Consider the following 71,642-nt stretch of genomic DNA (forward strand, 5'->3'; position numbering starts at 1 on the left):
AGAGTGAGCATTGGAAGAGAGATAGAGTCATATACACACAGAGCAACACACACTGAAGGAGAGAGGAGGCTGGGGAAAGAGGGACGGGTGGGTGGAAGGATTCACATGGAACAAAGGTGTTCAGGTGGAGGGTGAGGGATTCACACAGAACAGGGGTGGTGGGGGTGAAGGGTGCGGGATTCACACAGAACGGGGTGGTGGGCGTGGAGGGTGAGGGATTCACACGGAACAGGGAGGTGGGGGAGGAGGTGTGGGTGGAAGGACTCACATACAGAACAGAGGTGGTGGGGTAGGGCATGAGTGATTCACACAGAACAGGGGCAGTGGGGGACTAGGGTGAGGGATTCACTCAGAACAGGGTGGTGTAGTGGACGGTGAGGGATTCACATGGAACAGGTGGGGTAGCTGTGGGGTTGGAGAGTGAGGGATTCACACAGAAGAGGGATGGTGGAGTAGAGGGTGCGGGATTCACACAGAACGGGGTGGTGGGGGTGGAGGGTGAGGGATTCACACGGAACAGGGGGTAGCGGTGGGGTTGGAGGGTGAGGGATTCACACAGAACAGGAGTGGTGGGGTGGAGGGGCGGGGGGAAGGATTCACACACAGAACAGGGGCGATGGGGTACTGTGGAGGGTGGGTGGAACATGGAACAGGGGTGGTGGGGTGGAGGGGTGGGTGGAAGGATTAACAGGGAACAGGGGCGGTGAGCTGGAGGTGTGGAGGGTGAGGGATTCACATGGAACAGAGGCGGTGGAGGGTGAGGGGTTCACACGTGTAAGCAGTGTCAGGATGAACTCCACCCTGACATCTGGTGGTGAGGTGTGGCAAGTTGTGGAAAAGAACTTCAGGGGCTGATCTCATTTGCATAGGCACACCCACCCCGCCTAGAATGAGGCCATAGCTGCCCAAATGGTCACTTTGGCTGCTGTGGGATCCCCAGTGTCTCTGTTATTGGGGCAGGAAGAATAAATTGTTATTACCCTGATTATGGGAACTGTGCTTGGAACTGTACTTGGCCTTTTGTTATGATGGAGGGATTCACCATCAACTAAGTAGCACTCGCTAGGCAAGGGTCATGGGTTCCAAAACTCTGTGAATTGAGAGGGGTTGGGGACAAGTGTTAATTCTTGGTGGTATGGGTCCCTTGGTGAGGGCTTTACATGCTAATTGCACTTCCTTCTCTCTCCACTGTGGAATATCAGAGCTAATTTTGATTTCATTAGAATCATAGAATCATAGAATATCAGGGTTGGAAGGGACCTCAGGAGGTCATCTAGTCCAACCCCCTGCTCAAAACAGAACCAATCCCCAATTTTTGCCCCGATCCCTAAATGGCCCCCTCAAGGATTGAACTCACAACCCTGGGTTTAGCAGGCCAATGCTCAAACCACAGGCTTTGTTACAGGCTGCTGAGCTCACTTTGGGCTAATAGTGCACCAGCACTGAGGCTCCCCTACTACAAGCTGAATTCACCAAAGAGTTGAACTGACTAAGAGCTGAAATCACTGAGCGTTGTGTTAAGTAGTGGGGGAGCCTGAAGATATATTGTGGAGCCGTTTGCGGGACGGCTGGAGTGCCTTGTGGACAGGCTGGTGGAGCAGTTCATAGGATGGCGGGAGCTGCTGGTGGGCCGCGGAGCTGAGCGAAGGAGTTCGTGGGGCGGCTGGCGGAGTGAAGTGAAGGCATATGGAGCTGTGGGGTGGTCAGCTTCAGATCATGTAAGGTGCCTCTTATCCCCGTCCCATCTCCACCCAGGTTGGGAGATAAAGCTCTGCAGATAAACTTTTGAACTCTGGGGCTGCCCTGACCAGGGACAGAGACTTTTGGGGCATTGGACTTTTGGGACTTTGGGTGATTTGGGGTTGCTGGACTCAAGAACCAAAGGGAAAAGGGCATGCCCCAATTTGCTTGGGGTGGGTTTTTTTGCTCATGGGTTGTGTTATGAATCCTGTTGGTGGTGTTTCCCCAACATAATGCCACATTGTTTCTCTCTGTTATTAAAAGGCTTTTTGCTACACTCAGACTATGTGCTTGCGAGAGGGGAAGTTTTGCCTCTTGGAGGCGCCCAGCGGGGGTGGTATATATTTGTCCCAGGTCACTGGGTGGGGGCTCCAGCCGGTTTGCATTGTGTTACTGGAATGGATCCCCTAGATATTGAACCCGGCCCTTGTTGCTGCCAACTCTGACGGGCAGAAGGGTTACACACGGAACAGAGGCGGTGGAGGGTGAGGGACTCACACACGGAACAGAGGTGGTGGAGGGTGAGGGACTCACACAGAAGTGGGGGCGGTGGGGTGCCGGGGTGGAGGGTGCGGGGCTCACACACACCCAGTCCCGAGGCAGAGTGCAGCAGCCGGGCTGTGGAGAGCCGCTGTCATTACAGCTGCAGCAGGGTGGTGACGGGCGCGCTGATTGGCCGCCTGCCGCCCGGCCCCGCCCAGGGCAGGGGAGCCGCGCTCTCTCCGGCTGGCGCGGGGCTCTGAGGAGTAGGACGGCCAGGGGCAGCCGCCCCGCTCGCTCCGGTCCCACTCGTTGCAGCCAGACTGGGGGACCTCGGGCCATTTCCCAGGGCAGGTCAGTGAGCTGCCCGCAGGCTGGGGCTCTCCCCGCAGGCGAGCCGTAGGAATAACGGGGGTTGCATGGGGAGACGTGGGGGCCCTCTGGCGTGACCCCTCTGGCGCGGCTGGGCAGCGGGAGCTGAGCGGCGCGGCGCGGCGCGGCGATGGTTGCGGTCTCCCAGGGCTGCCCGTGCCTCATCTCAGTCCCGGCCTCTAGCGGAGGAGCCAATTCGCGGGACTGTAGAGCCGGATAATCAAGAGCTGCGGAATCGCCTCCAGGTGGTGAGCGCTGGGGAGAGGGAGGAGCGGGCACGGGGGGTCGGTTTCCAGGCAGGCTCTCACTTCCGATGAAGAGGGAGTTTGCTCTGTGCAATGTCAGGGAGGCATGGAGCCCCCCGCCCCTCCCTCGTCCCACTGAAAACCTCGTTTGTTCAAAGGATACCAGCCTCCGGAAACATCACCCCAGGCGCCTGCCTGAGCCGCACGGCCGCGGGCTGGCTCTGCTCGGGGCATGGGGCGAGGAGGCGTTTTCCGCCCAGTGTGGTGGAGAGATTCGCCAGCTGGGCAGAACCCACCAGCCTCTTAGGCTGTTCCGCAGCTGAACCGCTCACTTCCCAAAGGGACAGGGGAGAATCTGCTTTGGTTTATTGCCTGACTTCCCCTCCCACCATGGTCACTTCCCAGAGAGGCAGCTTGGTCCATTCACCCTGCTCGGCGGGGCAAGGATCGGTCAGTTGCAAAAGAAGAGTGATACCCTTAGGTTCAGATGTTTACAGCGCTGGGTGTGGGGATGATGCTACGTTGAGGGGTCGGGGAGAAGGGCTGGGAGTCCGTCCCTTTCCGTGGTGGGATTTGTTTGCTGCACAACTTTCTTTGCACCTCCTGAAAAAAAATTGGTTGCATAAAAATTGGGTTTAGTGTGGATCGATTCCAGGCGCGCCTATGACAATTATGACCCCGTTAAGTGTGCATGCAGCTTACCTCTGGAGCGTGGTGTATAGTGGACAGGGAACTAAAAGGATCCGTTTCTGAATGTCTGCAGTCTTATTATTATTCTCAGTTCTTCCCCGATAAGAATAGTAAGATGTGAAAGCAAGTAGTGTGGATCTGGCTAATGACAATGCCGTGTAATTTCTGAAGCGATCCTTCTCACTTTTTCATTACTGAGTTATGCATCATTAGTTTTCTCGCAGTACCCTGCTGAAACTGATAGTTGTCTGTGTTGGTGGATGGGTGGGTGGGGAATTAACATACTTTTTGCTGTTTCAGATTATAGTTTTTCTTAAGTCGTTTGCTGTACAATTTCACTGTTTAGGCTTTTAATGCAATGTGATACCCAAAGCGCTGCCTAAAAGTCACTAAATGAAAATGATTCATGCTTTTTCAGCAAGAGAAGAAAACAGTTGCAGAGCTGGAATCTGCTCCCCCGAAGTCAATAGGAACTTTGCCTTTGACTCCGCTGAGATCAGGATCTGGTCTTTAATTAAGAAGGGGGAAAATCTTTGCAGTTGATTGGAGTTCTAGCTTGCTGCACAGGAGTTGGGGTATTTTTCTGCACTCTACTGAGCCAGTGTGGTGTGCTTTCTTCATGGTCTGAGTTGTCTGATTTCAGTCCTTGGTTAACATATCACACCCAGTCAAAGATACAGATAGATATGTACTGTTTATCTCAGAATGTATCCATGTCTCAGGCCTCCCATCACTATATATTGCACCTGATATTCCGAGCACCTGATATTGACAGGTGAGATCAATGTTGAACAACATATTAGTAATGTTAACAGAGCTTTCAAAACAGGATTTGAAAGCCTGACAATTATAGGAAATCCCCTTCTGTCCCCTCTGCCTCAGGATGAGTTACTTAGTTATTGTAGTTAGAAAGAGAATACTGGATATTTTGTCTTTTCTGTGCCATAAAAGAGAGGGTAGTAATCAATGACATCTAATTTGTGGATTGTTTTGTCTGTTTTCCTTTGTGGCTTTATTGTTTTCAAACATGAGGTGATGGAGTAGGGTACTATTTTTGTCCTTATTGGCCTTTTCTTGACCCATTCAAGTCCTTAAAAATCAAAAAGTACTTTTTTCATTTCAGAGAAATTGTTTTGTCTTCCGGCACAGGGACAAACTCTTTCAATGAGCCCAGGTGATGGACTGTGTCCATGAATTGGCTCTTTTCAGAATGGAAAGGATGCAGAGTCAAAATAGGCACATGTTGGTTTCTATTCTTTAACTATCCTGCCAAATGAAAGTTCTATAGTGCAGAGCTTGATTTGTTACTGTACTACATATTCTGGAGCTCTGGACATAGTTTGGGTTGCCACTGGCATTACATCCCACATTGTTTTTGTGTGGCTATGACAGGAGTTGTTTCCATTGAAAATGCGTGGCAAAATTCCCATTGAGTTTACAGCAGGATCAGGCTTAGACAGTACAATACAGAAAAAATATAAGTTGATGCATCTGCAGAAAATACATGCTCCCAAATCAGTTTCTTCCCAAATAAAAGCCAGGAGGTGTTGCAATATCATCAGTATAGCATGTTTAATGTGAGGTGATGAAGCTTGGGACAGAAAGCAGCGAAAGGGAATTCTCACTGTCCTTGCATTGCAAAACAGGCAGGAGAGAGAGAGACGTGAGGAGATGGTTAAAAAGCTAAACATTTGCCAGAGAATGTAACCGTTGTAAAAGCATATAAAAGATATCATGCATAATAAATCAGATTAAACGTATTTCAGAGGAAATCATAGTAACATGGTAGAATGTACTAATAGTAGAGCCACATTTTGACGACTACAGAGTTCTAGCATACTGTACATAGTAGTGGGCATTTTATTGTGAAAAAGGATATGACTGAAATGTAGGGATGTATGGGGGTAATCTTCCCAGTTCAGAGACTCAAGAACCAAGGATTATGGAGTCATGGATCGATGCAGGACTGGAGCTGCTCCATACTAATCCCTTATGACTTTGCTTTTTAAATTCAAATTGGCCATGGTCTTAGATCTCCAGGCTGGAATGGACTGAAATGAATCATGGCTTGGAACCACCCATACTTCCTCCTCTTTGATATTTTTACTCTAAGGGCTTGTCCACATGAGGGATTTTTGCACAGGTGTCACAGCCTATTGCCTGCCTTGCTAACCCATAACTTCCCTTGGGCAGGGTCACATCATGTGATCTGAAGGGTCAAGAAACAAGCATATCCCTCCATCCTCTCACAGCCTTTTAGATGGTATTAAAAGATGTCTTTAAAGGTGGTAATAACTGTCCTCTTTGGGGAGAAGAGAGGAAGTTAATTGACATAGACTGGAGCAGCTGTTGATAAAGTCAGTTCTTGTTTCCTAGAAGACAAAACAAGACAAACGCACACAAGAGCGGAGAGGAGAGAACAGCAAAGATATAAAATGCAGCTCTCTGTCTCTGGTGTGGACTCTCACTTGAAACCTCACTGCTGGAAGAACACAGGTACAGCACAGAGTCTCATCAGCCACTCCGACACCTGGCAAACTTGTACCAGCATCAGGCTTGCTAAAGCGTTGCATTGACTACCATTCTGCTCACAGGCTTACTGCAGTGTTGCAAAATAAGCAGTCCTGGCTGGCTAAGCCATTCTCTTATTCCTCTCCTTTTCCCCTCTGTGACTGTCCAATAAGAGAGAGAATAATTCAGGGAGGGGGAAGGAAAAGGACATGTGGGGGGAGGAGGAAGGGAGAGAGACGGAAGTCTCACATCCCAGGTGATGTTTGGTATTCACCTGGAGCCAATGGAGGTGATGATGTCATCTGAGTCCGTCCCTCTGTTCTTCTCTGGTCAAGACGTTTCGCAGGATTAGGATGAAGGAAGTCTAGGGTCCCAGGAACCAGTGGGAGTGACAGCCATGATGCTGACATTCAGCCCTTTCTCTTTTTTCAGCTAACAATTGTAGCGTTCATTTCCACTCTGCTAATTTTCACCCCAAAGTCTCTTTTTGAAGACCCCAAAAGGGAGTGATGAGTGGAATAGCCCATCCCCTCATTATTTTGGCCACCAATTACGCCAAATTTATGACACTCCAATTTTGGTCCATTGATTTTTCAGTCCCATGTGTTTCTTGTTTTCAGGCATGATCTTAACGCAGCCCTTAAATTATATCAGTAGGCCTTTTTGTTTAGGCTAATCTTTTCGTCTCCCTTTTGCATCTTTTCTCATCAACATTTATTGTTATTGGTTATTGTGACATTTGATGAACTTGCACTCACTTTTTACAGTTGAGTTCACAATTAGGGTAAATACCTAGGCTCAGTTACCACAATGCTCCTCATTAGTTAATGGGGAACCTGACAACATGACAGCCCTAAGACTGTATTCTTTGGAAACAAGGATAGTGGGATCCCATGCGGAATTTTCTGATCAACGTTATTTTGAGCGGTATCAAACCATAGGGGCCCAATCCTGCAAACCCTTAGTCTCACGAGTGAATGTGTGACTAAAGATTGTGTTACTTGTGTAATGTGAATGTGGGGTGCTAATAAGGACAACATGCATAGGGTTAATTGTGTCTTGTAGGTGTAGCCTATAGTAAATGACAGGTTTCAGAGTAACAGCCGTGTTAGTCTGTATTCGCAAAAAGAAAAGGAGTACTTGTGGCACTTTAGAGACTAACCAATTTATTTGAGCATAAGCTTTCGTGAGCTACAGCTCACTTCATCGGATGCATCCGATGAAGTGAGCTGTAGCTCACAAAACTTATGCTCAAATAAATTGGTTAGTCTCTAAGGTGCCACAAGTACTCCTTTTCTTTTTGCCTATAGTAAATGATGCTGCAGAGCTGCACTACCCCGAATACCAGGAAGCCGTTCTACCTCAGGGACACAGAATACCTGCCAGAGCTCCTAGCTGGGCAGAGACTGTATGCCTGCTACCAAACCCCTTGAAGAGGTGCAGCTTAATTCCCCTTGTGTAGCCAGCCAGCTTTGTGAGCCAGTGTATTGTTGCAGGGGGAGGGAGTGGAACATGGCACAGTGCGTTCCCGGGGGATTGAGGATGGAGTAGCCCCCTTTGCTCCCTGCCGTGCAGGCACTGGAATTCTCTCTGATCCTTACATGGGGACACATACTCCCCACTCCTCTACTGCTTTCCTGCTAAGGGCCAGGCAGGATTTGTTCCAAAGAGAGCTCCTCACCAACCAGAAGACACTTAGATAGGAACAGAAAGGCATGTCGCTGTTTGAGGAGATGGGCATGAACGCGTGCTAACAGCAAATCACACGCTAACAGAATTCAGCTGCCATTTGTTTGGGCACAGATGGTGCCACCATTACTCACATTGACCAGCACCTTAGTCCACGAACCCTGCTGGTTTTCATTGGATTTTTCACAGCCTAAGGTCCTACTCTCTGTGCATGAGGCTGGCAGAACCTGACCCAGCCTGAATGACAAAGGGGGGCCATCCGACAGAGCTAGTTGAATTTTTTTCAACAACTAGTTTTCATTCAAACTTAATTGAGAATGAAATGTTTCATGAAAAAGTGGGGTTTGAATTAAATCTTGCTGGTTTTCATTAAAAAAACAACCGTCCCCACCACAGAATTTGCAGTTTTAACAGAAAACTTCTCAGTTTGGGTTGCCAACAGACAAACAAAGAAAATTCAGATTTTTCAGGGTTTGTGGGGATTTTGGTAGGTTGATAGGGTGTGTGTGTGTGTGTGTGTGTTTAGCAGTAACAAAACCAAATCATATCTGAATACCTGGCAATCTGAAACAAAGAATGAAAAAAAATCATTGACTTTTTTGCAGGGGAGAAAAAATTATTTCCCCAGCAGATCTATTACAAGACCCCTTCCTTTGGGGAGTCAATGTGGGGGAGGTAATATCTTTTTATGGGACCAACTTCTTTTGGTGAGAGAGACAAGCTTTTGAGCTTATGTAACACCGGCAGACCCCGGTCATCGGCGAGCAGAATCAAACCTGGGACCTCTGGAGCTAAATGCATGAGCCAAAAGCCATATGGCTGGTAGCTAAGGCAGTACAGCAGACTCATTAATTTCTCTAAAAGAAAAGGAGTACTTGTGGCACCTTAGAGACTAACAAATTTATTTGATGCATCCGATGAAGTGAGCTGTAGCTCACAAAAGCTTATGCTCAAATAAATGTGTTAGTCTCTAAGGTGCCACAAGTACTCCTTTTCTTTTTGCGAACACAGACTAATATGGCTGCTACTCTGAAACCTGTCATTAATTTCTCTCTCTCTCTAAGTGGTCTCGGAGCCACTAGATGGGACAGAACACCACACGCAGGAGGTGTGTGGGTTACATACTTCCCCTAGCTGAGGAAGTGCATCCCGAGCTTCAGAGACTTCCCAGTTGAAATCCCAGATGAGCCCCCACTTGTAACACCGACAGACCCCGGTCATTGGTGCGCGGGATCGAACTTGAGCGTTTTGGAGCGAAATGCATGAGCTAAAAGGCATGTGTCTGGTAGCTATGGCTGTAGCTCTGTTTCTCTCTCTCTCTCTCTCTAGGTCATCTTGGTGCCACTAGATGGGACAGAACACCACACCCCAAAGGTGTGTGGGTTACACTTACACAGAGCTTTTCAGGTCTGGGAAAGAAGAGCACTGTGTAAGTTTGAAAGTTTGTCTCTCTCACCAGCAGAAGTTGGTCCAATAAAAGATAATATCCTAGGACCAATGTAGTTTCAGCAACACTGCATACAATAATTCCTTTGAGTCAGATTCAGCCTCCTCCTTACTTGGGAGGGCACCAGGCTTTCCCTCCTTGTGTGGTCAGGCACAATTGCAGTCCTTGCTGAGGAGTTCAGAGATCGCTCCCTATTTACTCCCACAGAGGTGCAGAGAGGAGGCAGGATCTTGGCCCCATCCTCCTCCCCCAAACTAACTGGCCCGTAGAGCAAGTGTGGATATGTGCTCATCAAGGCAGAATTCCTCTCTGAGTTATAATTGGGGCAGTACCATGATGGACTCCCCCTTAATAATAGGCTCTGCATAAATGGCACAACTGAGCCTTTGGGAATAGCTTTTAAAGGCATTTAACAGATATTAGAAGGAATAAAAAGTGTGGGATACAACCGCTTATCCAAAGGACCTTATGTAGATGCGCTTCCTGATCTTCTGAACTAACTAGTCCTTCTCAAATAGTACTTCTCATATAATTCAAAACTCAGCCCTGTCCATCTCAATGGGTACAGCTGCCATTTGAATATGAATGAACACATTCCAATCTTGAGGATGAATTAGTTTTTGCATTGCAGCTCCAGCAAGTGTAATCATTTTCGGCTGTTTTCTTTGCTATGTATGGGAGCCACTGCACGGTATGTAACAGTAGAATAAATCAGCAACTGCAGTGTTCAGTGTGAAAGGAATTTATTCATAAAAGTCCTCTGTAGACAAAAGAGACATGGAACACAAGTGCAATCACTTGTATTTTTCTTGTTTGCGGACAATGTGCATTTTGAAGAGACTTATGCTTCTTCCCTCCGGAGAGTCTTTCTGAAAGAAATGAGGAGTAGACAGAGGTTCTGTTCTGGGAGGTGCTGGATATTGAGGGTGCTCAGCACCTTTCAGAATTTAGTTTTTTGAGCTGTCTGCTTAGTAGGGTTATTATGTGATGACCCGTTTCCTTAAGGGGCACCAACACTTAGTCCAGAATGGGGAGAGGTTTCCAGGATAGTGTCATGATGCTTTTGGGTGGAACGGTGTAATAAATGTAATCAAAACATTTGGATTTCAACAGTGTACTTAGCAGTCTTGGTAGCACTAGGTAATTTTCTTTATTGAATTTGGACAGGCTTAAGCCATAAGTAATACAGTGATAGAAGAGATAAAAGCAACATACCAATGCGTTAACATTATCTCTAGAGAACTATTTCTCAAGAGTAGTTCACACCAAATGTGCTGAAAGGGTAGAGATTTGAAATATAAAGACTATGTGGGTCTCTTTTTCCTTTCAGGGAGGATCTTTTTGAAAGTGGCACTATTTGTTTCAATCTGTGTGGTCTGGGACTGTTTCCTCATGTACAGTCAATTTAATCTGCATTGCTGAAGACAGCACATGGGCCAGATTCTAATCTTAGATGTGTGATATGTAGTGCTAAACAAAATCTGTTGCTGCCCTTGTGCAGACCTTGTGCTTACTGATGGATCTCTCAAGGTAAGAAAACAAAATGGGACAGGGACAGGGTCTGTCTTTTTGTTATGTGTTTGTACAGTGCTTAGTGTAGCAGAGGAGCCTGTAGCCGCTACCACAATATAAATAATACCTATGAATTATTTGTAGTAGTATTTATTTTATTAAGATCTGAGCCAATGCAAGCCCACCTGAGATTAGAATCTGGCTTTATGACTCCAAAGCTAAAGCAGTGCCACAGGAAAGCAAGCTGTCAAGGCTCCTCATTCACTCCCTTAGGAGGGCTGAGGAGAAGGGTAGTAGTAGGATGACATGGTGGTAAAACAGACTAAAAAGGATTTTTTTTATAGGGCTGTCAATTAATCACAGTTGACACCAGGGCCAGCTCTACGTTTTTTGCCACCCCAAGCAGCAAAAAAACCAACCAAACAAAAAACACCTGCCGAATCCACCCCCAGGAGGGAGGGAGTTGCTGCCGAATTGCTGCCAACGGCGAGACCCACCCGAGTCAGAGGAGTCGCCGCCGAATTGCCACCGCAGGAAACAACGGAGGGGCCTGCCGCCGGGGCTGCTGCCGGAATGCCGCCCCTTCAGCAGCGCTGCCCCAGGAACCAGCTTGCTTAGCTGGTGCCTAGAGCTGGCCCTGGTTGACACAAGCAATTAATGCAAGACAAATTAACTAGATTAAAAATAATTGTGATTAATCAGTTTTAATCACACTGTTAAACGATAGAATACCGATTTACATTTGTTATAAATATTTTTGCATTTTTCTACATTTTCATATATACACAGAATACAAAGTGCACAGTGCTCACTTTGTATTATTCTTTATTACAAATATTTGCATTGTAAAAGATAAATAAAATAGTATTTTTCAGTTCACCTCATACAAGTACTGTAGTGTAATCTCTTTATCATGAAAGTGCAATTTACAAATGTAGAATTATTAGGGCTGTCAGTTAATGACAGTTAATGCATACAATTAACTCAAAATAAACTAATACGTTATTTCTTTTTTAACAAATGTTAATTGTACACCTCTGGAGACGGGACTTGGCAGCAGCCAGGTGGGGAGGGAGGCAGGCACCAGCTGTGGTAGTGAGGAGGAGGTGGCCAGGGACAAGAGACTCCATAATATCCAGTCCAGATGTGCAGATTACTGAAATACCTTGCACCTCCTACCCTCCACGAAAATCTATTGATTTCTTTTACATGAGGAGAGGGGTAAGAGCAATCGCCAGCAGCCACAAGGACACAAAGCAGGGACAGGGAGCTTTGGAGCCACTGCCACAGGACCTCACCCCCTGGGTGACCCCAGCAGCAGCCCACCCACCCCCGCTGCACTAAACAATCGTGACCCTGCCCTGTGGTCTGTGGGTGATTTGGGGCAGCCAGTTAAACACCTTTCAGGGGGAAGAGAGGAGCCCAGCCCCCTCTGCCTGCACCGTCCCTTCCCTTCTGGACAGGGCTGGCCTTAAAGGTGGGCCACCACCCAGGGCACTGTGCTCAGGGGGGGTGCTGCTGTGTGCCTTGGGCCAGGGGTGCCCCTCCTCCTCCCACCGCCCTGCTCAATTGCAGCTCCCGCCTCTGCCCCCTGACCCCATGGAGCCTCCACTGACCAAGCTGCTGTGGACTGGGAGTCTGCCTTCTGTCTGCTGTGCAGAGCAGGGGAAAAGGGGCTGATGTCAGGGTGTCCCCCTCCTCTGCCCAGGTACTCAGTCACCACTGAGCTGTGGTCGGGGAACAGGGAGAGCTTGTCTGCGGCTGCTGCTGGCTCAGGAGTGAGTGTTGCCCTCAGCAGCTACTGCTCGCTGAAAAAAAGTGTTCGGGCTCCTGAGTGCCCTGCTTAAAAAGACAGCGCTTCCCCCGCGCACATACACACACTTTCCCCCGCCAACACTCTTTCTCCTGCCCTCAAACACACACGCAATCTCTCACACCAAACCAAAATCTGAAATGGCACCCCTGGTGAGCCAGGAGTGGCCAGAGGGCTGCAGGAGGGCCATTGGCTCTGGCAAGATGCAGCCCCCGTGTGAAAGCATGGAGCCCGCCTTGAGCTGCAGGCCAGGTGCTTGGCACCACAAGCCACAGCAGCAGTGCAGAAGTAAGGGTGATGATACACCATGCCATCCTTATTTCTGACTGACTGAACAAGAAGTCAAAAACAAGAACAAAATTGCAAGACGCATAGATGAACATGATTTGTTGGGGAAGAGTCAACATGTTTTTTTTGTAAAGGGAAATCATGCCGTACCAATCTACCATCTCCAGGATAGTAAAAGAGAGCAGAGAACACCTAGGGCTCCTAATAGAGATCATCAACATCTTCTTTAACAAGGGAAATCTGCCCCTCACCCTAAAACATACAGTCGTCTCACCAGAGCTAAACAAGCCATTCCTTCTTGCTACACATCTTCAAACTGTGATCACCGATCACCTCCCTTTCCTAGCAAGTTAATAGAGTACCTAGCAAACGACAGGCTCCAGTGCTATCTGCCAAGTGCCAGGATACTGGATCCCTCTGTCAGGCTTCACCAGGGCAAGGTACAGAACCGGTACTTGTCATTATGTTCTTCCATAGACAAGGGAAATGCATCTGCACACATCCTGTTGGATCTCTTTGTGGGTCACTAAATACTGTTGTTCAGTCTCTGTGTGGCTGCAGAGAGGAATGGAAATGCCCTGGAATGTCTCGGGTTCTTCCTCTCAAACCAAACACCGATGGTCGTTATGGGCAACTGTTCCTCAATCTCCAAAGCCCTCACCTGTGGAGGCCCATGGGGCTCAATCCTCTCTGTCTTATTCAGCATCCTTGTGACGCTAGTAGGAGAGCTGCTTAGGCAACGTAGGCTGAAGTACCAGTATTACATAGATATAATGCCAGATGACATCTCTCGTCCATCAAACTTAAACAGCACTGTCTCCATGCCTGGCTGAAATCAGCACCTGGATAAAGAGAGCAGCTGGCTAAAGCCAAACCCAGGCAAGACAGAGATGATCCTGGGAGGATGAAGGAAGCACTTTGAAATACTTGCTGCCTCTATAACATCCCCCACTACTGTGGAGATCTGCCCTAAGATTAAGTTTGTCCTTTCAAACTCCTCAGTGCTACTAGATGGCTAAATAGCCGTGCCTCAAAATATGGTCACTACTATCTGCAAATAACCATAAAATTTCACCTCATCCTATCAAACACATCTTTTACCTTGGTGATCCAAGAAATCATGATCTCCAGCCTTAATTATTTTTAACTCATTGTATCTTAGAATGGGAAAGCTCCAACTGGTACAAAACACTGCAGCACACTTGGTTAGTAGCACAGGTCTCTGTGTACATAACCCTGCTCTCTGCACTGACTCCCCTTTGAGCACAGAGTCCTGTTCAAGGTCTCTGTCCTGATAGTCAAAGCCCTCCATGAGATTGGCTTACCAGATCACCACTCCCCGTATGATCATGGGTGTCGTGATGACCTCCCACAACAGCTACGTTCTGCTGGAACGTTTAAATTGTTGACCAATAGGAGGAGACTTGTGAGTGCAGGAGCCAGAACTTGCCCAGGAGCTGGACCTAGTCTATGGAGCTCACTCATGAGAGAATGAAGAATAACCATTGGCCTCACTGAATTCAAAACTATTGTTAACGCAGATGGAACTCTCAGTTGTAGGGACTTTTAAGATCAGGGAAGGATCATTAGGAAAGACCTTTAAAAAAAACCATTCCATATCTGTGCTTGGATGGCCATTATATAACTATTTGAGCTTACTTGTGCTCAGCATATAGATTCAATGTAAAGGCTTCATTATTAAATGACTATAGCAAAACAAACTCCTTTAAACAGGAGAAAATTACCTTTATTCAAAGGATCACTATCCTGACATAAATCCAAGATAGTAGCCCTATGAAGGCTGAGACAGAAGCCTTCTGTTTATTACCTGATATACCTGGATATCTGAATGAATTTCAACATGCTGCTAAATATCAATCATATGATGGTTATTTGTACATTAACTTTTATAGAAAAATTAAATCCAGTACTAGGATGTGATTGGCAAATTCAGTGAAATGGTAATAAGATATGAAGTTTTTCACCTTCAAGTCACCAGTTAAAATCTAGTTCAAATCAGTAGTTACTGAAAGCTGTCACTGTCTGATGGGTGGCCCATGGGCTGAGTTGTTCCAAGTTCAGTTTCTACTGGGCAGGTGTCCACTACAAAAAGCCCATCACAATTAGCACTAATTTCTGTTTCAGGTGAGAGACTGAAATTGAATGGATTCTGAACTACCTTCCAGAACAGAGCTGAGGCCCATTAGCAAGGTGTGGGGGGAATACTTCTGCCTCTGCTGTATCTATTCTATGGTTAAATAAAACCTGGTCTCCACTAGCATCTGCATTACATTCTCCAGCTAGTACTGGAAATAGATAATACTTAGCGCTGCTATAAGTGCAGAGGACTGGACTAGATGACCTCTCCAGGTCCCTTCCAGTCCTACGATTCTATGAAGAGTGAGATCACTAAAGCAGACCAACTGCTGCCATTTTAACCACTCGTCACCCAGTGACATGGTGGTTAAAATGCTACAGGCTGGTCTAGATTAGTGCTCCAATGAGTGAAGCTGCACTGACGGTAGAGCAGAGTGGATGGGCACTCAGTGGTTAGTATTCTAAACTAGAACTTGAGGAGTCAGGTTCAATTCCCTGTTCCACCACAGCCTTCCTGTGACCTTGGATAAGACATTTACTCTTTGTGTACCTAAGTCCACCTTCTGTAAAATGGGTGATGATTGCACTTCCCTGCCTTATGGGGTTGTTGTGAAAATAAATACATTTTAAAAAATATGGTTGTGAGGTGCTCATTTAGGATGGTGATGAGGGGGTCATATAAATACCAGAAAAAAGGGGAGAGATGGTGGGAGATTCTAACAAAAATACTAGTGTAGCAAGGTCTAAAACATTTCAGTTTTCAGCGATGTCAAACTGGCACTCTTCATGAGCACTTACAAACCTCTATGATAGCTAAAATATCTCTCAACTCATAGTCCCAAGAGGTCAGAAAGAAATAAAGAAATCAAGGTGCCATCCCTGAAAAAACTTGTAAGGTCTGTGACCGATACACTCAGAAGAAAATGAATATCCCAGGCTTATCTTGGTTCCCCACTCCTCAGCCTTCTTCCCAACTATTTGTAGAGCCCCAGCAACTGTGAAGAAGATCCATTAAATTGCATTTTTGCTGAGGCCAGGCGATGAAAGAATGTGGTTGAATCAAAATATGGAGAGAGACGCAACTGCATTGTAACAGATTTATAACACTGTGTAACCAAGGTTATCTGAAAAAGTACCCTACTTACTGTGTGTCATGTTGAGATTACAGCAATCATTTGTAACCCAGTTTAGTCTGCAGTCGGGGACCACTACTGACTCACATACTGCTCAACATTTAATGAAAACAACAAACATATTTGGGTGTCAGGATATTGTATTAATTGATGTTGTCTGCACTGTTGAAAACAGCTCACAGTAATTTTCCTCAAGAAATAGCCTTTCAGAGGGGTGCCATTCAGGGAAAGATGTAAACAGGCAATAAATTAGAATAAGATCAGTCAGTGAATTACACTAGAGATGAATGGAAGAATAGCTGACAGGAAAGTAATATTTAAAGAGGAATTCTATTCTGAAAAGTGACCATATAAGAATGGCACAATCATATTCCACAGACCTTCTCCTGGTATGTAGCATGACAAAGTTCCTGCTCTACCTTGGTGGGTCTTGTGCTTATTTGGCAGATTTGCTCGCCTTGGAGCTTCATGGCAGCCCTCAGCTTGGCCATTTTTCTGAATTCACAGTCCAGGTCGACAACTCCTGTGTCTGACCAGGAGTTGGGAGGATTTGGGGGGAACCCGGGCCCGCCCTCTACTCCGGGTTCCAGCCCAGGGCCCTGTGGAATGTAGCTGTCTAGAGTGCCTCCTGGAACAGCTGTGTGACAGCTACAACTCCCTGGGCTACTTCCCCATGGCCTCCTCCCAACACCTTCTTTATCCTCACCATAGGACCTTGCTCCTGGTGTCTGATAATGCTTGTACACCTCAGTCCTCCAACAGGCCACGTTCTCACTCCTAGCTCCTCACATACAAACTACAAACTGAAATGAGCTCCTTTTTAAAACTCAGGTGCCCTGATTAGCCTGCCTTAATTGATTCTAGCAGCTTTTTGATTAGCTGCAGGTGTTCTAATCAGCCTGTCTTAATTGTCTCCAGAAGGTTCATGATTGTTCTGGAACCTTCCCTGTTAAGGAGCCGGAATCGTTCTTCACTCGCTCCTGAGCTATTTGCTTTCCTTTCTTTCCTAAAGCCCCCCGGCCCGGATTTTTCTTACTTTTCCTTTTGCTTAGTTTCCCCCCCCGCGTTTGGGCCGGACGCTTTGTTTTTTTGGTTTTGTTTTTTTTCGTTTTTTTGAGCTGCGTCAGTGTGCTGGCCGGTCGCCAGCACCCCCCCCCCCCCCGATGCCTGCTTTTGGACTTTGCTCCTTGCTTACTTGAAACCCCCGGAGGAGGGGGGGGGGACTGCCAACCTGCTGTCCGGAGAGGGGAGTGGACCCCCCCAGACCCAGCTGTTTTGCTTTTTGCCTGGACTTTTTCCGAGAGCCTTGGGACAGAGCCAACAGCTGTAGCAGACGCCAGAGGCCGGAGAACTCCCGGGCAGCTATGAATCATCGTGGAGAGAGGCCGTAAGACTGAGGGATTTCTTTTGAATTTCTACCCTCGGGGGGGGGAGTTGACTGCATTTCAGCTGCGCCTGCGGCGGCACAGGGGTGTAGCAGGGAGCTACCCCCAGATCCATCGGTGCCCCCAACCCCCCCCACCACTATTACAACTATCACGGCCCCCGCTGCTTCGTCCCTGCTGGCAATCTGCCATCTGCCTTCGGATCCAGCTGTTTGCTTTGGACTTTGCCTTTTGGACCAGGCATAACAACCAACCAAGCGAGACTCTTTGGACACTTGTGGTGGGTTGTCCTCCCCCCCCCCCCCCGGATTGTTTACCCCATAGCCTACCCCTACTACCGGACCCCGATTTTTGCCCCCCCCCTCCCAGTGTTTCCCTGTCTCTCCCTGCTTACAATGGCAGAGAAGGAGGGACGCAAGGCCCCTCCACCGAAATTGGTTGCCCCTTCCCCATCTACCCTCCTGCCCACCCCTCAAGATTTCCCCACCGCCTCCATTGTTAGAACCCCTGCCACCGCCCCCGCTGGGGCATCGGCAGTGGGAGGCACCGGGGCGATTACTACTGCTGCTCTGGTTCCTGCCCCACTAGATTCTAGGAACCCCCCCCCAGTTAGACGGAAAAATCGAAGCGGGCCAAAAGGGAAGGGCCCCGCTAATGCCGCTGGACCCTCCGTGGCAGAGGCCGCCCCCACCACAGTGGCCTCGTCATCGATCGCGGCACCCCTCCCAGCTGTTCCCTCCACCAGCTCTGCGACCATCCCTCCCCCGGCCCCCAGGACGTATGCCCGGGTGGCGACAGGCCCCCCCTCACCTGCCGCCTCCTCATCTCGCCCTCCCACTGCCTCCGCTGCCATTACTAGTAGTCGGGGCCCTCTTCCCGCCCTGACCAGGAAGCACGGTGTTCGTTGCCTCCTAGTACCCGCCTCGCCCCACGTGGAGGCATACGTGCAGGCGTTGGCGAAAGTGGTAGGACCCATGGCCATTGTGGCGGCCTCCAAGATGTATGGGAAGGTCGTTCTCTTTCTGGCCTCGGAGACTGCCGCCCAGGAGGCGGTGGAGAAGGGCCTAGTGGTGGGGGGGGTGTTTCTCCCCCTGGAACCGCTAGAAGATCTGGGCGTTCGCTTCGTCCTCACCTCCGTTCCTCCCTTTTTACCTAATGTTGCCCTGTTACCTGCTCTTTCTGCCCTGGGGAAGCTTGTTTCTGTTATTAGCCCTCTCCCGTTAGGCTGCAAGGACCCCGCCCTCCGTCACGTCCTATCGTTCCGCCGGCAAGTGCAGATTTTACTGCCGGCGGGGGTGCGTGACGGAGAGGCGCTCGAGGGGTCCTTCCTAGTTCCCTACCAGGGAGCCCGCTATAGGGTCTTTTATTCCACCGGAGAGGCCCGGTGCTACCTCTGCCGCTCGGCAGGGCATGTCCGCAGGGACTGCCCTTTGGCCCGGGGGAGAGGGGCACCTGAGACCCCCGAGACCCGGCGGGATATCGGCCCTGTTGTTGCCGACACCCCTGGCCACCCGGCACCCGACACCACCCCCCCTCCCACCCGATCCACCGCTGCCCCCGTCCGGGCCCAAGAGGCACCCCTCCAACAACGCCCGGGCGACCACGGGAGTCCCACTCTTGCCGTAACCACCTCGGCAGAGCCTATGGAGGGGGGTGTGGCAAAGCTTTTACCGGGTGCAGGAGAGGGCTCGCCCCAAGGAGAACCCCCCGCCCCTAATGTTGCCTTGCCGCTACCCCCCCAAACCCCTGAACCTCTGCCTCCGCGCCCCGCTCCGTCCCCTGCTACTCAACCCCCGGACGACGCCATGGAGGGCTGGACTGTAGTCCAGGGGAAGCGAGGCAAGCGGAGGGCTCGAGCTCCGCTGCATTCATCTGACGCGGAAGCCCCCCGGAAGACCAGGAAGGGAGGTACCGACCTTGAGCCTCCCGCCTCGGCCACGAGTGAGATCCATTCACTGGTGTCGGGAGGTGAAGATAGACCAGCATTGGAGGGTGGAATCCCCCCTCCGCGGGGGACCCTCCCCTCCGAAGCCCCGGGGGAAGCCCCTTCTAACCAGATACCACCTGAACTCCCAATGAACCCCGACGTGACCGCCGAGGCGGGCCCTAGCGGAGAGGCCCCTGGGGTGGTGGGAGTTGGCCTCTCCTCTGTGTACGCAGAGATTGAAGCCCTGGATTTGACCCCGGTCACCCAGGGAGGGGATGACTTACTGCCGGCCGGCCTCGATTTGGGCAATCTCACCCCAGGCCCCCTCTCCCCATGTTCTTTCCCCCTGACTGCCTTTCCGGGTGAGCACCCCACGGAAAGTGGTTTACCACCTGAGGCCATGGCTGCCACGATCACCCCGGAGCCAGTACCTAGCATTCCTCGGAGCCCCTTCCCTTGCCCCTTAACCCCCGACCCTGCTCGGGAGGCACCTTCTTTTTGCTGCTCGCCTCCTGAAGCCCAGGGCCTTACCTCTGCCCCTGCCCCCACCCCTATTCCGGTTCAGTTTCCCTCCTCCTGCAAGGCTACCGCCGCCCCTGGGGTTATTTTTTTTCCGCCTTTTGCAGATTCCCCCCAGGGAGCAGTCTTTACGTTTTCTAGTTGCGACTCCCCAGGAGTTGCACCTTTCCCCCTGCCATCCCCGTCCGCCCCAAGGCACGAGATGGAGTTAATAACCCCAGCCTGCCAGACACCCCGTCGGCGGTCCGCACCCTGCCTACCCGCCTTAGCGGACCACGAAGCTGTATCAAAAGCCCCACCAGGGACTGCTCTGGGACTTGTAACCCTACCCCCCCATGAGCTGCAGCATGCACTACGGGAGTTCTTGAAACGATGCCGTGGTGCCCGCGATAGGGCACAGCTGGCTCTCCAGCAATGGGGGGACTTTGATCGACTCCTTCGGGCCGCGAGAGCCCTTATGAGGGAGGGTAGAGGGCAAGGGAAGGGCGGTGCCGCGGCCTACGAGCGGGCCCGCAGCTTCCGGAAAGAGTTACTTACTCACGGGATGGGACACGGGTTGCTACGCGACCCGCCGGGGGCCATGAGTACCCCCACCACTGAGAACTCCCCACCCCCCCAGCCCTCCGCATGACACCTCTCATTATTGTAACCCTGAACACCAGGGGCTGTAGGATGGCTCTCCGCAGGTCCCAGGTGCTCTCCTACCTTCGGGAGGGGGGGTACTCTGTGGTTTTCCTGCAGGAGACCCACACGGACCCAACCGCCGAGGATAGGTGGCGGCTGGAGTGGGGGGACGGGGTATACTTCAGCCACTGCACGGCTTGGCAAGCTGGAGTGGCGACCCTGTTCTCCCCCACCCTGCGGCCCGAGGTGCTAGGAGTCACTGAGGCCGTGCCGGGCCACTTGTTGCACCTCCGAGTTCGTCTGGAGGGGCTCGTGGTCAATTTTGTTAATATCTATGCCCCGCAAGTGAGTTCACAGCGGCCGCAATTCTACCAGCAGGTGTCCGAATTTCTTGACACCCTAGATCCACACGAGTGCCTGATCCTGGGAGGGGACTTTAACACCACCCTCGAGGAGCGGGACCGCTCGGGGGCCGAGCCGAGCCCGGCCGCCGCGACCATTCTCCGAGACATAGTCGACTGTCACTCCCTAGTGGACGTCTGGCGTGACCATCACCCAGATGATACTTCCACGTTTACCTTCGTTCGGGTGGAGGCCCGTCGGTCACACCGCTCTCGGTTAGACCGTATTTATCTATCCCGTCTCCATCTTTCACAGGCCCACTCCTCCACCATTCGGCCGGCCCCTTTTTCCGACCATCATTTGGTTGCCGTCACGGTCTCCCTCCGTGCAGAGGGACCGGGGCCGGCTTACTGGCATTTTAACAACAGCCTGTTGGAGGACGAGAGCTTTGTGATGTCCTTCCGGGAGTTTTGGCTGGCCTGGCGGGAACAGTGGCGTGCCTTTCCCTCGGTGCGGCGCTGGTGGGATTTAGGGAAGGTACGTGCCAAGCTCTTCTGCCGCAACTACACTCGGGGCACCAGCCGACGGAGAAATGCGGCGATAGAGCAGTTGGAACGGGAGGTCTTAGAGCTGGAGAGGCGCCTGGCCGCCAGCCCCGGGGACCCGTCCCTCTGCGGAGCGTGCCGGGAGAAGCGGGAGGAACTTCGAGCCCTCGAGGACCACCGGGCCCGAGGTGCCTTTGTCCGGTCCCGCATCCGCCTCCTTCAGGAGATGGATCGCGGCTCCCGCTTCTTCTACGCCCTGGAGAAAACGAGGGGGGCCACAAAACACGTCACCTGCCTTCTAGCGGACGACGGCACCCCCCTCACGGATCCGGAGGGGATGTGTGGGAGGGCCCGTGACTTCTACGCGAACCTTTTCTCCCCGGATCCGACCGATCCTGGCGCTTGCGGGGTGCTCTGGGAGGAACTCCCCACGGTCAGCGTGGGCGACCGAGACCGGCTAGAGCTGCCTCTCACCCTGGCCGAGTTCTCGGAAGCCCTCCGTCGCATGCCCACCAATAAATCTCCGGGCATGGACGGGCTGACCGTGGAGTTTTACCGCGCGTTCTGGGACATCCTTGGCCCAGACCTAGTCGCTGTCTGGGCTGAGTCCTTGCAGGGCGGGGTCCTCCCTCTCTCGTGCAGACGAGCGGTGCTCGCCTTGCTGCCGAAGAGGGGGGACCTCCGCGACTTACGAAACTGGCGTCCCCTCTCACTCCTTAACACGGATTACAAAATCGTAGCGAAAGCAATCTCGCTGCGGCTAGGGTCCGTGATGGCGGACGTGATTCACCCAGACCAGACCTATACTGTCCCGGGTCGCAGCATTTTCGACAACCTCTTTTTAGTCCGAGACCTTTTGGAACTCGGGCGGAGAGACGGTTTGTCGTTCGCCCTCCTGTCTCTCGATCAAGAGAAGGCTTTCGATAGGGTAGATCATGGGTACCTCCTGAGCACCCTGCGAGCGTTTGGATTCGGACCTCAGTTTGTGAGTTTTCTCCGGGTGCTGTACGCCTCCGCGGAGTGTCTGGTTAGGCTCAACTGGACCCTGACCGAACCGGTCAGCTTCGGGCGAGGGGTGCGGCAGGGGTGTCCCCTCTCAGGCCAGCTGTACGCTCTGGCGATCGAGCCTTTCCTCTGTCTCCTCCGCAGGAGGTTGACGGGGTTGGTGCTGCGGGAGCCGGAGCTGCGGCTGGTCCTGTCGGCGTACGCCGATGACGTCCTCCTCGTGGTCCAGGACCCGGGCGACTTGGCGCGAGTGGAGGCCTGCCAAGCCATCTTTTCGGCAGCCTCCTCCGCCCGAGTCAACTGGGTCAAGAGCTCTGGCTTGGCGGTGGGGGGCTGGCGGCAGGTGAGCTCCCTCCCACCCGCGCTTCAGACCATCCGGTGGAGTGCCGGCCCTCTGCTCTATCTCGGCGTTTACCTTTCTGCCACGCACCCTTCTCCGCCGGAGAACTGGCAAAATTTGGAAGGCGGCGTGATTGAGCGGATCAGGAAATGGACGAGGCTACTCCGATGTCTCTCCCTTCGGGGGAGAGCACTGGTGCTTAACCAACTAGTCCTGTCCACGCTCTGGTACCGGCTCAACACCCTAGCCCCGGCCCGGGGTTTCCTGTCCCACCTCCGGAGATTGATTCTGGAGTTCTTTTGGTCAGGATTGCACTGGGCCCCTGTTGGAGTTCTCCACTTGCCCCTGAAGGAAGGAGGGCAGAACCTGAAGTGTCTGTACACTCAGGTCCGCGTTTTCCGCCTCCAGGCCCTGCAGAGGCTCCTTTATAGTGCAGGTAGTTCGACGTGGAGCATATTGGCGCATGCCTTTTTACGCCGTTTCCATGGGCTCCGATATGACCGACAGCTCTTTTATCTTTGCCCGAGAGGTTTTCCGCGAGACCTCTCCGGGCTGCCGGATTTCTACCAGGACCTCCTCCGGGCCTGGAAACTGTTTTCAACGACCAGGTCCATGGCGGCCATCGTGGGGGCAGATCTCCTCACGGAGCCCCTGCTACACAACCCCCAACTTTGTGTGCAGGCGGCGGAGTCCCGCACGGTGCGCCAGAGGTTGGTCCTGGCGGGAGTTACGAGGGTCGGGGACCTCCTGGACTACGACCGGGGGGACTGGCTGGATCCCCTGACGCTCGCTCGACGTATGGGGCTCTCCAGCCTTCGCACCCCCCGGCGCGTGCTTCAGGAGGTGGAGGCCGCTCTGACCCCCGCCGCTCGGGCTTATGTTAGCCGAGCCTTGTGCGAGGGCGCACCCCGCCCATCCCTTACCCCAGGCCCGCCGGACCTTTCCATCGGGCCCCTACCCTGCCGATCCCAACACACCCCTCATCCTTTCACTGCAAGCCGGCTGCATGAACTGCAACCGGTCGGTTTTCAAGTTGCATCACGGCAATATTTATATACACTCACACTCCATACCCTTCATGCCCGCACCCTGGTGTCCCGCCCCGATACGAAGTGGCGAGATCTCTTACCACCTTTGGAGGGTGAGCAACCTCGGTGGGCCAGCCTGTACTCCACCTTGGTCCCGAGGCCCGTCGGGGACATCAGTTGGCGGCTCCTTCACGGGGCTGTGAGCACGGGCGTGTTTTTGACGCGTTTTACCTCCCTTCCGGAGACTTGCCCTTTTTGCAACGTGAGGGAAACCCTGGCGCACGTCTATTTAGAGTGTGCCAGATTGCAGCCTCTTTTTCGGCTCCTCACAAATATTCTTTTGCGCTTTTGGCTTCATTTCTCCCCCCACCTCTTTATTTATTCACTCCCCATCCGTGGCCCCACCAAGTCGCGGGATCTCCTGGTTAGCCTCCTCCTAGCCTTGGCTAAAACAGCCATTTATAAGACCAGAGAGCGGAGGTTGGCTCATGAGGCGTCCTGCGATTGTGAGGCCGTTTTCCGACTCTCAGTACATTCACGTATCCGGGCGGAGTTCCTCTGGGCAGCGTCCACCGACTCCCTTGACACCTTCGAGGAGCGGTGGGCGCTGTCCGGGGTTCTCTGCTCGGTGACCCCGTCCGGTTCCCTCCGTCTGACCCTCTGAATGAGGGAAAGAGCGAGAGCCGCCGGCCACAGCCGTTAGTTGCTGTGAATACCATTATTACTGTCTTCTAGGAGGGGTCCTATAATACATGGGTGTACCCCCCTCCCTCCCAACCACCCACCCCGCAGCCGTGCCCATCTTGTTGGGCACTCTCAGGAGAGGGAGGGTCAGTGACCCTGGGCGCGGCACTAGGTAACTCGAGAGGGTGGAAGACCACGAGTGTCGAGGAAGCCCCCCCGCTCTAGGCCACCAGGTAACTCAGGAGGGTGGAAGACCACGAGTGTCGAGGAAGCCCCCCCGCTCTGGGCCTGGGCTAACCTGAACACCTCTCCCTCCTGAAAGCTGTTGTATACCTTCTGATTGCGTTGTTTTGTTGCTAAGTTTTTCTTTATCCTTTTGTATTCTTTGTAATTGTTACAAATAAATTTCCTTTCTGTTTCAAAAAACCTTCCCTGTTAAGGAGCCGGAATCGTTCTTCACTCGCTCCTGAGCTATTTGCTTTCCTTTCTTTCCTAAAGCCCCCCGGCCCGGATTTTTCTTACTTTTGAACCCTGCCTTAGTCCCCCCCCCCCCCCGACTGGGCCAGATGCTTTTTTGTTTCGTTTCGTCTTTCTGCCATTTCTCTGCTGCTGCTGAGTGCTGGTCAGCTGCCAAATTGCCGCCAGCACCCCCACACACACACCTGTTCCCGGGCGCAGCTATTTGCCTCAGCTGAAATCCCCGGAGGAGGGGGGGAAGATTGCTGACCTGCTATCCGGAGAGGGGAGTGGAAGCCCCCAGACCCAGCCGTTTTGCTGTCAGCTTATTTTTGTAATTTTTCTCGGCCTGCCGGAAGCCTTGGAACACAGCCAACGCAGCAGGAGAAGAAGATTTCAGAAGACAGGAGAAATAACCCAGGGAAGCTACAAATCATCGTGAAGGGGGCCGTAAGACTGAGTGATTTTCTGAATTATACTCTCGTGAGGGGTAGTTTGACTGTGGCTTAATTGCGTTTGTGGCGGCACAGGGGGTGTGGCACGGAGCCCCCCCCCCCCGATCCATCGGTGCCCCCCCCCCCACCATTACTACAACTGTCACGGCCCCCACGCCGTCCGTCCCTGCTGGCAACCTGCCATCTACCTTCGGATCCAGTTGTTCGCTTTGAACTTTGCCTTTTGGACCAGACATAACAGCCGACCAACCGAGACTCTTTGGACAAATGTGCATGGATCTGCACCCCACCCCCCCGGATTGCTTATCCCACAGCTTGCCCCTATTACCGGACCCCGATTTTGTTTCCCCCCCCCGCCTGCAGCCCAGCAGGGAGGAGCGGTTAATCTGCTTCCCCCTCCCTCCTCCTCCTTCCGGTGTCTCCCCGTCTCTCCCTGCTCACAATGGCGGGGAATGAGAGGAGTGAGGCCCCTCTAACAATATCAGCTGTCCCTCCCCCACCCCCGCGCCCGACCCCCAAGGTCGCCCCCCCACTATTGTTAAAATACTTGCCACCCCCACCCCCCCGCTGGGGCACCAGCAGCAGGAGGCACTGGGGTGATTACTGCCGCTGCTGTGCCCACCGCCCCCCCAGATTCCAGGAACCCCCCCTCCCCAGCTGGCCGGAAAGGCCAGGGCGGGAAGAAAGGAAAGGGCCCCGCTAAAACCACTAGGCCCTTCATGGCAGGGGCTGCCCCCACAGCTGTGGCCTCGTCATCGACCGTGGCGCCCCTCCCTGCGTTTCCTTCCACCAGCTCTGTGAATGTTCCTCCCCCGGCCCCCAGGACGTATGCCCGGGCGGTGACGGGCTCCCCCCTGCCTGCCGCCTCGTCATCTCACCCACCCCCTGCCTCCGCTACCCTCACCAGAGGCCGGGGCCCTTTCCCCACCTTGACCAGGAGGCATGGTGTCCGTTGCCTCCTGGTACCCGCCTCGCCCCACGTGGAGACATACGTGCAGGCGTTGGGGAAGGTGGTAGGACCCACGGCTATTGTGGCGGCCTCCAAGATGTATGGGAAGGTCGTTTTTTTCTTAGCTTCGGAGGCTGCCGCCCAGGAGGTGGTGGAGAGGGGCCTGGCAGTGGGGGGGGTATTTGTCCCCCTACAGCCGCTAGAAGACCTGGGCGTTCGCCTCGTCCTCACCTCCGTTCCTCCCTTTTTACCCAATGTTGCCTTGTTACCCGCTCTCTCCACCCTGGGGAAACTTGACGCTGTCATCAGCCCTCTTCCATTGGGCTGCAAGGACCCCACCCTCCGTCATTTCCTTTCGTTCCGCCGGCAAGTGCAGCTTCTACCGCCGGTGGGGGCGCGTGAGGGAGAGGTGCTCGAGGGGTCTTGCCTAGTCCCCTACCAGGGAGCCCGCTATCGGGTCTTTTACTCCACCGGAGAGGCCCGGTGCTACCTCTGCCGCTCAGCAGGGAATGTCCGCAGAGACTGCCCTTTGGCCCGGGGGGAGAGGGGCACCCGAGACCCCCGAGACCCGGCAGGACATCGGCCCTGTTGTTGCCGACACCCCTGGCTGCCCGGCACCTGAAACCAACCCTCCTCCTACTCGACCCATCGCTGCTCCCGTCTGGACCCAAGAGATACCTTCCCTACAACGCCCGGGCGAGCAAGGGAGCTCCACCCTTGCTATTACCAATCCGGTAGAGCCTATGGAGGAGGGTGTGGCAAGGATATTACCGGATACAGTAGAGGGCCCGCCCCAAGGAGAACCCCCCACCCCTCATGCTGCCTCACCGCTACCTCCCCGAACCCCTGAACCATCGCCTCCGCCCCCCGACACGACCCCTGCTAACCAACCCCCAGACGACGCTATGGAGGGCTGGACCCTAGTCCAGGGGAAGCGAGGCAAGCGGAAGGCTCGAGCTCTGCTGCATCCATCCGACGCGGAAGCCCCCCGGAAGACCAGGAAAGGAGGCGCTGATATTGATCCTCCCGCTATGGCCACGAGTGAGATCCATCCGCTGGTGTTGGGAGGGGAAGACAGACTGGCATTGGAGGGCAGAATCCCCCCTCCATGGGAGACCCTCCCCTCCGAGACTCCTGAGGACGCCCCTTCTGCCCGGATACCACCCGAACCCCCCACAGACCCCGAGGCAACCGTTGAGGCGGGCCCTAGAGGAGAGGCCCCCAGGGTAGCAGGAGCTGGCCTCTCCTCCGTGTATGCGGAGATTGAGGCCCTAAATTTGACCCCGGTCACCCAGGGAGAGGATGGTCTACTGCCAGCTGGCCTCGAGCTGGGCAATCTTTCCCCATGCTCCCTCCCCCTAATTGCCTTCCCGGGCGAGTACCCTGCAGAACGTGGTCCACCACGGAGCCAGCGCCTAGCATTATTGGGAGCCCCCTCCCTTACCCCTTAACACTTGACTCTGCTCAGGAGGCACTTTCCTTTAGCTGCTTGCCTCCTGAACCCCAGAGCCTTATCCCTGCCCCTTCCCCCATCCCTGTCCCTGCCCAATTCCCCTCCTCCTGCAATGCTAATGCCGCCCCTGGGGTTATTTCCTTCCCGCCTTTCGCAGATTCCCCCCAGGGAGCAGTCTTTGCACTTTCTAGTCGCGACCCATTAGGAGTTGCAATTTTTTCCCTGCCATCCCCTCCCCACCAAGGCATGAAATGAATTTAATAACCCCAGCCTGTCAGACGCCCCAATGGTGGTCCGCACCCTGTCTACCTGCCTTAGCGGACCACGAGGCTGTATTAAGAGCCCCACCAGGGAATACCCCGGAAATTGTAACCCCACCCCCCCATGAGCTGCGGCATGCACTACGGAAGTTCCTAGAACACACCCATGGCGCCCGCAATAGGGTACAGCTGGCTCTTCAGCTATGGGGGGACTTTGACCAAATCCTCCAGGCCACAAGGGCCCTTATACAGGAGGGCAGGGGGCAAGGAAAGCGCGGTGCTGCGGCCTACGAGTGAGCCTGCGGCTTCCGAAACGATCTACTCATCCACGGGATGGGTCACGGGTTGCTGCGCAAACCGGCCGGGGGCCATGAACACCCCCACCAACAAGAAACCCCCACCCCCCAGCCCTCCGCATGATGCCTCTTATTATTGCAACCCTGAATACCAGGGGCTGTAGGATGGCTCTCCGCAGGTCCCAGGTGCTCTCTTACCTTCGGGAAGGGGGGTACTCTGTAGTTTTCCTGCAGGAGACCCATATGGACCCGACTGCCGAGGACAGGTGGCGGCTGGAGTGGGGGGACGGGGTATACTTTAGCCACTTCGCGACTTGGCAAGCTGGAGTGGCAACCCTGTTCTCCCCCAACCTACAGCCCGAGGTGCTAGGGGTCACTGAGGCCGGGCCGGGCCACCTGCTGCACCTTCGAGTCCGTATGGAGGGGCTCGTGGTCAATCTTGTTAACATCTATGCCCCGCAAATGAGCTCAAACCGGCCACAATTCTATCAGCGGGTGTCTGACTTTCTCGGCACCCTAGATTCACACGAGTGCCTGGTCCTGGGAGGGGAGTTTAACACCACCCTCGAGGAACGGGACCGTTCAGGGGCTGAGCCGAGCCTGGCCCGGTCGCCGCGAATATTCTTCGAGGGATAGTTGAACATCACTCCCTAGTGGACGTCTGGCGTGACCATCACCCAGATGACACTTCCACGTTCACTTTTGTCCGGGTGGAGGCCCATCGGTCACACCACTCTCGGTTAGACCGTATTTACTTATCCCGTTTCCATTTTTCACAGGCCCACTCCTCCGCCATTCGGCCGGCCCCATTCTCCGACCATCATTTAGTCACCATAACAGTCTCCCACCATGCAGAGAGACCGGGGCCAGCCTATTGGCACTTTAACAACAGCCTGTTGGAGGACGAGAGCTTCGTGACGTCCTTTCGGGAGTTTTGGCTGGCCTGGCGAGAGCAGTGGCCCCGCCTGCTGCCTCGTCATTTCTCCCACCCACCGCCTCCGCCACCATCAGTAGCGGCCGGGGCCCCTTTCTCACCATGACAAGGAAGCACGGTGTTCGATGCCTCTTGGTGCCCGCCTCGCCCTACGTGGAGACCTACGTGCGGGCGTTGGTGAGGGTGGTGGGGCCCTTTGGCCATTGTGGCCGCCTCCAAAATGTATGGGAAGGTCATTTTCTTCTTAGCATCGGAGGCTGCTACCCAGGAAGCGGTGGAGAGGGGCCAGGCGGTGGGGGGGGGTGTTTGTCCCCCTAGAGCTGCTAGAGGACCTGGGTGTCCGCCTGGTCCTGACCTCTGTCCCTCCTTTTCTGCCCAATGCTGCCCTGCTACCCACCCTTTCCACCCTGGGGAAACCTGTTTCTGTTATCAGCCCTCTCCCGTTGGGCTGCAAGGACCCCACCCTCCGTCACATTTTTTCCTTCCGCCGGCAAGTGCAACTTTTACTGCCATCGGCAGCGCGTGACGGAGTGGCGCTCGAAGGGTCCTTCTTAGTCCCCCATCAGGGGGCCCGTTACCGGGTGTACTTTTCCATGGGGGAAGCCCGGTGCTACCTCTGCCGGGCGTTGGGGCATGTCCAGAGGGACTGCCCCTTAGCCCCACAAGGAGGGGCACCTGGGATCCCCGAGACCCTGCAGGACATCAGCCTCATCATTGCTGATGCCCCTGGCTGCCCGGTATCCAAACCCGCCCCCTCTCCTCTTTGGACCACCGCTACTCCTGCTTAGGCCCATGGGGCACCTCCCCTACAATGCCCAGATGAGCGGGAGAGCCCCGCCCTCGCTGCTGACAATCTAGTGGGGCCTATGGAGGAGGGTGTGGCAGAGGTACCACCAGGCATGGGAGAGAGCCTGCCCCAGGGAGAATCCTCCCTCCCTTATGCTGCCCCACCGTTCCCCCCCAAGTCCCTGAGCCATCGCCTTTACCCCCTGACATGACCGTTGCTAACCAGCCCCCAGATGATGCCATGAAGGGCTGGGCCCTAGTCCAGGGGAAGTGAGGCAAGCAAAAGGCTCGAGCTCCGCCTCATCTACCAGAGGCGGAGGCCCCCCAGAAGACCAGGAAGGGGGGCACCGATGCTGAACCTTCCGCTTTGCCCATGAGTGCGTCCCATCCACCGGTGTCAGCCGGGAAAGACGTGGCAGCACCAGAGGGTAGTGTCTCCCCTCCACGGGAGACCCTCCCCTCCGAGACCCTTGAGGAAGCCCCTTCTGTCCTGACGCTACCCGAAGCCCCCGTGAAACCCGAGGCAACGGTCGTGGCGGGTGCTGGCGGGGAGAACCCCGGGGTGGCGGAAAGTGTCCTCTCCTCCATGTTTGAGGAGATCAAGGCCTTAGATCTGACCCCAGTCGCCCAGGGGGAGGACGATCTTTTGCCAGCAAATTTCGATCTGGGCGACCTCACTCCACCCGTCTTTTCCCTATGCTCCCTCCCCTTAACTGCTGCTTTCGCTCCCACCTCCGAGGAGCCCCTGGACTCCTCCACCGACCCAGCCACTGATGTCACCCCACTGATGACCACCGAGCCTCCTCAGGTGACAGCCAGCGCCACGCGGCCGGGACACGAATCGCCAGGGGTACCCCCCGTTGATGCGGAGCAATCGACTTCTTTCCCGGGCAGGGGCCCTACAGAAGATAATCCACCTTCTGATGCTGTGGCTGCTAAATCCACCACAGAGTGCGTGCCCAGTGTCACTGAGAGCTCCCTTCCCACCCCCTTAACCCTTGAGCCTGATCGGGAGGTGCCACCATCCAGCTGCTTGCCTCCTGAAACCCAAAACCTCGCCTCTGCTCCTGCCCCTGCCCCTGCCCCTATCCCTATCCAATTTACCTCCCGCAATGTCATTGCTGCCCGGGGCTTTCTCCTTCCCTTTTCCAACTGATGACCCCCAGGGAGCAGCCTTTGTGTTCTCCTGCCCCGACCCATTGGGAGCTGCTATTTTCCCTCCACCACCGCCTATCGCCCCAGAGCTTGAGGCGGGCCTAGAAGCTCCAGCCCATAAGGCACCCCGTCTGGGGTCCGCACCCTGCTTGTCCGTTTTAGTGGACCACAGGGCTGCACCAAGGGCCCCGTTGGGGAACAACTGGGAAACTGTAAACCCCCCCCCCCATGAGCTGTGAGGAGAGCTGTGGAGGTTTTTAGAGGATGTCCGTGGCTCCCGCAACAAGGTACAACTTACTCTCCAGCGATGGGGGGACTTTTCTCAAATCCTCCAGGCCACAAGGGCCCTCACAGGGGAAGGTAAAGGGATGGGGAAGCAGGATGCCGCGGCCTACTGGTGGGTCCACGTCTTCTGTGAACAATTACTCACCTACGGGATGGGTCATGGACTGCTGCATGGCCCGCTGGGAGATGCGAGTGTCCCTGCCAGAGAGGACCCCCACGACCCTCCCCATGACACCTCTCACCATCGCAATGTTGAACACCCGGGGTTGTAGGATGGCTCTCCGCAGGTCCCAGGTGCTCTCCTCCCTTCGGGAGGGAGGGAACTCTGTGGTTTTCCTGCAAGAGACCCAGACTGACCCAACCACCGAAGACAGTTGACCGCTGGAGTCGGGGGACAGGGTCTACTTTAGCCATGCCATGGTTTGACAGGCTGGAGTGGTGACCCTGTTCTGCCCCGACCTATGGCCCGAGGTGCTAGGGGTCGCCAAGGCCATGCCAGGTCGCCTGCTGCATCTCCGGGTCCGTATGGAGGGGCTCGTGGTTAACCTCATTAACTTCTATGCCCCGACATTGGGCCCGGAGCGGCTGCAATTCTACCAGCGGGCATCCGCCTTCGTCGGCAGCTTAGATTCTCACGAGTGCCTGGTCCTAGGAGGGGACTTTAATACCACCCTTGAGGAACAGGACCACTCGGGGACCGAGCAGAGTCCGGCCGCCGTGGACACTCTCCGGGAGATAGTCGAACATCACTCCCTAGTGGACATCTGGCGCGACCACCACCCGAATGACACTTCCACGTTCACCTTTGTCCGGGTGGTAGCCCATCGGTTGAGCCACTCCCGGTTCAACCGCATTTATTTATCACGCTTCCATCTCTCATGAACCCACTCCTCCAGCATTCGGCTGGCCCCATTTTCTGACCATCATCTAGCCACCGTGACAGCCTCCCTCTGTGCGGAGAGGCCGGGGCCGGCCTACTGGCATTTTAACAACAGCCTGTTGGAGGATGAGGGCTTCGTGATGTCCTTCCGGGAAATTCTGGCTGGCCTAACGAGGGCAGCGGCATGCCTTTCCCTCGGCGCGGCGATGGTGGGACCTGGGGAAGGTGCGCGCCAGGCTTTTCTGCCACGACTACACCCGGGGCACCAGCCGACGGAGAAATGCAGCGATAGAGCAGTTGGAACGGGAGGTCTTAGAGCTGGAGAGGCGTCTGGCCGCCAGCCCTGAGGACCCGCTCCTCTGCGGAGCATGCCGGGAGAAGCGGGAGGAGCTCCGGGCCCTCGAGGACCATCGGGCCCGGAGCGCCTTTGTTCGGTCCCGCATCCACCTCCTTCGGGAGATGGATCGCGGCTCCCGCTTCTTCTATGCCCTGGAGAAAACGAGGGGGGCCAAGAAACATGTCACCTGCCTTCTGGCAGAAGATGGCACCCCCCTCACGGAACTGGTGGAGATGTGCGGGAGAGCCCGAGCCTTCTACGCAAGTCTTTTCTCCCCGGATCCAACCGATCCTGGCGCTTACAGAGTGCTCTGGGAGGAGCTCCCTACGGTCAGCACGAGCAACCGAAACCGGCTAGAGTTGCCTCTCACTCTGGCCGAGTTCTCAGAAGTTCTCCGTCATATGCCCACTAATAAGTCTCCAGGCATGGACGGGCTGACCGTGGAGTTCTACTGCGTGTTTTGGGACATCCTCGGCTCAGACCTACTCACCGTCTGGACCGAGTCTCTGCAGAACGGGGTTCTCCCTCTTTCGTGCAGGCGAGCTGTGCTCGCCTTACTGCCGAAGAAGGGGAACCTCCGCGATTTACGAAATTGGCGTCCCGTCTTGCTCCTCAGCACGGACTACAAAATCGTAGCGAAAGCAATTTTGCTGCGGCTAGGGTCTGTGCTGGTGGACGTGATCCACCCAGACCAGACCTACACCATCCCAGACTGCAGTATCTTTGATAACCTATTTCTGGTTCAGGACCTTTTGGTACTCGGGCGTAGAAACGGTCTGTCGTTCACCCTCCTGTCCCTAGATCAGGAGAAGGCTTTCGTTAGGGTGGACCACGGGTACCTCCTGAGCACTCTGTGGGCGTTTGGCTTTGGACCCCAGTTTGTGGGTTTTCTCCGGGTGCTGTATGCTTCCACAGAGTGTCTGGTTAAGCTCAACTGGACTCTGACCGAACCGGTCAACTTCGGGCGAGGAGTACGGCGGGGTGCCCCTTCTCGGGACAGCTGTACACTCTGGCGATCGAGCCCTTCCTCTGTCTCCTCCGCAGGAGGTTGACAGGGTTGGTGCTGCGGGAGCCGGAGCCGCGGCTGGTCCTGTCAACATACGCTGATGACGTGCTCCTCGTGGTCCAGGACCCGGGCGACTTGGCGCAGGTGGAGGCTTGCCAGGCCATCTATTCGGCAGCCTCCTCTGCCCGGGTCAACTGGGTCAAGAGCTCTGGCTTAGCAGTGGGAGACTGGCGGCAGGCGCGCTCCCTCCCACCCACGCTTCAGACCGTCTGGTGGAGCGCGGGTCCGCTGCTCTACCTCGGCTTTTACCTTTCTGCCACACATCCCTCTCCACCAGAGAACTGGGAAAACTTAGAGGGCGGGGTGATAGAGCGGCTCCGGAAATGGACAGGACTGCTCTGATGTCTCTCCCTCCGAGGGAGAGCGCTGGTGCTTAATCAACTAGTCCTGTCCAATGTCTGGTACCGGCTCAACACCCTGGTCCCAGGCCCGGGTTTCCTGACCAACCTCCGGACATCGATTTTGGGGTTCTTTTGGTCAGGAAAGCACTGGGCCCCTGTAGGGGTCCTTCATCTACCCCTGAAGGAAGGAGGACAGGGCCTGAAGTGTCTGCACACTCAGGTCTGCATCTTCCACCTCCAGGCCCTACAGAGGCTCCTTTATGGTGCAGGCAGTTCGGCGTGGAGCATACTGGCGCGCGCCATCCTGCACTGCATCTGAGGGCTCCGATATGACCGGTAGCTCTTTTATCTCTGTCCGGGACGTCTTCCGCGAGACCTCTCCGGGCTGCTGGTCTTCTACCAGGACCTCCTTCGGACTTGGGAACTGTTTTTAATGACCAGGTCCATGACGGCCACCGAGGGGGCAGATCTCCTCGTGGAGCCCCTGCTACACAACCCCCAACTCCGTGTGCAGGTGGTGAAGTCCCGCTTGATGCACCAGAGCTTGATCCTGGCAGAAGTCACGAGAGTCGGAGACCTCCTGGACTATGACCGGGGAGACTGGCTGGATTCCCTGACTCTCGCTCGGCGCATGGGGCTCTCCAGACCTCGTACCCCCCGGCACGTACTTCAGGAGGTGAAGGCCGCTTTGCCGCCCGCTGCTAGAGCTTACCTCGATCGGGTCCTGCTCGAGGGCATGCCCCACCCACCCTCTACCCCAGGCCCGCCGGACCTTTTAATTAGACCCCTGCCCCGTAGACCCAATCAACCCCCTCACCCTTTTATGGCGAGCCGGCTGCATGAACTGCAGCCAGTATGCTTCCAAACCACACCAAGGAAACATCTATACACGCTCGTGCTCCACACCCTTCACGCCCTCACCCTAGTGTCCCGCCCTGACACAAAGTGGCGAGACCTTCTGCCACCTTTGGAGGGTGAGCAGCCCTGGTGGGCTAGCCTATATTCCACCTTGGTTCCGAGGCCCGTCGGGCACCTCAGTTGGCGGCTCCTTCACAGAGCTATGAGCCCGGGCACGTACTTGGCGTGGTTCAACCTCATCCCAGATACTTGTCCCTTTTGCGGTGTGAGGGGAACCCTGGCGCATGTATATTTGGAGTGCGCCAGACTGTAGCCCCTATTCCGGCTCCTCACAAATCTTTTATTATGTTTTTGGTTGCATTTTTCCCCTCACCTTTTTATTTATGCACTCCCCATCTGTGGCCTCACAAAGTCGCGGGATCTCCTAGTTAACCTCTTCCTGGCCCTGGCTAAAACAGCCATCTATAAAACCAGAGAGAGGAGGTTGACCGATGGAGTTTCCTGTGACTGTGGGGCCATTTTCCAATCCTCGGTCCGTTCATGTATCCGGGCGGAGTTCCTCTGGGCGGCGTCCTCCGACTCCCTTGATGCTTTTGAGGAGTGGTGGGCGCTGTCTGAGGCTCTCTGCTTGGTGTCCCCATCCGGCTCCCTTTGTTTTGACCCTTTGATTGGGGGAGAGAGTAAAGGACCCCAGCCCCAGCCATTGCTGCTGCGGACACCACCACCTTAGAGGGGTCCTTTCACACGTGGGTGCACGTGGCCCTCCCCCCCCCGGGTTGTCCATCCCACAACCTGCCCCTTTTGTTGGGTGCTTTCAGAGGAGGGAATTGTTGGTGACACTCGGGCGTGGCGCCAGGTAACTCGAGGGGGTGGCAGACCTTGAGAGTCGATGAAGCCCCCTCGCTCTGGACCACCAGGTAACTCGTTAGGGTGGAAGACCACGAGAGTTGAGGAAGCCCCCAGCTCTGGGCCCAGGCAAGCTTGAACACTTCCCTCCCCTGAAGCTAATGAGAAAACAATTGTGATTGGTTGCTGTGTTACACATTGCATATGCTGTTGTTTTGTTTTGTAAGTGTGTTATGCAAATAAAAAAAATACCTCTTTTGCTTCAAAAAAAAAAATTACTCTCCTATAGCCATCTGGCCCGACCCTGTCACAGTAGTCAGTCATATCTGGTGTCTTAAGTGACGGATGACTTATCCGGACGAATAAATAATCATTTATTACTTTTTACGCCTGTTAGGGCTGAAGAGCTAAAACAAAGAGTGGAGCTAGATTCTTTTCCTTTTTAGCATCATCAACAGATTTGTTTACTAAGCTCCAATCAGTTCAAGCTATGCCAACATATTGAAAGGTCATGGGATTGCATAGTGAAGGCCTAATCTGAAGGCAAGAAGGTTACACAAATGTAAATGAGAGCTCAATTTGGCTTGCAGAGTCTTTACTATTGGGACTGATGTGGGATGGAGTTATGCAGGAATAAACTATTCAGGAATAACTCCACATGTGAACACTCTTATTCTGGAATAAGCATCCACCCATGGAGTTATTCCACTTTAAATTTTTCTATTTTAGCTGCTGAACTTTAAATTCACCCCACCTTAATCAAAAATAACTTTCAAGTGTAGACAAAAGAATGTATTTTTTTTCAGTTTTCACCAAAAAAGTTGGCAGTCATTGGACGACTAACATACTGAACATCAGTGTAAATGGGGTAGGCTAACATTATGTCAAATCAACCTAATATCCTTCTTTGACAGGGTAACAAGCCCTGTGATAGGAGGGAAGCAGTAGATGTCATATCTCTACTTTTGTAAAGCTTTTGATACTGTCTCACATGACCTTCTCATAAATAAATTAGAGAAATATAGCCTAGACCAGTGTTTCCCAAACTTGGGACACCGCTTGTTCAGGGAAAGCCCCTGGCGGGCCCAGCCGGTTTGTTTACCTGCCACGTCCGCAGGTTAGGCCGATTGCGGCTCCCACTGGCCGCGGTTCACTGTGCCTGGCCAATGGGGGCTGCGGGAAGTGGTGTGGGCTGAGGGACAGCATACAGCAGCCAGTGGGAGCTGCGATCGGCCAAACCTGTGGACACGGCAGGTAAACAAACTGGCTGGGCCCGCCAGGGGCTTTCCCTGAACAAGCGGCATCCCAAGTTTGGGAAACGCTAACCTAGATGAACCTACTGTAAGGTGGGTGCATAACTGGCTGGAAAGATACTCAGAGTAGTTTTCAATGGTTCAAAAATCGATCTGGAAGGGCATATTGTAGGGTCCCCCAGAGATCAGTCCTGGGTTCAGTTCTATTCAATATCTTGATGAATAATTTGGATAATGGCACAGAAAATACACATAAAGTTTGCAGATGATACCAAACCGGGAGGGATTGCAAGCATGTTGGAGGACAGGATTAGAATTCACAATAATCTTGACAAATTGGAGAAATGGTCTGAATTAAACAGAATGAAATTCAGTAAGGACAAATGCAAAGTACTACAATTAGGAAGGAATAATCAATTGCACAAATACAAAATGGAAGAGGACTGCCTAGGAGGAGTACTACAGAAAAGGATCTGGGGGCTGTACTGGATCCTAAACTAAATATGAGTCAACAGTTTAACACTGTTGCAAAAAAACCAAAAAAACCACCCCAACCATCTTCTGGGATGTAGCAGCAGGAGTGTTGTAAGCAAGACACGAGAAGTAATTCATCCGCTGTACTCTGCGCTGATTAGGCCTCAACTGGAGTATTCTGTCTAATTTTGGGTGCCACATTTCAGAAGAATCATAGAATCATAGAATATCAGGGTTGGAAGGGACCCCTGAAGGTCATCTAGTCCAACCCCCTGCTCGAAGCAGGACCAATTCCCAGTTAAATCATCCCAGCCAGGGCTTTGTCAAGCCTGACCTTAAAAACCTCTAAGGAAGGAGATTCTACCACCTCCCTAGGTAACGCATTCCCGTGCTTCACCACCCTCTTAGTGAAAAAGTTTTTCCTAATATCCAATCTAAACCTCCCCCACTGCAACTTGAGACCATTACTCCTCATTCTGTCATCTGCTACCATTGAGAACAGTCTAGAGCCAATCTCTTTGGAACCCCCTTTCAGGTAGTTGAAAGCAGCTATCAAATCCCCCCTCATTCTTCTCTTCTGCAGGCTAAACAATCCCAGCTCCCTCAACCTCTCCTCATAAGTCATGTGTTCTAGACCCCTAATAATTTTTGTTGCCCTTCACTGGACTCTCTCCAATTTATCCACATCCTTCTTGTAGTGTGGGGCCCAAAACTGGACACAGTACTCCAGATGAGGCCTCACCAATGTCGAATAGAGAGGAACGATCACGTCCCTCGATCTGCTCGCTATGCCCCTACTTATACATCCCAAAATGCCATTGGCCTTCTTGGCAACAAGGGCACACTGCTGACTCATATCCAGCTTCTCGTCCACTGTCACCCCTAGGTCCTTTTCCGCAGAACTGCTGCCTAGCCATTCGGTCCCTAGTCTGTAGCGGTGCATTGGATTCTTCCATCCTAAGTGCAGGACCCTGCACTTATCCTTATTGAACCTCATCAGATTTCTTTTGGCCCAATCCTCCAATTTGTCTAGGTCCTTCTGTATCCTATCCCTCCCCTCCCAGCGTATCTACCACTCCTCCCAGTTTAGTATCATCCGCAAATTTGCTGAGAGTGCAATCCACACCATCCTCCAGATCATTTATGAAGATATTGAACGAAACCGGCCCCAGGACCGACCCTTGGGGCACTCCACTTGATACCGGCTGCCAACTAGACATGGAGCCATTGATCACTACCCGTTGAGCCCGACAATCTAGCCAGCTTTCTACCCACCTTATAGTGCATTCATCCAGCCCATACTTCCTTAACTTGCTGACAAGAATACTGTGGGAGACCGTGTCAAAAGCTTTGCTAAAGTCAAGAAACAATACATCCACTGCTTTCCCTTCATCCACAGAACCAGTAATCTCATCATAAAAGGCAATTAGATTAGTCAGGCATGACCTTCCCTTGGTGAATCCATGCTGGCTGTTCCTGATCACCTTCCTCTCATGCAAGTGCTTCAGGATTGATTCTTTGAGGACCTGCTCCATGATTTTTCCAGGGACTGAGGTGAGGCTGACTGGCCTGTAGTTCCCAGGATCCTCCTTCTTCCCTTTTTTAAAGATTGGCACTACATTAGCCTTTTTCCAGTCATCCGGGACTTCCCCGGTTCGCCACGAGTTTTCAAAGATAATGGCCAATGGCTCTGCAATCACAGCCGCCAATTCCTTCAGCACTCTCGGATGCAACTCGTCCGGTCCCATGGACTTGTGCACATCCAGCTTTTCTAAATAGTCCCTAACCACCTCTATCTCCACAGAGGGCTGGCCATCTCTTCCCCATTTTGTGATGCCCAGCGCAGCAGTCTGGGAGCTGACCTTGTTAGTGAAGACAGAGGCAAAAAAAGCATTGAGTACATTAGCTTTTTCCACATCCTCTGTCACTAGGTTGCCTCCCTTATTCAGTAAGGGGCCCACACTTTCCTTGGCTTTCTTCTTGTTGCCAACATACCTGAAGAAACTCTTCTTGTTACTCTTGACATCTCTCGCTAGCTGCAGCTCCAGATGAGATTTGGCCCTCCTGATTTCATTCCTACATGCCCGAGCAATATTTTTATACTCTTCTCTGGTCATATGTCCAACCTTACACTTCTTGTAAGCTTCTTTTTTATGTTTAAGATCTGCTAGGATTTCACTATTAAGCCAAGCTGGTCGCCTGCCATATTTACTATTCTTTCGACTCATTGGGATGGTTTGTCCCTGTAACCTCAACAGGGATTCCTTGAAATACAGCCAGCTCTCCTGGACTCCTTTCCCCTTCAAGTTAGTCCCCCAGGGGATCCTGGCCATCCGTTCCCTGAGGGAGTCGAAGTCTGCTTTCCTGAAGTCCAGGGTCCGTATCCTGCTGCTTACCTTTCTTCCCTGCGTCAGGATCCTGAACTCAACCAACTCATGATCACTGCCTCCCAGATTCCCATCCACTTTTGCTTCCCCCACTAATTCTACCCGGTTTGTGAGCAGCAGGTCAAGAAAAGCGCCCCCCCTAGTTGGCTCCTCTAGCACTTGCGCCAGGAAATTGTCCCCTACGCTTTCCAAAAACTTCCTGGATTGTCTATGCACCGCTGTATTGCTCTCCCAGCAGATATCAGGGTGATTAAAGTCGCCCATGGGAATCAGGGCATGTGATCTAGTAGCTTCCGTGAGTTGCCGGAAGAAAGCCTCATCTACCTCATCCCCCTTGTCCGGTGGTCTTTAGCAGACTCCCACCACTACATCACTGTTGTTGCACACACTTCTAAACTTAATCCAGAGACACTCAGGACACTCAGATGTGGACAAACTGGAGAAAGTCCAGAGGAGAGCAACAAAAATGATTAAACATCTTGAAAACATAACCTATGAGGGAAGATTTTAAAAAATGGGTTGGTGTATTCTGTAGCAGAGAAGACTGAGGGGGGGACATGATAACAGTCTTCAAGTACGTAAAAGGTTGTTATAAAGGGAAGAGTGATAAATTGTACTCTTCAGCCACTGAGAAGACAAGAAGTAATGGGCTTAAATTGCAGCAAGGGAGATTTAGGTTGAACATTAGGAAAAACTTCCTGTCAGGGTGGTTAAGCACTGGAATAAATTACCTATGGAGGTTGTGGAATCTCCATCATTGGAGGTTACTAAGAACCTATTAGAGAAAAACCAAAAGGGATGGTCTAGATAGTACTTAGTCCTGCCTCAGTGCAGGGGACCAAACTAGATGACCTACTGAGGTTCCTGCCAGTCCCACATAGCTATGATTTCTATGATTTCAGGAAGGAATTTGTCCCACGATGTTTAGGCAAGATTGTTTCCTTCAATTATTTGCACACTTGTACCAAAAAGAGCAAGTTTTCAATCCTATACTCTGCTAATTGTTCACTGGGCCTGGAGGTTCTGTTTGTGGCTCTCCAAACTTGAGGCTGGTAGGGGAGCCAGTTTGACCAAGCAGAGTTTAAAGCAGTCCACGACCATTTAGCCACACTCCTTCATAACATCTCAAGCACAGCCTGTGATGAGACCACTCACTCTCTCGAATGAGTGCCCCTGCTGGCGAGGTGCGTCTGCACCTGCACTCTCTCAGCTTTGCTCTGCTTGTGGTAGCCCCTGTTGATAGTTAAACTTCTCGAGCAGGTTTTCAGTGACTTGGCTCTCTGGCTGAGTCACACACCATTTGTAGGTATACAAACAAAACAGTCCCTTTCTGGGCTACAAATCCAATAGGGGCTCTCACAGTGTCCTCTGTAACATTGCAGTCTGTAGCCCTGTCTCCAGGCTCAGTTCTCAGTCAGTCTAACAGGGCCACAGTACCCTGATTAGCCTTGGCTCCTCCTGAGCTAGCTTCCCATGGTACCTGCTCTGTTATGGAGCAGTGCCCCTGCGTCCTTCCCTGGTGACTCTTTGCTCTGTAGCAAGCCTTCCAGACCCCACCTCTCCAGCTGAGTTACTAGTTCAGTTTGATCCCCTTTTGGGTTAACATGGTTCAATTAAATGCTGACCTTCTTTAGGGTCTTCTCTCTTCTTCTCTGGGCTTCGTTAAGCTCCCTTCTCTGGGCTCAGGCCACTCTGCTTGTGGGGGAGGGGACCTGCCCCACCCACTACTCCGGGTCCCAACACAGGGGCCCTATAAGTAGCAGCCACCAGCTGCTTCTCTTTAACTACTTGCTGCTGCCTTTCCCTGAGCCACTTCCCTTCTTTCTTTCCCACTAGCCCCAGCACTTTCAGCTTCACCCTTACTTCAGGGCTGAAATCTTGCATGAGTCCCAGTCATCAGCAGAAGCACCTTCCTTGCTTTTCTGACTCCAGCCAGGAACTGCTCTGTCCAGGTATTACAACTCCTTCATCTAGCCAGGAGCACGTTTCTTGCCCCCCTAACTTCAGCCAGCAACTGATCTGCTCTGTCAGCAGCTCCTTTTATATGAGCCTGCTGGGCTCTGATTGGCTACTTCCTCTCAGCCTCCTTATGCCGCTTGGAGGTCCCACCACTACTGCTGTTTTCTGGAGCGGGGTGTGGTAGGACCATGAGGCTTCCAGCAGGGGGCCTCAAAGGGCCTGATACACCCATCACACAGCCCTTCCATCAATGCTAGTCACCTATACTAGAAGAGGGAACCCTAGATGGGGAGATCTGGCTGCTTTCCAGCTTCCTAATGATGCAGAAACAGGGCCTACCTGTCTATTTCATTTTCTTTTCTCCTAACAGGTTTTGTACCTTTCTATGAATAACATCAGAGCTGCAGGGCCAATCCTGTTCCAACTGAAGTCAACAGGTCTTTGCCATTAATGTCAACGGGATAATGAAAATTTGTAAAAGGCACCTGAGATACATTTGAATCTAACATTTCTATGTGAAGTTCCGTCCTTTTAAATATGTATTTTAAAAACACACCTTTTTTTCTGGGTTGCCCCAAAATGTTTCCAAAGAGTTCCTCTCATCTTGTGGTAGGCATATTCACATCACTTCATGCTTACATTGGGTCAGATACTCAGGTGAGTGAGGAAACTGTGTGAGTAAGGAAACTGGAGTCTAGCCCATTGGAATATAACATTTTATACTGTCTATGATATTGATTCACAGTATTCAGTTTTTTAAAAAACAACAATCTAATTGATATTGTAATGATCTACATTGAGCATAAAGGCCCCCAATACAGCAATACAGCAAGTCATCCGTGTGTATATATGTGCATGCTTAACTTTAAGCCTATGATTAATTTCCTTGAAGTAACTGAAACAACTTGTGTGCTTAAAGCTAAGCATGGGCCTAAAATGCTTTGTTGAATCGGTCCATAATTCTTAACTGCAAAAGTAAGACATACCAGATTTAAAGTTTTATAAAGAATTTTGAATAAATGTCCCATGTTTTAACAAATTAAAACAAGCATGAATTACTTTCTTAGATTGTTATAGAGAAATGTAATTAACAATTGATCTGCTGTTCACTGTGATGATTAATCAAGGACAAAATCTTTTATATCAAAGCGTATCTTTTTAAACAAAATCTAGCCATAAGACATTTAAGTAATTGCAAACTAATAAATCATTACATTTTATCCCATTACTTCACTTTGTGCCACTAAAGGAAAGGAAAAGGAGTACTTGTGGCACCTTAGAGACTAACAAATTTATTTGAGCATAAGCTTTCGTGAGTAAAGGAGAATCTCTCCCTGTTGAGTCTAATATAACTGATTTCAGTGTACTTTAAATATTATTCCTTGGAATAAATAATACTGGGGTTAAAACAATTGTTTGTTTCAACATATTTTATGAATCAATATAAAGATATATACCAAAAGGGTCAGATTTTCAAAACCTGCCCTTCTTTTTTGTGTCTGAAATTTACAGGTGCAATTTTGCACCTCTAATTATTTTGTGGACACATTTTAGGCCATTTGAAGGCCTGATTAAGAATGGCAAAAGTGTGTGCAATAAAACCAAGGCAGATTTCATACCATAGTGTAATTATTTATTTATCTATGTGAACACTTAGAATGCATTCACTTACACTGGAGTCTAGGTACGGAAAACAAATTAAGGTTTACAAAAAAAGAATTGTATTACTAAAAGACTATCTACTGCTTAGTTTAGTCATTATTACTTGGATACATAGGGCTATTTATGGCGTATAGTATTGTCTCTAAATGTAATTTACAGTGCAAAGCATGATGGGTAACTTTATGCTAATTATTGTAGAGACTGCAAGTCAGATTTTTAGCACTCTCAATAAGTATCTCCTTAGGATTTTATTAGTCTGCCAGAGAAGAAACAGCATCAGCAGAAACTTATCTCATCCTTCTTGAGGATCATTAGTACAATTTCTTGCTTTTCTCACAGGCAGTGAAAGTGTCAGCCTCATGAAGAAACAGATAATTAAGTTAGGAGAATTGACAGGAAATATAAATGTTAAAGGTAAAATTATGTAACTTTAGCGCCCTCGTGGCCAAGATGGAGTCTGCTCTGCAGGCAGCTCTGGCCAAGAGATGGCACGTGCAGCAATGCAGCAGGAAAAATCTCTTCCACCCCAGAGGCACCTGTTCTAAACCCCTCAGAGTGAACACACACACCCACAGGAAAAGTACAATGGATATAACAAAGGGAAAAATGTATTTACAGAGGAATGAGAGGAGAAAAACAACAAGGGGAAATGTAGGGGGAGCAGTAGTACAGGGTTGCATCCAAACCAAAGCCCCACAGGCCCAGTGGTAGCACAGTTGGAAAGGGCAGACACCGAGCAATGTGTCTGCACACAGAGTTCAGGAGTCCTGAGCAAAGTTCCAGTTCAGTGCTGAGTCTTGGGTGCTCCTGATCGTCTTTGGCGGCAGTGAACTTTCCCCAACAAACCCCTCTGGTGGCCTCTTGTGCTGCTTTCTGCAAAGCCACACAGAGAGACCACCTCCCCACTTAACTAACTAGCAGCCTCCCTCCTTCTTCCCAGTGCAGAGTCACAAGCCCCAGTACTCACAGCCCCATGCAGCTCTGGGCAGCAGTGATACTGGGTCTAGCTCCGGCCTGTCCTTCTCAGGCAATTCCTCCCTGACACAGTGCTCCTCTTGGCTCCTGTCCTGGGGTGTCCCCGCTTGGCTGCCATGTCCTTCCCAGGCTTCAGGCAGGTTCTCTGCTGCTTCACTTTGTGAGGGCCTGCGGGCTGCCACTCTTCTCCTTCTCTCTCTGGCTTCAGAGCCCCACCTGGAGTTTCCCTCCTTTCTCTCACTGCTCCTCCTCTCCCCTTAGGAAAAGATTTAAAGGGGCCATGCTCTCTAAACCCCAAGGAGTTACACTCTCCCCCACCCAAAAGAAATAATCCTTTATATCCCCATCAAAGTGGGCAACTACACCATGGATCCCCAGCAGGAGACCCAGGGCCCCCATTCGTCAGGAGCATTCCCGTCATCCATCCCACAGGACCCCGAGGGGTGGAACAGGTTTCCCATGAGGCAACTCATCCCCCATGGCACCCCCAGAGATCTGTAGGTCACTGGGTTCCCCTAAATGATCATATGTCAGCACACACCTGGGCTTCCCTTCCCTGGAGGAACATCTAGGCTGGCTGTCAGGTATTGGCTGAGGTGACACACTGAACATGGAGGCAAGATGATGGATCCTTGAGACATGAATTCGAGGGCATCTGGGTTTAAAGTGGCTGTTTGCGGTACAGGGTTCTCTGCCTGCACTGAATCTTCCTCATCATGTTCTTGGGGGGGGTCTCCACAGCTTTGGACAGTGGGGCATCGGAAGTGCTCAATATGGGTTCTTCCCCTTCACCATCTCTTTGTGCAACAAGAGGGTCCATTAGGGTCGGGGCATTCCAAACTGGATGATTGCCAAACCTCATTTCATCCTTACTCTCCGAGGAGCTGGGCGTTTGCAGCGGACAGGTATATTTCCATTGTTGGGACTGTGTCTGACTCATGGGGCCAGGAGGCTCAAAATCTGTGGAAACATCCTTATGGTGAAACAATACTTGTCCTACAGGTAACAAATGATTCTGGTGGAGAGTTTTGGTGGGGCCATGACTGCCCTAAGGATGTATGTGATATACTGGTAGATCCCCAAGTTTCTTCTCTACAATGTATGAGTGTGACTCCCAATGATCTGCAATTTTGTGTTTTCCCTGTAGGCCGAGATTTTGGGCCAAAACTCAGTCACCAACCTGAATCTCCTGTTGCCTCACTTGCTGATCATATCGGGTTTTATTCTTTTGATTCTGGTGACCAGCTGCTTACGTCGCTATCCGATATGCCTCCTTCGGTTGATTTCTTCAGCGAGTCACATACCCCAAGTATGTTTCTGGGAGTGCCCCACCTGAAGACACTCCAAAACAGAGATCAACCGGCAACCAGGCTTCTTGACCGAACATTAGCATATATGGTGTGAACCCAGTTGCATTATGTCGAGAGCAGTTATACGCATGTGTCAGATGCTTCATGTGCTGGCTCCAGTATTTTTTCTGCTGAGGCTCCAGAGTTCCCAGCATGTTCAGCAGTGTGCGGTTGAATCATTCTGATAGTGGATCCCCTTGTGGATGATAAGGGGTGGTGCGTGATTTCTTGATCCCCATGAACTTACAAAGTTCTTTTATTAACCGACTTTCAAAATCCTGTCCCTGATCTGAGTGTGGTCTGGCGTGCAACCCATAGTGAATGAAGAACTTTTCCCACAGGATCTTGGCAACTGTGGAAGCTTTTTGATCTTTGGTGGCATAAGCCTGGGCATAATGAGTAAAATGGTCAGTGACCACCAAAATATTTGCAGTACCCCGACGGTTAGGCTCTAATGCTAGAAAGTACATAAAGACAAGCTCCATGGGTGCAGAACTTGTGATGCTGACAAGAGGAGCCACCTGCGTAGGCAGAGTCTTTCGTTGGATACATCTGGTGCAGGTGCGAATATGGTAGGCAATGCCATGCCCCATTTGGGGCCAATAGAATCTTCCCTTAACTCTTGTCTCCAATCACTTGACTCCCAGATGCCCCATTCAATTATGGCAGGCCTCTAACACGCCTCACCAGTACTTCTGCGGTAGCAACAATTGCTTTGGGTGAGGCCTCTGGGGATGCTTCTGCCCTCGATAAAGTCATCCATCCCGAACCAATAGGTGGTCCCATTCTTTCAGCAAAAGGGCCTCCTCTGGGAGACTCAGTCGAATAGCCTTGGGATCCTTTCCCCTTTCCAATGCATAAAGGATGTCCTTCATCCGTGGATCAGCTCACTGGGCATGCTCCACCTCTCGATCCTTTAGTCTGGGTAGCTGAGGGTCCTGTACTCTAGTAAAACTTGAGTAGACTATGGGTATGGCTTCTTGTGGTGCACCCAGACAGTCAATTGCTCATTCTCCATTAGCTGTGGCTTTTTCCTCCACAATGGATACCCATTGGCATAAAGCTCTCAATTCAGGGGTCTCCACATTCATCTGATCATTGGGTTATAAATCTTTAGAATGAGGCCGCCGAGACAAGACATCTGCATCCATGTTTGTTCACCCAGGTAGATACTGCAGAGTGAAATCATAGGCAGAGAGTGCCGCTAACCACCGGTGCCCTGCTATGGATAATTTTGCTGTTGTTTTGATGTATGTCAAAGGGTTATTATTGGTTTTTACAGTGAACTTGGCCCCATAGAGGTAGTCATGAAACCTCTCGGTGATGGACCATTTCAATGGCAGGAACTCCACTTGATGAGCAGGGTAGTTTCTCTCAGGCGGTGTGAGATCTCGACTTGCAAACGCTACCGGTTGGAGTTTGCCCTCATGCTCTTGAGAAAGGACAGCGCCTAAACCTGTGTACCTTGCATCAACATGAAGTTCATATGGCTGAGTGGGATCAGCGTACACCAAAACAGGTGCTTGAGTGAGCTGTTGAATGATTTTACGGAAAGCTTCTTCACACTCAGCAGTCCGCTGCTTTCCAAAAGGTGCACCCACATTACAGTACTGATGCCGAGGTGCGTTCCCCTTCTTCTTATTTGTGGGGGGTATCCCTTGGTGAGCTCTGTGAGTGCATGTACGATGTGCAAAAAATTCTTGATGAACCTGCGGTAATAGCCACAGAATCCTGGAAACGACTATAATTTCTTGAGAGTCGTGGGCCTCGGCCAAGGAATTACCACCTTCACCTTCTCTGGGTCTGTAATTATACCATCTGCAGACACTATGTGTCCCACATACCGCACGGATGTCGGGCAGAAGATGCACTTGTCTAAGGATAACTTGAGGCCTGCGTGTTCCAAACGATCCAGGACTTTACACAGCCGAGTCTCATGTTCTTCTAAAGTGCACCCGAACACTACAATGTCATCCAAGTACTCCAGACACTCCAAAAGGTGCATGTCCGCTACCACCAGCAACATGCGTCACTGAAACATGACTGGAACTTGAGATACTCCCTGGGGCATGCAATTAAATTGGTAAAACCGTAAGGGGCAGATGAATGCTGTCTTCTCCCGGTCCTCTGGGGCCGTGGGCACTTGATAGTATCCACTGCAGAGGTCAAGGACAGAGAACCAGCAGCTACCATTCAGGCTATCCAAGGCATCATCCACCTGGGGCATTGTGTATTGGTCAGGGATCGTCCGCCGGTTCAGAGTGTGATAGTCGACACACATGCACACCATTCCACTTTTCTTTCGTACTACTATGATCAGCAATGTGTAGGGGCTCCTGGATTCCTCAATGATACCTGTTTGAGCCAGTTCCTGTAGCTGCTGCCTCACATCTTCAGTATCAGTGGGGACTAATCATCTTGACATCTCTCGAAAAGGCTGACCATCCTGCATTTGGATATGGTGTTCCACATCATGTGCACACCCAACATCCCACTTGCGCATAGAGAAAACAGCTTTCCTCTTGACTAACTTTTCACACAGGCGGTCCTTCCACTCAGCAGGAATGGGGGAAACCCCAGACTGGAATCTGTTCCTCCCAAAAGGTCTAGCCTTGGTCTCCTCTTGGGATTGGGGGCCCCTCGCTCGCTGGTATGCGGCTTTACATAAAGCGTGCATTGGCAGCTCCCACAGATATTTGTTCCCTGCCATCTCACGGCATTTCCACGCCAATCTCTGGAACAGGTTTGCATTTGTCCCTAGATTTAAAGGTGCATACTCTCTTCCCTTTGGATCTGGGCAGACCAGTGCCAATGTTTCTATTTCCTGGTTTACTCCCGCAACGTTCTTTGGAAACCGGACATTCAACAGAATATATCCCCGATAGGAGCAGGAGTCACAGCCAATTCCCCATACTGTCAGGCTAGACAGGGGACGCAAGGGTAAATGCTGTACGTATTCTTGGTAGTAAGATTCATAAAGTATGGCGATCTGCTGTCCAGCAATGCCTCATACAATCATCCTTCTATACGAACAGGTACTATAGCCTGAGGGTCTACCAGCCCATCTGGGTGACCCCTGTTTGTGTTTTTCTCTGGGAAGCCTTGGGATTTCAGGGTCTTGGGTTGCTCCTTCCCCAAGCCCCATTGGTGTTTCCCTGAAGCTCCCTAATGGTTTGCTGCAATCTCTGAGATACCCTTGCATGATCCGTCTTGTTTTGGCAGTCCAAGGCATAGTGACCCATCTCTCCCACAGTTGTAACAGAAACCTTCTTGCTGGCTATCACCCCTCCTGCTACTCTCCCCACTTGAGGATGGCACAGTATGTCCCTGAGCCTTCATCATGGCCACTTCTCGGGTCAAATCTCTCAGTGCTGCTGCCATTGACGGGGCCTCTTCCATCTCTCCAAGCACGGTCATGGTGTGACTGCCTGTCTTCTTCGGCTGCACCACTGCGTCCACTTGCAACAATCGCTCCTCCTCTTCACGTATCTCTCGAATGAGCTTGTGGAACGGGGCTGGGTTTGGGGCCCACTCCCTCAGCTGCAGTCGCCACAGCATCAATCCATCTTGTCAGGTGCCCTGAAGGATCTGGTCCAACCTAGCGGAATCAATGTGCTTGATGGGGATGCCCTCCTTCCGCACCACCTGCTGTAGCAAATGCTCTAGTCTCCTGATGAAATCCGACAATCGTTCATGGGGCTCCTGATAGGTATGGCGGTAACAATAATACAGGTCTTCACTGCGATCAGTAGCACCGTAGACACTCTCAAGAGCTTCTAAATAGTCTTGCACTGTGTTAGCTGGTTGTGAGTCTTTCAGGGCTCGGACAATTTGCATGGCAGGTCCCCTCAGACTCTCAAGCACATGTTTCCGCTTCTCAGAATCAGAGCATTCCCACTCTTGGACAAGTGGCACCATAAAATCCCTCCAGGTCTTGTAATCATCCTCCCCTGAGGGTACAGGTGACACCTCCGAGAAAGAACGTAACCGCTTGTATGGAGCACTTTCATAGGCCAGCTTCAATGCATCTTTGAGAGTGTTTCCCAGCTCTTTGGCCCATCCCACCAGGCTGGGTGCTGCGCGTGTTGGAGCCCCTCCTAATGCCAAAATTAATTCCTCTCTTGTCCGCTTCTTCATCCACCATCAGAGCTTGCAATTTCTGCGCTAAAGAATCCACCTCAAGTGACATAGGCACACTAGTAGGGGACTGCTCTGCCCCCAAATTGTCCAGGGGATACCTCCTACTTGCACCTCTTTGGGCACTTTATCAAGATCTGCTTCCTTGGAGTGAGTACATAGTGCTACCATGCCCTTCACTTTGCGGTTGTAAATACGAGTGTGGACCTTCACTCTCCCCAGTATTTCAGCTGCATCCAGGCTCTCCTCAATTTTATTTGGTTCCATCTCTTCTGGGAACCCCGCCACCCTTCTCCCTCTCTCTCTCTGTCTCCAGAGCCCCACCTGGAGTTTCCCTCCTTTCTCTCACTGCTTCCCCTCCCCCCTTAGGAAAAGATTTAAAGGGACCATGCTCTCTAAACCCCAAGGGGTTACAGTTATAAGGTAGAGCATTATGGGCAAGAGTGTTGGAACACTTTCATGGAAACATACCAAGGTACTTTAGCTTTAGTGTGACATCCAAAAAAAAACCCACAAAGTGATAACATTATTATTTTAAGGGCCTGATTCTGCCACCGCTATTTACATGGCATAGAACTTATGCTGCAGGAAACTTTAGTGAAGTCACAAGGGATTATCTGTGAAGTAAAATGCTACTCAATGGGAATAAAAATGGCAGAACTGGGTCTTAATAACGATATCAATGTTTAGTTAAAACTGGTTGCATCTGAAAATGCGAGGCCTCTCAAGACGGCCAGAAAAACCACTTATTATAGGAATAAGTAGTTCTGTTTATTTAAGGGGAATAAGAAGTTTTGTTTTATTTGTGTGGTTTTGTTTTGTTCTGTTTTACTATTGGGCAATCCCTTTGCCCTTTAAGATGATGTCAGATGAAGGCTGAAGAGTTCCTTGCATCAAAAGTTTAACTTCCTGTTTCACTCATGAACTCATGATTCTGAACTGGACCCGTGCAAAGAGACTTAGGGTTAAATAGGGTACAGCGCCCCCAGGAGGTCAGGGGAAAATGACTGTTGTGTTACTTTTGGACAGCATGCAACCTGGGCTCCTTGGCCCAGGCTCCTCCCTGGTCCCTCTGGGTAGTCTAGAGCTGTTAATGACACTAATCTTTCACAGTCTTTTCCATCCCTGGAGCACAGAGACTACAAATTTGTCTTCCCTTTCTCAGGGACACAACAATGAAAGGGCCACTTGTGTTCTTCCTCCTCTCTTTTGCACCTGTGCAGGATTGATACATCAGAGCCTTAAGGCACCTATAAAATCAGCTTTGCTTACTTTCCCCAGCTGGAGAGTATAGAATGCTCACCGATATAGTAGAAAGGTGCAGATACAAACCTAATAAAAGTAGGTTTAGAAGCAAAATCTTGACAAGGGAAAATCCTTCTCTTCTCTCCAAAGCATTAAAAAGAGTAGATAAAAATGTTCCTCAAAGCCTGGGAATGAAGGTTAAAAATACTTAAACTGAGTTGAAACTAAAGTTTAAGGTCCAAAGCAGGCTCATCACAGGTGGGACCCCTGTCTTCCTTCAGCTTTATGCTGAGGCCTTGGATTCTCTGCAGATGTTCTCTTCTTGTAGGAGAAGAAAAGATCACTACCTTTCCCCAACAATATAAGAGGATTCAACAGGTGCATTCAAAGGATGGATGTGATTGTAGATAGGTAGGTAGTTGGTGTGATTCTCCAATGCCTTATAGCTTGAGTAGCTATTGACATGAGTACAAAGTTTATGGACAGTGGCGTACAGACCTACCGAAACAGAATATTAGCATTTTACACCCATTTTCCACTCACTAAGGCCATTCTAACTCTGGTGCAGCATATCTACACTGGGGCTTAGCTACACTGGGTGCAAAAGCCACTAGTATAGAGACCGCTTCTTGCCTCAGTTGTACCCTGACTGTTGGGATCATCTGAGGCACCTGAGCCTCCAGATTTAAACATGAGGGTTCTGGAGGCAAGGTATTTTCAGTGGAAGGGCCCTCCTCAGCTATGGAATCCACTCTCCTAGGTCTTGTCTATACGAACATTAGTTCATGGCAGGCTGGGGTATAAATCTACCCTGCACTAGTCTGCCCCACAGTAAGTGTCCATGCGGACCCTTCTGCCAGCCTGCCACCCACAGAAAGTTTTGTGGTGTGCTTTGATTGACCACGCTTTGAAACAGGAGTAAGTTAAAGCACACTAGGGAGCTTGTAGTGTGCAGCAGCAGTGTTCACACAGACACCTTACTGCGTGGCATTGCATGGCACGTTAGTGCAGGGTAGATTTGCACCCCAGAGTGCAGTGAACTAAGTGTTAGTCTAGATGAGCCCTTATACCGAGGCCGAGTTTGCTGAGCTGTGGGTGTCAGAAGGAAAAGGTGCAGTTTTTGGCTGAGAAGTGTATTTTATTGAAGCCACCTTCTCAATAGCAGATCAGCCTGGTAATGACTTGATTCTTGCATTTTAATCTTTGTATATGCACTTTGTGAAATTAGATCCGCACATTTTATAAATGTAAAATAAATAAGCCATAGCAAATTCCCTGGTTCTGGTTACCTCAGACAAGACAGCACAGCAACATAGGTTTAATAGTGGTAGTGGATTTACCATCTGTCACCTTGCTTAAAAACTTGGCTCTAGGATTACAAGCTTAACTCTTTACAAGGATTTTTTTATTTTGTTTGGTGTGGAAACAGAAAGTTGATGGCCAAGTCCTGAAATCCTGCATTTTGTAAAGATTCCCCGTAGCAAGGAATTCATACTGTAGCACAAACCTTCACCATAGATTATGAAAGAGCATTTATTTGGCCAGCACTATGCTCCAACAGGGTTTGGGAGTAGCTGGGATATCACCAGTTTAGTTCATGTTGAGGCATCACATGGCACATGAACTGGCAAACATGACTGTAGATGACATCAATAGAAAGGGCCTGAGGCACTCAATTCAGATCTGGATCTTCATTATGAAACATCTCCTTCCTCTACAAAAGTCAAAGGTGCTTGGATTCTGGGGTTCATTTGGCTCCATGTGGACATAGCGATAAATTTGGATCTGGATCTGGGTTTGCAGTCCAAGACTTCCTCCCACACCAAGTTCAGAGCTGTTTGGATCAGAAGTTTTGGATCTGGCTAATTGGTAGTAAAAGCTGTGGGAAATGGATGTGCAGAATTTTCCTTCTATCCCTGCTTTTGGGGGAAATCAGCCCATAAAGCAACAGATACTGATTTCTTTTTTTCTTTTCTTTTTTAAGTCCTTGAGGTCAACTTTATGGGGAAATAATTTACTGTTTTTAAAGTTATATTCTCTCGGGTGAATAATTAAAGCACTGGTCTAGTGGTAAATTAATTCTATTTTTCTTTTCTTTCAGGACTGAAGGATACAGCATCTTATATTACCTGTGGATTTGAGAAGTGAAGAATAACTCTGATCACAGGGTGACTCAATTTGCCTATGTTTTGATGGAAAAATGAAAGCATCTAGAATACAGCATTTTTTATACTTCTAAAACTGCCTTTGACTACAACATCTATTCCCTTAAAAACACACACAAAATGTCAGAACTTGACCCTTCATCTGGATTAGTAGGAAACATGGAAAATGGGACTTTTCTGGAGCTATATCCCACATCCCTGTCAACTTCAGTGGATTCCTCAGCTGGACGCTTATCAAATGTCTATGTCTATGTTTCTATATTTCTCAGCCTCTTAGCATTTCTTCTTTTGTTATTAATCATTGCACTTCAGAGGCTGAAAAACATCATCTCTTCCAGTGCCTCGTACCCAGAATACACTAGTGATGCTGGAAGTTCTTTCACTAATTTAGAAGTTTGTAGTATTTCTTCCCAGCGATCTGCTTTCTCAAACCTTTCTTCATGAAAAGAAATGAAGGAAATACATTGGAAAATGGAACAACTTTGTCTAGCTTTTGAGGGAAATAGTGCATGTAACATTTGCCATTGAGGACTATTAATCATGAAAGAGGTGACTTTTAGACTTCTCTTTGAGTTTTCTTTCTCTTTTTAGTTTCCATTTCCCCTTTTATTAATGATGCTTTTCATCTTGGAGCATGGAAAATGGCATCTGGTCGTAGCTTCATGTATGTAATATTAATGCTGCCTTTCTGACATACGTATACACATCCATGCATACACACAGTCTTCCTGCCAAATTTGAATATGGTTCTAGGTGGATGTTCTAATTCTTTGCAGTTGTATCCCTCTTACCTGGATTTCCCTTTGTTAGTGTGTCATTGACTTTTCACTGGATAGGGCCTTCTGGACAAGATCACTTTCACAAAAATGCCACCACACTAATTTGATAGACAAATTGGCACCTTGGCCAATTTTAAAGTTATTGGGTGGGGTTTTTTGTTTGTTTTGTTTTTAATTGTGATGTCGTTTCAGTATTTCAATTATGTTATTAAAACAAAACTAAAATAATTCTTTTGTTAACAAACATTAATTTTGTCTATGTATATCAATCCATTGAATCTTTCTGTATAAAGCCTCTAGAAGTCAATTTTCACATACACTTTAACATATTTGCTTAATTTTATTTAGCAAAAGCAACTAGAATAAATATGCACAGTTGTAAACTCAAGCTGTACTGTATGTTGTAAAGATATTTTTAGGACTTACTTGCATGCAGTTGACAGGGCTACCTGCTTCTTAGGGGGAATGGGTTTCTGCCTCTACACAGCTCCTTTCCATATGTCCGTGCTATTCTAGCTTATTGTTAATGAAGCCAAACACAATCTGAGCAGCCTCTGCTCTCCTTGAGAGACACATAACTCCCATTACTGTTGCTGGCAGCTGATTGCCTTTATTAAGAGCCCTTATATGCATGAGGAGTTCTTACTTCAGTGGAGCTACTTACATCAGTCAGAATCATAGAATCATAGAATATCAGAGTTGGAAGGGACCTCAGGAGGTCATCTAGTCCAACCCCCTGCTCAAAGCAGGACCAATCCCCAACTAAATCATCCCAGCCAGGGCTTTGTCAAGCCTGACCTTAAATATATCTAAGGAAGGAGATTCCACCACCTCCCTAGGTAACGCATTCCAGTGTTTCACCACCCTCCTAGTGAAAAAGTTTTTCCTAATATCCAACCTAAACCTCCCCACTGCAACTTGAGACCATTACTCCTTCTTTTGTCAACAGCTACCACTGAGAACAGTCTAGATCCATCCTCTTTGGAACCCCCTTTCAGGTAGTTGAAAGCAGCAATCAAATCCCCCCTCATTCTTCTCTTCCGCAGACTAAACAATCCCAGTTCCCTCAGCCTCTCCTCATAACTCATGTGTTCCAGTCCCCTAATCATTTTTGTTGCCCTTCGCTGGACTCTCTCCAATTTATCCACATCCTTCTTGTAGTGTGGAGCCCAAAACTGGACACAGTACTCCAGATGAGGCCTCACCAACGTCGAATAGAGGGGAACGATCACGTCCCTCAATCTGCAGGCAATGCCCCTACCTATACATCCCAAAATGCCATTGGCCTTCTTGGCAACAAGGGCACACTGTTGACTCATATCCAGCTTCTCGTCCACTGTAACCCCTAGGTCCTTTTCTGCAGAACTGCTGCCTAGCCATTCGGTCCCTAGTCTGTAGCGGTGCATGGAATTCTTCCGTCCTAAGTGCAGGACTCTGCACTTGTCCTTGTTGAACCTCATCAGATTTCTTTTGACCCAATCCTCTAATTTGTCTAGGGCCCTCTGTATCCTATCCCTATCCTCCAGCGTATCTACCTCTCCTCCCAGTTTAGTGTCATCTGCAAACTTGCTGAGGGTGCAATCCACACCATCCTCCAGATCATTTATGAAGATATTGAACAAAACCGGCCCAAGGACCAACCCTTGGGGCACTCCACTTGATACCGGCTGCCAACTAGACATGGAGCCATTGATCACTACCCATTGAGCCCAACAATCTAGCCAACTTTCTATCCACCTTATAGTCCATTCATCCAGCCCATATTTCTTTAACTTGCTGTCAAGAATACTGTGGGAGACCATGTCAAAAGCTTTGCTAAAGTCAAGGAACAACACGTCCACCGCTTTCCCCTCATCCACAGAGCCAGTTATCTCGTCATAGAAGGCAATTAGATTAGTCAGACATGACTTGCCCTTGGTGAATCCATGCTGACTGTTCCTGATCACTTTCCTCTCATGTAAGTGCTTCAGAATTGATTCCTTGAGGACCTGCTCCATGATTTTTCCAGGGACTGAGGTGAGGCTGAATGGCCTGTAGTTCCCCGGATCCTCCTTCTTCCCTTTTTTAAAGATGGGCACTACGTTAGCCTTTTTCCAGTCTTCTGGGACTTCCCCGGATCACCATGAGTTTTCAAAGATAATGGCCAATGGCTCTGCAATCACATCCACCAACTCCTTTAGCACTCTCGGATGCAGCGCATCCAGCACCATGGACTTGTGCTCGTCCAGCTTTTCTAAATAGTCCCCAACCACTTCTTTCTCCACAGAGGGCTGGTCACCTCCTCCCCATGCTGTGCTGCCCAGTGCAGCAGTCTGGGAGCTGACCTTGTTCGTGAAGACAGAGGCAAAAAAAGCATTAAGTACATTAGCTTTTTCCACATCCTCTGTCACTAGGTTGCCTCCCTCATTCAGCAAGGGGCCCACACGTTCCTTGACTTTCTTCTTGTTGCTAACATCCCTGAAGAAACCCTTCTTGTTACTCTTAACATCTCTTGCTAGCTGCAACTCCAGGTGTGATTTGGCCTTCCTGATTTCACTCCTGCATCCCCGAGCAATATTTTATACTCTTCCCTGGTCATTTGTCCAATCTTCCACTTCTTGTAAGCTTCTTTTTTGTGTTCAAGATCAGCAAGGATTTCACTGTTAAGCCAAGCTTGTCACCTGCCATATTTACTATGCTTTCTACACATCGGGATGGTTTGTCCATGTGACCTCAATAAAGATTCTTTAAAATACAGCCAGCTCTCCTGGACTCCTTTCCCCCTCATGTTATTCTCCCAGGGGATCCTGTCCATCAGTTCCCTGAGGGAGTGAAAGTCTGCTTTTCTGAAGTCCAGGGTCTGTATTCTGCTGCTCTCCTTTCTTCCCTGTGTCAGGATCCTGAACTCGACCATCTCATGGTCACTGCCTCCCAGGTTCCCATCCACTTTAGCTTCCCCTACTAATTCTTCCCGGTTTGTGAGCAGCAGGTCAAGAAGAGCTCTGCCCCGAGTTGGTTCCTCCAGCACTTGCACCAGGAAATTGTCCTCTACCCTTTCCAAAAACTTCCTGGATTGTCTGTGCACCAGGGCCTGCGATCTAGTAACTTCCGTGAGTTGCCGGAAGAAAGCCTCGTCCACCTCATCCCCCTAGTCTGGTGGTCTATAGCAGACTCCCACCACGACATCACCCTTGTTGCTCGCACTTCTAAACTTAATCCAGAGACACTCAGGTTTTTCTGCAGTTTCATACTTGAGCTCTGAGCAGTCATACTGCTCCCTTACATACAGTGCAACTCCCCCACCTTTTCTGCCCTGCCTGTCCTTCCTGAACAGTTTATATCCATCCATGACAGTACTCCAGTCATGTGAGTTATCCCAGCAGGTGTCTGTTATTCCAATCACATCATAATTCCTTGACTGTGCCAGGACTTCCAGTTCTCCCTGCTTGTTTCCCAGGCTTCTTGTGAAGGGCCAGATTCTGCCTTCTCCTTACATGGATGCACAGTGGGGTGGAGGAGCAAGGCAAATCCTTCTTGGCAGTGGCCTGTGTAAGGGCCAGGCAACGTCGTAGTCCCTTCACAGAGCCTGCTCTCTCCTTACTCCACCAGGGATGCACAGTGCCCCAGTGAGGATAAGAAGAGCTGCGGAGAGGTGAGGCCATGGCCCAGCCCATCCTCCACACTACATAATGGACCCAGTATGCATGGTGGGAGAATAAGCTGCACCCCATTAAGAGGTGTAGTAATGGGCATGCCTTCTCCCTGCTCTAGGGAGTTCAGGGTCACATATGGTAAGCCTGGATGCCTCCCAGTGCTCCACACACCCCATAGTTTGGGCCTTGCTGAAATGGCATAACTTAGCCCCGGGGGAATAAGGGTTTTCAGGATTGATCCCAGCATAGAGAACAGACCCATACACACTTACATAATTGGTATGATATACTCTGAGTAACTGTCTATTGTGTCCAAATGTAATACAGTAGCTCCCTTGATTAAAACAGAGTCCTGTATTCAGTTACTGTCATAAAGCAATTATTATTATTGCAAAGCACAATTCTGTGAGGTCTCCAGCAAACCTGACGTGGGTTTAGTCCCATTAAATTGACAGTGATACAATATGGAATGCAAAGATTGGTTTGTTATTGCAACCTCCAAATTACTCCAAATTGTTCCAGTTATTACATTATAGCATCATTACAGAACGTGCTCCAAGGGGAATAGTTCATTGGGCTCAATCGTGAAAATCATTCCACCTACTGTGAATGGAGGCTTTGCCCTTGAGCAAGATCCAACTCAGTTAAAGGACCATGAGAAGAAGAGAGATGTGTCATCGCTGGTCTTAACTAGAAGAGCTGCACCAGTAGCTGTAACTGACTGGTGTTACCGATCCCCTTACAAATGGTGTGCCCGATCCTGCAGAGGTCTGTGTGCCTCCTGCACCAGCACCCTTCACACCCGTCACCCAGCATCTCTCTAGAGATAACTGGCTCTTTGGAGTAGCAAGTCATGTATTATTTGGCCAGCATGTTAAAGTTAAGAAGTTGTTGGTATATTACAGCCTGTGAGGCCGCAGCTGTACATGAAACACTCCACAAACTTTTTTTACACATTTTAAAACATTTTTATCCTCCAGGTTATCAGTTTGCTACTGGCAGGACACATATCCCAACATCCAACATTAATTGTATGCTCTATGAAAATGCAGGTTTTTTACCATCAAATGTAAATGTAGTAATTAGAAATATCATTATTCAGTGCCAGACAAAGGCAGATTAAATTGGAGATGGTGTTTTCAACTTTTAAAAATTAACGTATTATACAATAAGTTTTGGTGTTGATTAGATTCTTATAAGAGCCAAAGCATTTTGTTGCAAAATAAAGAACTTAAGTCACTGGGATTGCTGATCCACCCTGTTTTTATAAAGATATTTAGTCTCTCAATTACTCTATTCATACAGACAGAGTTTTCCTGAAACAGCTTCACTCAATTTTCACTAGAAAGCGGTGAAAGGACATGGGGAAATACTAAGTTATTTATTTAAAGTTGAACAAGAAGTAACATTTCCTTTATAAAAGCTGTTTAAGATCCCAAAATCTGTAACCCAATGTGTTTGTGTGTAGACTTATAAATACAAATAAATTAACTTTAAAACAAGATAGCTAAAAACCAGCTCAATCTTCATTTACCTGCCAAGGCCTGAATTCAGTCACCTGTGTCTCCTTTGCAGAAAATGAGGTTAATACTCATATAAAAAAAGGAGGTAGGAGCCGCAGCATGAAAATGGGTAATATTATCTCTACGCTACAAAATTAGGTTGATTTTATTTAAGTCGACATTGAGCCTCCGATTTAAGACAGTCGATTCTGCATGTCCCCACTATGCACATTGTGTCGGTGGAGCGCATCCTCACTAGCAGGGCTTACAACGACTCATGGAGCACTGCACTGTGGGTAGCTATCCCACAGTCCATGGAACCGAGTGGAATGTTGGGTTGGGCTTGCAATGCCTCATGGGATCAAAACATTTGCGTGGGTGGTTATGGGAACGTGGCATTAGCCTCCCATGATGCACTTACCTCCCTCCCTACCTCCATCCTTGAAATCAACAGCAAACAAACCAGCCTTTTTGTGCCTTTTTTCCTAACCCTGGGTTACCTGCGCAGATGCCATAGCACAGCAAGCATGGACCCCACTCAGCTGTACACTGTTGTTGTGAGCATTACAAACACCTCACGCCTTATCCTGCCGTATTTGCTCAGCTGAAGCAGGAGCCGCTGCACAGAACAATGTGATGCCATGCAAGCAGCCCTGCTAGAAGCAATGGAGTGGAGCAATTTGCAGATTCTGGCGACAGTTGTGCATGATCTTTACATGGTGGAGCACTGCTTCTGGGCCTGGGAAACAAGCACTGACTGGTGGGACCGCATAGTTATGCAGCTGTGGGATGATGAGCAGTGGCTGCAGAAATTTTGAATGCACAAGGCCACTTTCATGGAACTGTGCAAAAAGTATTCCCCAGTCCTGAAGCACAGCAATACTAAAATGAGAGCTGCTCTGACAGTTGAGAAGTGAGTGGTGATAGCTCTGTGGAAGCTTGCAACGCCAGACTGCTACTGGTCAGTGGGGTATCAATTTGGAGTGGGTAAATCTATTGTGGGATCTGTTGTGATCCAAGTTGCCAGGGCAATCCACAGACTTCCGCTAAGAAGGGTAGTGACTCTGGGCAATGTGCAGGACATAGTGGATGGTTTTGCTGCTATGGGGTTCCCTAACTGTGGTGGGGCAATAGATGGAATGCATATCCCTATCTTGGCACCCGACCACCTTGCCAAAGAGTACATAAACTGAAATGATGTTGCAAGTGCCGGTGGATCAAAGGGGCTGTTCCATCATCAGTGTGGTATGGTCGGGAAAGGTGCATGACGCGCACATCTTTATGAACTCCAGTCTGTTCAGAAAGCTGCAAGCAGGAACTTTCTTTCCAGACTGCAAAATAACCATTGGTGATGTTGAAATGCCAGTTGTGATCCTGGGAGACCCAGCCTACCCTTTGCTCCCATGGCTCATGAAGCCATACACAGGCAGCCTTGGCAGGAGCAGTTCAACCACAGGCTGAGCAAGTGCAGAATGGTGGTGGAATGTGCCTTTGGGCATTTAAAAGCCCACTAGTGTAGTTTGGTTACTAGATTAGACCACAGTGAAAGCAATATTCCCATTGTCGTTCCTGCCTGCTGTGTGCTCCATAATATCTGTGAAACAAAGGGAGAAAAGTTTCTGGCAGGGTGGGGGACGGAGGCAGATCGCCCGGCAGCCAATTTTGAGCAGCCAGACACCAGGGCAGTAAGAAGAGCACATCAAGGCGCACTGCATCTCTGTGAGGCTTTGAAAACTAGTTTCATCAATGACCGACAGTATTGTGACACTTATGTGTGTTGTTCCTTACCTAGCTGTCCCCTTCATTGCATGTACTCCCTTGTAAACTACACCCCCACTAACCACAGTGTGCTGAATGGATAAAGAGCCTTTTCTCTCAATCCATTAATTTTTATTATGCTCCCAAACACTGAGAGGCAGCAAAGAAAAGTCAGATAACCTGGGACAAAAGTAAGATAACACTGAGGGGGCAGGGGAAACAAGGACAGCTTGCTTACAATTACACTGCAACAACAATCAAAGGTGAGGGAATGGGCACCTTCTGGTCCTTGTACCCAACCCTGGTGTTGAGTGCAAGGGATACCGAACTCACACACACACACACCTCATAGGACGTCTGCAGGAGAAGGATGTGGAACTTGGCAACGATAGCAGCAGGTTAAGCATAGGCTGCAGCAGGACTCCAGCATCCAGCTGCCTTTCTTGAACCTCAACCAGATGCCTCAACATGTCTGATTGCCCCTTCATAATCCACACTATCTTGTCCTGTGTGTCACGCTTGTGTTCCCTGCATGCTTTCCTGTCCTCACGGTCATTGTGCAGGCTCTCCGACAGTGCAATCCTCCATGGGCTGAGCTCCATCTTGTCACTCTTGAAGACGCACATTAACTCATTGAATATGTCCTCCCAAGTCTTCTTTTTCTGCCTTTGAATCTGGGAAAGTCTCTGTCCTGGTGTGGAGGATGCGCCTACGGACAAGGTTTCAGCTGCAAAGAATACAAAGCACAAGGGTAGCATTGACAGTGCATACGTTATTTATGTTGCAAGGTTAAATCTTTTTATAAAAGAAACACCCCTCAGTTCACTTCCCTGCAAGCCACAATGTAATCACAACCACAGGCTACTGCAAGAGTTGGTTTGCTGCTACGCCCATGGTGAGTAAGGCCACAAGGCATGGGTGAGAGGTCTAGTGCTGCAGCTTTTGTTAAGACATCCTTGGGATCAATGGTTGCAACCTCAGCACAACCCCCTTTCTTGTAGCAACCTGGATAGTGCTTGATGACAGGCACAAGCATAAATCCCCACAAATAGTTTGATTGTTACAAAAGCAGCACTGGGCTGCGGTGGAAGGGAGACAAACAGGAAGCATCACCCCCCCTCCCCGTTTAAATGCTGGCTGAAATACACGGTGATCTCTTCCAATGACAACTAGGGCATGCTTGGGAAAGTGTCATTGTGTGACCAGAATTCACCAGATAGGGGACGGATTATTTATCGAATTGCTTGCGGTTTAAGGGCTAGCATTTAAAACTTCCCCCGTTTCCCCTAGGTGACTATATGCAATATCACACTCCTGACGGTAACAGAGGTGGAAAAGGAGCAGATGCTGCAAATGTCTGGGTACAGACCTGGTCCTTATGCTGCAGTACTGTGTGCCGCAATGATGCCAGAAGAGTTAATACTGGAGTGGTGCGAGAAAGTGTCTACCATGGTGGACGAAATAAGGCAGCCCTTCCCAGAAATCTTCTGCACAGGATTGCAGAGTACCTCCATGGAGGATTCCCAGGCCATCCTTGGGCACATAAGCAGTCCTTTTCGGAGAGCACCCTCTGCGTAGCTGGAGTGGCCACCAATAACTTCTATCCCAATTCTTAAATGCAGATTCAACATTAAAAATAATAGCATGTAACCCCTATGGTCTGACTGAAAATGTGCATTTACCAGAGGTGCCTTCCCTGGCATCATACTCTGCCGACAATTGGTCCTGTGAGGGGATGGGCTCCAGAGTTAAAAAAAGTTCTTGGCTGTCAGGGAGAATGGATCCTCTGCTTGCCTGCTTCTCATTCTCCTCTTCCTCTTCCTCATCAACAAAGTCCTCCTTGTTGTTACCCAAGGTTGCCCAGGGCTCCTGAGAGCCTTTTTCCACAGACTTTTCCCCCAGTCTTTTTTCCCAGGCTGAATCTGGCTCATAACAAGTGTCATAAATATAAAAGGAAGGGTAACCACCTTTCTGTATACAGTGCTATAAAATCCCTCCTGGCCAGAGGCAAAACCCTTTCACCTGTAAAGGGTTAAGAAGCTAAGATAACCTCGCTGGCACCTGACCAAAATGACCAATGAGGGGACAAGATACTTTCAAATCTGGGGGAGTGGGGGGGGAACAGATCAGGAATGCAGCCTTACAACTCCTGTAAAGTTAGTAAATAATCTAGCTAGAACATGCGTTAGATTTTCTTTTGTTTAATGGCTGGTAAAATAAGCTGTGTCTTTTTGTAACTTAAGGTTTTGCCTAGAGGAATTCTCTAAGTTTTGAATCTGATTACCCTGTAAGGTATTTACCATCCTGATTTTACAGAGGTGATTTTTTTACCTTTTCTTTAATTAAAATTCTTCTTTTAAGAAACTGATTGATTTTTCATTGTTCTTAAGATCCAAGAGTTTGGGTCTGTGTTCACCTGTACCAGTTGGTGAGGATTCTTATCAAGCCTTCCCCAGGAAAGGGGGTGTAGGGCTTGGGGGGATATTTTGGGGGAAGACATCTCCAAGTGGCCTCTTTCCCTGTTCTTTGTTTAAAACGTTTGGTGGTGGCAGCATACGGTTCAAGGACAAGGCAAGGTTTGTACTTTGGGGAAGTTTTTAATCTAAGCTAAGAATAAGCTTAGGGGGTCTTTCATGCAGGTCCCCACATCTGTACCCTAGAGTTCAGAGTGGGGAAGGAACCTTGACATGGTGGCAGAGTGGTGGGATCATTTTGAACCAGAGATCATTTTGAACCAGAAGCACAGCAAGATTTTAAAGGGTTTTGTAAAAGGTGATTGCAGCTGTAGATTCTGTCTCTCTGCCTGGGGGACAAAGCAGCAGGCATAACAAAAGGATTTTTCTTTAGCTATCAGAGAAAAAGGTATCAGGTTACAGCACAGCAAAATTTTACAAGCCAGGTTTTTTGTTTGTTTGTTTTCTTTCTAACTCTCGGGTATAAAGTTGGTTAAAAACAGAGTGGTTAGGATGACAGACTGCACTGTTCAACAGAAGCTGGAATTAGCCAGATCTGAGGCTGAGGAAAAACAAAAGGAACATGAAAGACGGGTAGAACTCAGACAGATGGAGATGGATGCACAAGCAGCCAAAGAAAAAGAAAGGGAGGCTGCCCATAGGAGAGAAATGGAAGCAAAAGAAAAAGAAATGGGGGCAAAAGAAAAAGAAATGGAGGCTTCCCGCAGGAGAGAAATGGAGGCAAAGGAAAAAGAAAAGGAGGAGAAGGAAAAAGAGAGGAAGCATGCACTGGAGAAGGAGAAGGCAAAGGCTCAGCAGAGGTGATGGAACCGGACCCTATGCCAACATCTGCAACAGCAGTAGTTTCAGAGTAGCAGCCGTGTTAGTCTGTATTCACAAAAAGAAAAGGAGTCTCAGAATCAGAACCGAGGGAACAACCAGTACCAGAACCATTGCCAGCACTGAATCCAGTACTTGCAACCCCAACACCAGAGGGCCCCACCAAACCTGCACCAGCAGCAGTAGATAACCCTACACAAGAGGCTCAGCCAGAGCCTGAACCCCAACATAGTGCACCAGCGGAGAGCGGGTCACAGTCAACGGAAACAGCCCCATCACCTGCATCACTTCCAGAGGGACCAAGCCCAGGTCCACAATCCAATGAGGAACTGATGTCTCCAGCATCAAGGGAACAGTTCCAGACTGAACAGGAAGCAGATGAAAGCCTCCAAATAGCTTGGACGGTGGCATGGAGCAACCCATCGCCTCTCAGCTCTTCTAATCGATCCAGGTTTGCTGTAGAAAGAGGACTTTTATACAAGGAAACTCTTTCTGGTGCACACCAGGAAGACTGGCATCCTCAGAGACAGTTGGTAGTTCCAACTAAGTACCGGATAAAGCTCTTAAGCTTAGCCCACGATCATCCCATTGGCCATGCTGGGGTGAACAGAACCAAAGACCATTTGGGAAAGTCATTCCACTGGGAGGGAATGGGCAAGGATGTTTCTACCTATGTCCAGTCTTGGGAGGTATGCCAAAGAGTGAGAAAACCCCAAGACCAGGTCAAATCATAGAATCATCGAATCATAGAATATCAGGGTTGGAAGGGACCCCAGAAGGTCATCTAGTCCAACCCCCTGCTCGAAGCAGGACCAATTCCCAGTTAAATCATCCCAGCCAGGCTTTGTCAAGCCTGACCTTAAAAACCTCTAAGGAAGGAGATTCCACCACCTCCCTAGGTAACGCATTCCAGTGTTTCACCACCCTCTTAGTGAAAAAGTTTTTCCTAATATCCAATCTAAACCTCCCCCACTGCAACTTGAGACCATTACTCCTCGTTCTGTCATCTGCTACCATTGAGAACAGTCTAGAGCCATCCTCTTTGGAACCCCCTTTCAGGTAGTTGAAAGCAGCTATCAAATCCCCCCTCATTCTTCTCTTCTGCAGGCTAAACAATCCCAGCTCCCTCAGCCTCTCCTCATAACTCATGTGTTCCAGTCCCCTAATCATTTTTGTTGCCCTTCGCTGGACTCTCTCCAATTTATCCACATCCTTCTTGTAGTGTGGGGCCCAAAACTGGACACAGTACTCCAGATGAGGCCTCACCAATGTCGAATAGAGGGGAACGATCACGTCCCTCGATCTGCTCGCTATGCCCCTACTTATACATCCCAAAATGCCATTGTCCTTCTTGGCAACAAGGGCACACTGCTGACTCATATCCAGCTTCTCGTCCACTGTCACCCCTAAGTCCTTTTCCGCAGAACTGCTGCCTAGCCATTCGGTCCCTAGTCTGTAGCTGTGCATTGGGTTCTTCCGTCCTAAGGGCAGGACCCTGCACTTATCCTTATTGAACCTCATCAGATTTCTTTTGGCCCAAACCTCCAATTTGTCTAGGTCCTTCTGTATCCTATCCCTCCCCTCCAGCGTATCTACCACTCCTCCCAGTTTAGTATCATCCGCAAATTTGCTGAGAGTGCAATCCACACCATCCTCCAGATCATTTATGAAGATATTGAATAAAACCGGCCCCAGGACCGACCCTTGGGGCACTCCACTTGATACCGGCTGCCAACTAGACATGGAGCCATTGATCACTACCCGTTGAGCCCGACAATCTAGCCAGCTTTCTACCCACCTTATAGTGCATTCATCCAGCCCATACTTCCTTAACTTGCTGACAAGAATACTGTGGGAGACCGTGTCAAAAGCTTTGCTAAAGTCAAGAAACAATACATCCACCGCTTTCCCTTCATCCACAGAACCAGTAATCTCATCATAAAAGGCGATTAGATTAGTCAGGCATGACCTTCCCTTGGTGAATCCATGCTGGCTGTTCCTGATCACTTTCCTCTCATGCAAGTGCTTCAGGATTGATTCTTTGAGGACCTGCTCCATGATTTTTCCAGGGACTGAGGTGAGGCTGACTGGCCTGTAGTTCCCAGGATCCTCCTTCTTCCCTTTTTTAAAGATTGGCACTACATTAGCCTTTTTCCAGTCATCCGGGACTTCCCCGGTTCGCCACGAGTTTTCAAAGATAATGGCCAATGGCTCTGCAATCACAGCCGCCAATTCCTTCAGCACTCTCGGATGCAACTCATCCGGCCCCATGGACTTGTGCACGTCCAGCTTTTCTAAATAGTCCCTAACCACCTCTATCTCCACAGAGGGCTGGCCATCTCTTCCCCATTTTGTGATGCCCAGCGCAGCAGTCTGGGAGCTGACCTTGTTAGTGAAAACAGAGGCAAAAAAAGCATTGAGTACATTAGCTTTTTCCACATCCTCTGTCACTAGGTTGCCTCCCTCATTCAGTAAGGGGCCCACACATTCCTTGGCTTTCTTCTTGTTGCCAACATACCTGAAGAAACCCTTCTTGTTACTCTTGACATCTCTGGCTAGCTGCAGCTCCAGGTGCGATTTGGCCCTCCTGATATCATTCCTACATGCCCGAGCAATATTTTTATACTCTTCCCTGGTCATATGTCCAACCTTCCACTTCTTGTAAGCTTCTTTTTTATGTTTAAGATCCGCTAGGATTTCACCATTAAGCCAAGCTAGTCGCCTGCCATATTTACTATTCTTTCGACTCATTGGGATGGTTTGTCCCTGTAACCTCAACAGGGATTCCTTGAAATACAGCCAGCTCTCCTGGACTCCTTTCCCCTTCAAGTTAGTCCCCCAGGGGATCCTGGCCATCCGTTCCCTGAGGGAGTCGAAGTCTGCTTTCCTGAAGTCCAGGGTCCGTATCCTGCTGCTTACCTTTCTTCCCTGCATCAGGATCCTGAACTCAACCAACTCATGGTCACTGCCTCCCAGATTCCCATCCACTTTTGCTTCCCCCACTAATTCTACCCGGTTTGTGAGCAGCAGGTCAAGAAAAGCGCCCCCCCTAGTTGGCTCCTCTAGCACTTGCGCCAGGAAATTGTCCCCTACGCTTTCCAAAACCTTCCTGGATTGTCTATGCACTGCTGTATTGCTCTCCCAGCAGATATCAGGAAAATTAAAGTCACCCATGAGAATCAGGGCATGCAATCTAGTAGCTTCCGTGAGCTGCCGGAAGAAAGCCTCATCTACCTCATCCCCCTGGTCCGGTGGTCTATAGCAGACTCCCACGACTACATCACTCTTGTTGCACACACTTCTAAACTTAATCCAGGACACTCAAAGCCCCTCTTCAGCCACTTCCCATCATTGAGGTTCATTTCAGCAAGTAGCTGTGGATATTCTGGGTCCTTTTCCGAAAAAGACACCCAGAGGAAAGCAGTACACACTGACTTTCATGGATTTTGCCACCCGATGGCCAGAAGGTTCATTTCAGCAAGTAGCTGTGGATATTCTGGGTCCTTTTCCGAAAAAGACACCCAGAGGAAAGCAGTACACACTGACTTTCATGGATTTTGCCACCCGATGGCCAGAAGCAGTAGCTCTAAGCAACACTAGGGCTAAAAAAGTGTGTGTCAGGCACTAATGGACATTTTTGCCAGGGTAGGTTGGCCCTCCAACATCCTTACAGATGCAGGAACTAATTTCCTGGCAGGAACTATGGAAAGGCTTTGGGAAGCTCATGGGGTAAACCACTTGGTTGCCACCCCTTACCATCATCAAACAAATAGGTTGGTGGAGAAGTTTAATGTAACTTTGGGGGCCATGATACATAAATTCATAAATAAGCACACCAATGATTGGGACCTAGTGTTGCAGCAGTTGCTCTTTGTCTACAGAGCTGTACCCCATCCCAGTTTAGGGTTGTCCCCATTTGAACTTGTATATGGCCGTGAGGTTAAGGGACCATTACAGTTGGTGAAGCAGCAATGGGAGGGGTTTATACCTTCTCCAGGACCTAACATTCTGGACTTTGTAACCAACCTACAAAATACCCTCCAAACCTCTTTAGCCCTTGCTAAAGAAAACCTGAAAGATGCTCAAAAAGAGCAAAAAGCCTGGTATGATAAACATGCCAGAGAGCATTCCTTCAAAGTAGGGGACCAGGTCATGGTCTTAAAGGCGCTCCTGGCCCATAAAATGGAAGCATCGTGGGAAGGGCCATTCACGGTCCAAGAGCTCCTGGGAGCTGTTAATTATTATCGGTGCAGCCCCAGAATGCATATAAAGTTACACTGGTTATAAAACCTTACAGAAATACAAGTGATGGAGGAGCTCAGAGCAACATCTGGTTTTGCATGTGACCAGCATGTCCTAGAGACCAGCATGCTCCCTAAATCTGTCTGTGAAGGAACTCCAGGCGACTCATGAGAAATTCTGAAAAACAATGAAATCCCACAGCTACACTGTTATAAAAATAGTTCCCAGTACCCCCAAAGGACCACCAAAATAAAGTCATGAGATCAAGGAACAAATAATTGCTGGTTATCATTAATGGATCAAGATGAAGATCTTACTCGAGCAAAACTCCCATTGGCCTAAGGTCTTTCGAGTTTGACTTATTTTTTACTCATTAGTTATATGGTGCCCTAAGCAAACTTGATATGCCCCAAAGAGTTTACAATCTAAGAGCAAGATTCTTAAATGGATTGGTGACTATGGACCCCTGCGCCCTCTTATTGACTTACATGGGGCTGTATGCGAACTCAGGGGTCTACCTGTGCGGCTTTGTGATGGGGTGGCCTTCCCCTTTAAGAGCTGGAGGCCTGGAGCTGCCTAGCCCCATCCAATTAGCCTCCCCCACACCTGGGTTGATGCCTGGGGTTAATTAGTAGAACCTCTTGGGCATGGAGGAGCTGATTTTCCTACAAAGAGCAACAGGAGGCTGCAGGGTTGGGGAATGCTTAGGAAGCTGTAGAGAGAAAGACAGGCTCTTGCAGGGAAGGGCTAGGATTAACCTACTAAAACAAGAAGGATCCTGGGACACTAGGGGAGTTTGGGGCTGTGCTCAGTGTAGGGCTGGGGGAAGTCTTTTGGGTTGATTTTTGAACTTGAAGTTAATAAACCAGACTCTAAGGAGGGCTGATGTCATTGGACTCATGAAAGCAGGTGTGGAGTTTAAGAAGCCCCTTGAAGAGGAGAAACTGAGGCAGGCCTTCTGCAGAGCCACCTCGTGAGGTGGAACTTGGGAGGTGTTTGGCCTGGCTTCATTGCAGAATCTAATCCTAAATGGCCATAACAAACAGATGAGGAAGAGGGAGATGGAATGGAACAGCATGTGAGGTGTGTGAGACTACTTGTATGAGTAAGGGTTTGCAGGATCAGGACTTGAATCTTTACCCAGGTGAATTTCCTATTGAATTTAACTCTGTGTTTAAGTAAAGGTTCAGACTAGGGCCAGTTGAAAATTTTCTACTGAGACTGTTTTTTCAAATAAACATAGTTGTTTTGCAAAAAGTAACTGCTTTCCATGTAGGGTTGGGTTTTTTTGGTAAAAAGATTTCAGCTAATACCAAAAATATTTTGCCAAAATCTTTCAGTTTTTGAATTTTGGGTGAAAATTCAAAAATTTCTGAGAGGAAAATTTTTTGGACCCTCTCCAAATTTCTCTATGTTTGTCATGCCTGAAGTTTCAGCTGACTGTGTTGCACAATCCCATATTCAAATATAGATGATAAGCCCAGAAAAGACCATTTTGATCATCTTAACTGAACCCAATACAGAAACTTAGTCTTGAGCTCAGTGTCTTTGAAATAATCTGTAAAAATATGTCTCCAGAGCTGACCAACTAGCTGGTACTGCAAAACTACACATTACTGGTTGGTAACTTAGCTCACTAATTATTTAAGAGGTGCCAGGATAGTTCACAGTATATTCCTCCCCCTGCATACACACTTCAGCCTCTGGGTTAGTGTTTTCACTAAGAAAAAAGCACAAAAGGAGAAAACCTGGATTTGTGCTGGAAATGGCCCACCTTGATTATCATATACATTATAAGGAGAGTGATCACTTTAGATAAACTATTACCATCAGGAGAGTGGGGTGGAGGGAGAGAAAACCTTTTGTAGTGATAAACACCCATTTTTTCATGGTTTGTGTGTATAAAAACATCTTCTGTATTTTCCACAGTATGCATCCGATGAAGTGAGCTGTAGCTCATGAAAGCTTATGCTCAAATAAATTGGTTAGTCTTTAAGGTGCCACAAGTACTCCTTTTCTTTTTGCGATACAGACTAACACGGCTGTTTTCAATACATACAGACACAATGTTCCTACTTTGCGGGAAGGTTTTGCCTTGGTGCATCTCTCTCCACTGGTGGTACTGTGTATTGGTTGTCTGCCTGGTGGCTGCCTTTCTAGCTATATTTCAGCAGTGCTATATGTAACTACAGAATTATATGAAGTGTTCTGGGAACCTTCAGACCAAAAGGCACCCTATAAACGTAAGCTATTCTCAGAAAAGTTTAGCAAGACACCAATAAAGCACCAGTGGGGGAAAGAACATGAGGATTTGCTGGAGCAGAAAAAGACACTTTTTGTTGTTCAGCAAACACTCCCCATTTAAGTGTATCTGAGCCCCAAGTTCCTGCTGAAGCTTGCAATACACTTTATCTCCAAAGAATAACTAGGTATTTTAGACTGCTGGCTGCAGTGGCCTTGCAGTTGCAATTTATTCCAACCCTGCAGTTCTCCCTGCCTTCTTTTTAAAATAATGCATTGTCTTCTGATTTTTAAATCCTCTACCTGTGTAGTTTATCGCACCTTATCAATTTCCCCCTTTCTAAAATCATATATTGCTTTTGGCTCACCTGAAATGCTCTGTATCTCCATGACCTTGAACTCTTATACTCTTCTCATAACAAACATTCCTAAATTCTGGCATTATTCTCATCCCCTTACCTTGCACTCAGTGGCAGTGAAGCGATAACCCTGGTCTCTTCTTTTGCCTCATAGGCTGCCTATCCTCTCTACTCATGGTGAAGCTGAGTTCCCTGTAGAATTTCATACTTTGGTCTAAGCGTTTTCTTTCAGATTTTTTTTCTTCAGCAAGATTAGCAGGAAAGGCATCTCTGTATAAGAGTACCTCAACTGTTTTCTAAACTGAATGGTCTTTTCTAGTTTATGGTGCTGTTCATGCTCCCAGAGACAATGGCCCCAATCCTTGACTATGACTGAGGACTGCATGACACAACTTGGGGGTGTAAAGGGGACTTCAATGCTATTTTGGTTCTCCCACAATCCTGGGCTGTCTGTAAA

The 71,642-nt window shown here is 49.9% G+C and overlaps 1 protein-coding gene across 3 annotated transcripts; it reads left to right on the forward strand.

Moving 5' to 3' along the window:
• The first annotated feature begins 2,406 nt into the window (after window positions 1–2,406).
• On the forward strand, window positions 2,407–59,304 carry SERTM1 (serine rich and transmembrane domain containing 1). 3 transcript variants are annotated; one of them, XM_073342094.1, is made up of 2 exons: window positions 2,407–2,840; window positions 53,316–59,304. In XM_073342094.1, exon 2 carries the CDS (start codon window positions 53,500–53,502, stop codon window positions 53,821–53,823), a length of 324 nt encoding a protein of 107 aa, XP_073198195.1. In that variant the 5' UTR covers window positions 2,407–2,840; window positions 53,316–53,499; the 3' UTR covers window positions 53,824–59,304. The 3 variants fall into 3 exon arrangements, with proteins under 3 accessions (XP_073198195.1, XP_073198213.1, XP_073198203.1); XM_073342112.1 differs by having other exon boundaries at window positions 2,407–2,837; XM_073342102.1 differs by having other exon boundaries at window positions 2,407–2,574.
• Window positions 59,305–71,642: the final 12,338 nt, after the last annotated feature.

The sequence above is a fragment of the Lepidochelys kempii genome, chromosome 1, assembly GCF_965140265.1.
Source record: "Lepidochelys kempii isolate rLepKem1 chromosome 1, rLepKem1.hap2, whole genome shotgun sequence".
Lineage (NCBI taxonomy): Eukaryota > Metazoa > Chordata > Testudines > Cheloniidae > Lepidochelys > Lepidochelys kempii.

Bases quoted from the DNA above. Each gene is read 5' to 3' on its own strand.
- SERTM1 (XM_073342094.1), top strand. From the start codon at position 53,500: ATGTCAGAACTTGACCCTTCATCTGGATTAGTAGGAAACATGGAAAAT.